General features: G+C 54.3%; 1 protein-coding gene across 3 annotated transcripts; it reads left to right on the top strand.

Annotated features, from left to right (window-relative positions):
• The first annotated feature begins 12,126 nt into the window (after positions 1 to 12,126).
• EPHA10 (EPH receptor A10) lies at positions 12,127 to 56,723 on the top strand. Of its 3 annotated transcripts, XR_008746624.1 has the most exons (18): positions 12,127 to 12,241; positions 13,304 to 13,368; positions 14,662 to 15,331; positions 31,918 to 32,073; positions 32,847 to 33,188; positions 39,842 to 39,966; positions 42,196 to 42,358; positions 43,733 to 43,841; positions 44,052 to 44,107; positions 45,464 to 45,589; positions 47,324 to 47,509; positions 48,283 to 48,344; positions 48,468 to 48,671; positions 50,419 to 50,568; positions 50,763 to 50,956; positions 51,062 to 51,226; positions 51,756 to 51,973; positions 52,330 to 56,723. XR_008746624.1 is itself a non-coding variant. In XM_055800375.1 (17 exons), the coding sequence occupies exons 1-17, from the start codon at positions 12,139 to 12,141 to the stop codon at positions 51,868 to 51,870; spliced, it is 2,991 nt and encodes a 996-aa protein (XP_055656350.1). In that variant the 5' UTR covers positions 12,127 to 12,138; the 3' UTR covers positions 51,871 to 56,723. The 3 variants fall into 3 exon arrangements, 2 of the variants coding, with proteins under 2 accessions (XP_055656350.1, XP_055656351.1); XM_055800375.1 differs by having other exon boundaries at positions 51,756 to 56,723; XM_055800376.1 differs by lacking the exons at positions 47,324 to 47,509; positions 48,283 to 48,344; positions 48,468 to 48,671; ... (3 more) ...; positions 51,756 to 51,973; positions 52,330 to 56,723 and adding an exon at positions 46,146 to 46,447.
• The last annotated feature ends 12,508 nt before the right edge of the window (positions 56,724 to 69,231 follow it).

Below are 69,231 nucleotides of genomic sequence, written 5' to 3'. Positions count from 1 at the left end.
ATTATGCATGTCATCTGGCAGGCAGAGGAAACTGCCTGCTGCCAGTCAGTCTGCGGGGCTTCTGGGCCCCCCCAACTGCAGCTGGGGCTGGGACCAGGGCTGGGGTGAGCAGCCTCATCCCTACGGTGTCAGGCTCATCTGCGAGCATGATGCTCACCCTGCGCTGGCTGGAGCAGGCCAGAGAGTCTCAGGGTCTGCAGCCGCAGGAACTGTCTCAAAGCCTGGAGGCAGCCACGGCCAGTGGTCCCATGGCGAGCGGTACAGGGGCGTGGGAGCCAGCAGTGCCCATTGTGGCATCCTGCACCCAGCATGGTGCTGTGTCTCTCTGCTGATGGGAGCAGGAGTGGGACCAGGACCAGGAGGGCAGACTGGCACCGATACTGGAGCTTCCCCACAGGTGGCCACAGCTCCCCCAGCTGCAGAATCCTTCTTCTCCCTCTCCCGAAAGGGGCTGCAGGGAGGTCTCTGGTGCTCTCCCCTGTGGAAGTGACAGGAAAGTAGGAGGCTGATTAATCAAAATCTAACATGATGAAGGACCTTTGTAAAGTTAGAAGATGTCCCAGTTATGGTTTCTCTGCCCTTTAAAAGTTCTTGAAAACTAAGGGGTCTTGGAGGAAAAAAAATCGCTTTCTCATGGCCTCTTTTGTACCTTGGGGCAGAAAGTAAATTCAAAGGGGCCCTGACATGAAAGGTCAGAGTCTCTGTTGCTGTGGCTGATAATAAGAATTCTCACAGATAAATCAAAACACCTGCATTTCACCACTGAGGAGCTACTGGTTTAACCCAAAATGTCGGGATTAAGAAGAAGAGCAGGCATATGCTACAGTTTTGACGGCCCTGGAAGCAGCCTTGGCAGTGGGAATGCCGCAGCCCTGGCTATCCTGGGGTCGGGGCTGTATCCTGCTGCCTCGTGGTGCTTGGCACATCCAGTGCCTCCCTGCAGTTTGTGTAGACCCTGCCAGCCTCCACCAGCCTGCCTCTTGTGCCATTACCGCGCTTGCTCTTGCTGTGGTCCACCGGCAGCGACTCCTGCAGCTGCTTTCTCTTCTCCCCCGTGCTCCCAGGCTCAGGGGCTGGGGATGGAGAAACCCCACAGCCTTGACAGCATTTCTTGTAAACTGGTGGCCGTGGCTCCAAAGGCTACAGCCTTCTAGATACCATTTGCTTTGTGATAAATAGGATTCACATAATACATTCTGGCTCTTATTAATGCTTTTAATCTCCAGCCCTCAGGAGCACTCAGGCAGGGAGAGGTGAGCCAGAGAAAACCAGGGGAGAGAGATGCTCAGAGAAAAACGGGAAGAAGCAGAGAAAAGTGAGTAGGATGAACTCTTTACCTCTCTATCCCATTAGCATGTTCACTGCAGATTGCAAAATCCTGTTAGGAGCAGGCAGCTCGCGGTGCTGGCAGGCACGCAGGGCACTGGGTGCTGTGATGGCTCAGCCGTGGTGTCGGGGGCAGCTGCAGCCCTGCCGGCCCCAAGTGCCTCCCCCTCACCAGGGCAGCCTCCAGCTTTGATCTTTGCTCCTCTGGCTCGTGGGTTAAGTGACCCTCAGGCTCTGTGTTCCTGCCTTTGGTGTATGACTAATTGGGGAAGTGTCTAATCTTGTCCTCCACCAATGTTACTGTCACACAGCCTGCGATTAAACATGCTGTCAGCCGCTGCTGTTTACAGATAATAATGCTGCTTTCTCTCCATTCCTGCACTATCAGACTCATTAGGAAGGTTTATGGTTAAATTAGTCTGGGGGTGAATAATGTCTCAAATATATCCACTGAGTACTGCACTTTTCGACTCTGGGTGGCCAGATGTGACTCTGGTGACCCCAAACCACTGTGTGGGGCAGAGACCCAGCCCCACAACAGGGTGACCCCCCATGCCGGAGCCTAACTGCTGTCCTCACGTTGGCTCTCCCCATGGACACCCTTTCAGGGGTGCAGCTCCCCACTTTTGCTATCAAACTTGAGACAGCAGCAAAGTGTTGCTGATAAAATTCTCTGATGCTTCATTACAGCAGAATCTGCAATACATGCAAAAAGATGCTCTTTTTCCACTCTTGCTGAATGAAACACTCATATATTTCCAGAGAAAGCTCCTGGTACGGGTGGTGCATGGCCTTTCAGATACAGTAGGAACAAACCACAGCTGCAGATGAGAACAGGTTGTTTCTGCCATTTGTTATTCTTTCCCCTAATTATAATGCAGATTGGACACTCTCTCCAGCATTTCCTCCCTTTCTGTTTATTTAAGCAGTATTTTTGAAAACCTACATGGCAATCTCGCCCTGGGATGCGGGTGCACCATTATAACGAAACTGAATTATTGCTTCCCTGAGCTGCAGCCCTTTCCCCCAACGCCCCTTCCACCGAAGGCCAACGCTGAGCCAGGGGCTGTGAGCGGGGCCGGGATGCGCTGGCTGGGGAGGGTCCCTCTCCCCATCATGGGGACGGAGCCAGCAGGACCCCCCTGGCAGGCACCCAGGGGGACAGTGTGGCCAATGGCTGGTGGTCCCTCTCCGGGGGCTGCATCCAGCGCTGGCAGGGTGGCAGGCGGAGCAGAGGCACCCGCAGGCGTGGGAAGCCGTCCAGCTTGCCGCTGTGCACCGCACACTCTGTAATTACTGGAGAGCTTTAACGGAGCTGGACACACTGTGCAGGTGCCTTATTTAGAGTCTGCCCAAGTGCTGAGTCCTGGAGTGCAAAATGTATCTAGGAATTAGCCCCAGCTGGAGTAAATTGCTAATTATCATGTGCAAAGTATATTACCCTCTTTTATCATGGACAAATGAAAAAGACTCGCTCTGCACGACCTCTCTGTCACCCTCACCCTGTGACTAAGGGATAATTGGCGAATGCCTTGTGGTGATTGAGTTACGGAGCAGGTCCTGAAGTGTCTTTCTTCATCAGTGTGTCATGCAACTTGCATCTTTGATTGCCTAATGAGCAGGAGCCAGAGCAGCGTTCACCCCAAGGAAATCCACTGTAGCTCAGCGCTGTAACTTCAGTGCCCTTGTTGTTAAGGGACATTTACTGCCACTTTATTGAGAGGCCAATATAGTTAGAAATCTTGGTAATTGATTTTAAATGGTGATCACCGCAAAGACTTAAACGTTAAAAAGCTCTTAACAAATAGGGGAAATGGTGTGAAACAGGGAAATCCACACCCAGGGTGTGCTGGCACTTCAGGGTCCCCCCGAGGGATGCGCAGGGATGCAGGCAGCGCTGGGGGTCCCCTCACAGCAGCTCGAACCAGCCTGGTACTTAATTAGTCTTCAAATTTATAAAGTTTTGGGTTGCAAATTCAGCACAGCTCTGCTTGGAGCGGTCGAGGGAGGTCTGGGAAGAGCATGGGCTGCAGTGAGAGCTCAGCACCGGGGCAGGCGCCAGCCTCTGCCATAGCCGCTCCGGAGCATCCTTCCCCGGCTCTGGGGCTGGACGCTCGCCCCACATGGCCATGTGGCCAGCAGGACCGGTTGTCTGAAATGCATCTGAGCACGAGTGACAGCCACATGCTGCAGATGCCTTTGTAAAACATTAACAGCCTGCCGTGAAATTATTTCCGACGCCACTGAAAATGAAAATCCTAATGAAAGCACTTCAAACAGAACTGCTGCAAATCTCTGTAAGTGATTTTAATGAAACCAGCCAGGAATACAAGGAGAGCAAATCAAAGCTAGGACAACTCCTTTGTTCAAATTACATGTAATTGGTATCAAAATTATGATAATGGTTGTTTGCACCATTATACTTGAGGTATATCATAATTTCTAGCACAGACCTTGGCTCTCAGAGGCTCAGACACCTGAGCTCTCACTCTGCAATTCTGTCTTTCAACCAGAGCAAGAGAAGCAGCAGCAGTCCGAGGTGAAGAAACCCGTCTGCAAACCCCGAGGTGCCAGCGTCCTGCCCTGTGTTTGGCACCACTGTCAAAGCGTCTCTGCAGGGCAGGACCTGCCTCCCCCAGGGGAGCTGGGGTGTCTTTCTGGTCGGGACCCCCCCACTGCCCAGTTATGACTGTGCTGTGCATGCCTCCACCACCAAGGTCTGCGCTGGCTGCCAGCAGTGAAGGGGCAGAGCAGCTCCGGGAGGCTCCAGGGTGCTGCTGGGGGTGGGATGGCATCGGCCCCACTGCTGGTGCTATGGGCTGGGGGAGCACAGGAGGTCGGGGTTTCTGATCCTGCTGTTCAGAAGTGACTGAATGGTGGGGCAGGACACAGTCCCAAAGTCAATATGTTTACTTTAAGTAATTAGCACTCAAGTACGGCTGGATTCCTCTGGAGCTCTAAATTGCTTTTCTATTGGCACCAAGTGCTTTCCCCTTGGTTGATGCTGCCCAGGTGAGGGTTGGAGCCATGGCCAGTGGCTGGTCAGTGGTGACTGCTAGGACCCTCAGGGGACGTACTGGTCCCCCGGCTGCCTGTGCTTGGGGCATCTAGGGAGGAGCAGCGCTGTGGCTTGGGGAGGGCAGGGGCTGGTGTTGCAGGCTGGTGTCCATGCTGGGCACCATGACCAGCTCTGGGAGGAGCGCCCCTGCCCCTCTCCTCGTGACCAGCCAGCCCCCACGGCTCCATACGAAAAGCCGGAGTGGCCTGGCCGCTGCCAAAGGTTTGGTGCAGTTTTCCCATGTATCCACTGTTAGCAGGCAATGCCAGGGCTCTGCTCCCTCACGCTGCCTTTTCTGCGGGCTGGGGTGACCTTTGAGAGTGGAGCCAGAAGCACCAGTTTACTCAGTGAGGAGCAAAATGGGGCAAACCCTCCCCATGCTGGGATAGGGCTGAGCAAATGCAAACCATTGTTTTCTCCTGGGAAAATTAAAAAGCAATTATTTCTCCTCTACGTTTCAGCCCTGTGTTGGCCCCACACGAGGCTCTCAGTGATGCTGCGGGATGGGATGGGACAGGACGGGACGGGACGGGACAGGATGGGATGGGATGGGTTGGGATGGGATCTGTCTGGCTTTGTTACAGCCTGGGCTCTCCGGCCTCAGTAATTCATACGCCATTGTGTGACTGATGAAAACCTCCTATCAGATAATTGATTTCCTTTGTTTATTTGTAATCCTTTGACACCTCCTTCTGATACCAGTTACTTGTCCAGGGCCCTTGCCTGGCCAGCCCCCCGCTGTGGGTGGGGTTTTGCCTGGCCCCCTGTGTGGAGCCTGCTTACAGCTGTGGAGGGGCTGGGGGAGCCCAGGCAGACCCCCAGGAGCTGCAGGGGCTGTGGCTGCCCTGGGTGCCGCTAAAGGAAAGCCCAAGAGTTCTGGGCTTGCCTTACCCCAGCTTCACTGGCCTCGTGCTCTCGTCACTGGCTACAGCCCTGCCGCACACCCCCGTGCCCATGTGCCACTGCCAGCGAGCTGGGCGGCGGTGGGTCTGCATCCCCTGGGAGTGGCACAGGGAGTCTAATTAATGCATGTAATAAATCTGCAGAATTAGGTGGCCTGCCTGCACTTGTGCATCCATTGGTTCCTCCTCCACAGAGATAATTACATCAGATAGCTCTTAAAATAGGTGCTTGTTCCTTTACAGGGGCTTTGTGCCTGGGGCTGCAGGCAGCATGAGGACTCGCGCCCAGCCGTGGCTGGGGCACCCTGGGGTGGCTGGGTCCTGGGAGTGCTGCTGGGCGGGCACGGCATTGCCCACGCCAGCTGCCCTGGCAACCCCTTGATACCAGAAGAGGTGAGAGAGAACGTTAACTTGCTGGTGTTGGGTGCCCCCGGCTCTGCCGTGGGCTGTGGGCGATGCACGGTTAGCCCTGGACCCCGACAGGAGCTGGAGACCCCGGCGGTGTGTGGGGTCACAGTGCTACTGCACTGCTGTGCATGGGGGGTCCTGCCCCGGCTCCGGGGGGAGCAGGCAGAGGGGCAGGAAGGGCACGGGGCACCAGAGGAGACCTGCTGCTGCACGATGGCTTGCACTCACCTCTCGCCTTTGCCGGCTGCTTGGCTCCGTGCAGCAGAAGGCATGGCTCGGCATCACCCACCACGAGCCCTCCCGCTGCTCCTGGAGCGCCATGCGACGTGGGGAGGGGGCAGCGTCTTCCACACACAACTCCCGAGCTCAGTGAATGCCTTGCCTTGCCCTTCAGATTCTGTCACCAGATTGCAGTGCCTGGATCCCTCCTGTCTGGGTCTAATTAATAGCGTGTGATAATTTGTCTCTGGTTGAGTTGGAATTTAACGCTGAGTAGATCCTTGCCCCCAGTGGAAGGCTGGGTTTCATACTGATGATGACAGAACAGAGTATTACTTATATAAGTATAATGATCTTATGCTGCCTGGGGCTCTGGATTTTCTCAGTATATGACGAATGCGAAGCATTTAAAAAAATTAGACACTAACTATATTTTACATTATTTTCTGGAATGTGGATTCTCCATGGGCTGCCTAGAAATCCATTAGCAAGAAATGTAAAGATGCTTAAAGGCATTTACCCCGATTAGCTGCCTTTATGTAGTCAAGGATCTTTTATGTGATTACTTTAAAAGCTAAAGAGCTGCTGCAAAAAACATTTATAGTACAGAGATCCTGAAGCAAAGAGTACACATCTGACAGAAGAATTAAGCCGTTAAAAACAAATGCCTAGCTCTGGCTGCTTTTATTTTCAGACAAACAACACAGAAAGTAAAAGGAGTTAATAGGCAGAGTATTTTCTTTTGCAGCCCACGATGTAGGGCTGTGCAGCTTTGATCATGAGATTTATGGAGAAGCTTTACATTAACTTTTATTTTTGCTGTGATTTCTGCCAGTTAGCAGCAAGGAGATGGTGCAGGGATGAGCCGGCACTGGCGGCAGTGGTTGTGAAGGCGCGGGCCATGCCGGAGCATGGTCCTCCTGGGCCGTGAGTGGTGCCTGAGCCCGGGATCAGCCCAGGGCAGCAGGACGGCGAGATGCCGAGGGTACCCAGTGCGGGTGGGTGAGCTGCGCTAACTCTGCCGCTTTCCTGCGTGGGATGTGGATGCCAGATATGTTTGTGCGGTTGTTGCTGTTGCCTGCTCTGCTCTGACTCTGGCCTCGTCACAGCAAAAGCAGCAAAACTCGTCCTGGAGCATGTTTTTGTGACATGCTCAAAACAGCACAAAATTGCACAAACCCCTTGTTTTCTGTTGTAAGAAATCCTTTCAAGTGTGGAAAAGGAAGAAGAGGTGTAAAAGCTTCCGTGAGGTTTCTGCCTGTGCCTTCTTTCTTCAAGGGCAGCTCTTGCAGCCACATACCAAGGCCTGCATCCTCCTGGCTCCTTTGTCCTTTAGCTTAAAAAGTCATTTGTCAGCAAAAGAAACAAAGTTTTGTTTTTCAGTCCAGATCTGGCTGTCCTCCCACTGAGACTTTCAACTATTTATCTCAGGAATTGATGGTCTTGGATTCTGATCCTCTTTGCTTGGTGTTTGTATTGATTTTTTTTTTCCAGGAGGGTTATTTTCACTGTGGTTTCAAAACTATCTTTCTGTCTCCACTTACAGCAGGTAATAGCTCAGCTCGGTGAATTGCACATTTTCTGGGCTGTGCTGGCCCTAGCTCTTTGCAGAGGTTCCCCTGGCAATCTGGAGCCCAGACAAACAGGTGTCTTTTCTTTCCTGCTCTTGTCTCTCGAGGCTTATCCCATGGCTGTGGTAGTGCTCGGGAGTGGGGTAAGGGAAGCTGTCCGAGTGGATGTGGGTGACAGAGCTGACCTGACAACCCAGGTATTCCTCTTCCTTCACCCACAGAAACCGGCCCCTTGTTGCTCGAGGAGATAGCTGGTCTGCTGTGCTGTCCCGGGGCCAGCATCCCTCTGTCCTGCTGTGCTGTCCTGGGGACAGCATCTCTCTGTCCTGCTGTCCCATCCCGGGGACAGCATCCCTCTGTCCTACTGTGCCATCCCAGGGCCAGCATTCCCAGGGCCAGCATCCTTCTGTCCTGCTGTGCCATCCCAGGGACAGCATCTCTCTGTCCTGCTGTCCCATCCCGGGGACAGCATCCCTCTGTCCTACTGTGCCATCCCAGGGCCAGCATTCCCAGGGCCAGCATCCTTCTGTCCTGCTGTGCCATCCCAGGGACAGCATCTCTCTGTCCTGCTGTCCCATCCCGGGGACAGCATCCCTCTGTCCTGCTGTCCCATCCCGGGGACAGCATCCCTCTGTCCTGCTCCGGGACCGCATCCCCGGCGCTGGCTTGGCTGTGCCGCAGCCCGTCTTTGTGCTCAGGGGCTTGTCCCTGCTCATCAGCTGTGCCTGATAATGACTAAATCCAATAGTCTCAGTTTAAAAGGCTGCTCTATTTCCTTCACTCCAGCCACGGCTTTTAGTCATCCAGTCTTGCCAGAGAAAAATTCATGAGATCATTTCCACAAAACAACATGATACTTCAAAATCATAATTATAACACCTCTGGCTGTTCTAATATTAAGCTTTTCTAAGTGCTTAGAATAATATTTCAGATAAATGGAAAAGCTTTGTACGCTATTAGCATGACATACCCTTCTAGTGAAACATATCTCTAACATCAAATCCTCCATACACACTGAAAATGTTCCCTGTTTGGTTCTTCAGTGACATGAACGCGTACACCTCCCGTGGGTCTTGGTGGTGAATGGAGCTATCCCAGGGGTCTGTATCGATTTGCTTCATGACATTAATACCTTCCAACGTACCAGCAGCAAGATCCTGCGCATGAATACTAAATGGGAGGCTGTTGTGCCCCAGAGGCTGGTAGACAAAATCCTATATATTACACCATGTGAGTTGTGTGTCATATTAGAGCAATCTAGTTTTAAAGGGCATCTTTCAAACACAAACTAGCTTTTTCCCACACTTGACTGATCACACAAATAACTGTGATTAAAGGTCAAGTGCCTGGGTTTTTCTGTTTTACTCCTTAAAAATTTATATGCGAAAGAAACCCTAGAAGTTAACATAGCATGAAATTGTTATACAGTTATGAGCCTTTAACGACAACTAAATATCACTTTTCTTCCTGGGTGGCTTGAAAAATCTCCAGTAATAATGGGTCACTTTTGCTGGTTTCCACTTGAGGAAGGTTATAAATAAACTCTGTCTTTTGCTTCCCTGCCCTGTAATGCGGTTTGGGGGGGAGAGTTTTAATCATATGAACTCATGACCCCAGTCGCCAGGGCTGTACCCCGGGATTGCTGGGAGCACGGGGCTGCAGGCGCGAGGTGGGAGCATTGGCCAGGTGCGAGGTGCCCATGCACCGTGGTGGCACCGCAGCAAGGCACCGGCCACCCCGAGCTCTCCCGGACGGAAAGAGCACTGACAGGTGGATGGGAATTGGCTCCCTCGTCATGTTAAGCTAGAGAAACAGTAGCGGACGTGTTTCCAGAGGGGCTGAGAAATGGAGGGAGAGCTGGGAATACCATCCAGCTGCAGGCACCCAGCTAGGTTGGCTGTGTCCCACCGCGGGGTCTGTCCCCTGCGCCTGGAGACCGTCCTGGTTTCAGCTGGGGTAGAGTTAATTTTCTTCTTAGCAGTTAGCACAGCGCTGTGTTTTGGCTCTGATGTGAGACCAATGGTGATGGCACACTGATGGTTTTTGTTGTTGCTGGGTGATGTTTATGCTAAATCAAGGACTTTTTGGTCCCTTGGGCCCTGCCAGCCAGAGGGCTGGGGGTGCACGGGAAATTGGGGGGGGACACAGCCAGGACAGGTGACCCAAGCCAGCCAAAGGGCTGTTCCGTACCATATGACATCATGGTGAGTATATAAACTGGGGGAAGAAGGAGGAAGGGGGGGACATTTGGCATTATGGCGTTTGTTTTCCTGAGTAACTGTCACACGTGATGGAGCCCTGCTGCCCTGGGGATGGCCCAACACCTGCCCATGGGGAGTGGGGAAAGAATTCCTTGGTTGGCTTGGCTTGTGTGCATGGCTTCTGCTTTACCTGTTAAATTGTTCTTATCTCAACCCTCGCGTTTTACATTCCTCTCCGATCCTCCTTCCCATGCCCCTGGCTGGGGGGAGTGAGCGAGCGGCTGCGTGGGGCTGGGTTGCCGGCCGAGGTTAAACCATGACACAGGCTACGGCTAATGTTTGGGGCTGAACTGGAATACGGGGGGTCGGTCCTTTGGGGTGGGAGGGGAGTGCTGGAAGACGTGGAAAGCAGATAGAACTATTAGAAGTATATATTGTCAAATGCAATTGTGAATCCTCATCGTGCTTGGAAACTGTTTCCTCCGTTTCTGCAGAACGGCCACAAGAGCAGCATCTTCCTCTGTGCTGGCCAGGAGCCCCAGGTTTCCAACAGTTATGCTTGGACACAACCCCTCCCAAACGTCTCAAAAGCCAATGTGCCTTAGGTGTTCCAAAAAATGCTTGGGAAGGTGAGATTCCTACGCAACAGGTTAAAAAACCATGGTGCCTGGGGTTTTGAGCTGGTACCTGGGTTGCTCAGAATTCCTGATCCTGCAGGGCCTTTCACGTAGGGTTAAGTGCATCCACACGGGTAGTCCTGCTGACTTCAGGAGGAGAGTACTTAGAAGCTGGGGCATGAGCCAAATGAACTGCACTCACCATATCTAATTAATCTTAATTATGCAATGTGTAAATCTGAGCCTGACTGGCAGCAGGCTTCAATCGGATACCTGCTCCAGCACACCTGAGCATTGTGAGGCACCACACAGTTCAGGCTTCAGTGTCTAAGGCTTTAAGAAGTTTTAAGTGCAGCCTGTTTGTGTGGACACGCGACACTGCTCTTCCCCCTCACATCTACTGCACCTCTCATCCCATGCGTGGGTTTTGGTTCAGATGGGCAAGTCCTGCTGCCAGCATGACCCAGCCCTGAGCTCTCCATGTCCAGACACAACCCTCTGCCCTGGGCACTCCTCCCGTCTGCCAAGCCAGCAGCCAAGCCCGGTGCTGCCCTTGCTCTGGGGGTGGCCAGCGGCAGCAGTGGGGATCCAGCAGTGATGGCTGGGGCTGGGGTACCCCTCCGCAGGGCTGCAGGGCTGTGGCAGGCATGACCCGTGGTCCAAGCACCCACTGCCACAAACAGGGGCTGTGCACTGGGTGCCAGAGACCAGCCAGGCTGCGTTAAGTGGACAGTCTATATTTTTCTTCCAGATTTGCAATGTTTTACATTTGACAGCACATAATCACAGCAAAGGGAACATCCCACAGGAACAAGTGTTGCTACATAAGCCAGCTTTGGCATCATGGTCTCAGCCATCAGGTGGGAAACTGGCGGGTGTTCAGCCTGACTAAATTTTGCAGGGACCTGCAACACCTACGGTTAGTGATAATCAAACCTCATCAAGTTCCTCCCCCGACGCAGGAGGCTGTGGGCCTGGGGGCACACACCTCGCCTGCAGTGAGCCAGGAATTGCCTCCCCCAGCCCAGCCAGCCTCCCTGCAGCCTCCCCGCACTGGGCTCGCCATTGCAGCGCTGCCTTTGCACAGCTCTGGCAGGACCGGCCCTGCCTGGGGCTGCCTTTTCCCAGGGCTTCTTTCTGGCCGCTTAGAATGTTATGGCAGCCGCTGGGCTTGGGGGACCTCGGGAAGAAGCTGGGAAGCAGATGTCAGCCCACAAACACAGAGCAGAGGGCTTGACGTAAAATTCCTGTGCATCACTTGCAGTCATGGGCAGTGATGAGACCTGCCCCGCTGCTCTCCTGCACCCTGCGGTGCAGGAACAAGGCTCTGCCTCACCACCACCCACTGCCTGTTAATGGCAGCAGGGAGCCAATGTCATGAAGGGGGGACACGGACACATGACATGACATAACCCAGCATTGTTAATTATGGCTGTGACCACAAGGCTGCTGCTCCTCAGCATCAGCAAGGGCTGTCTGTGCCCTTTGGCTTCCATGGGGAGGGCAGTGCCTGCCCTCGGCAGCGGTACCGGGCAGCCCAAGGCTCTGCTCCGCCGGACTCAGCCTGTTCCGGCAGGTGCCTGCCCCACCGACCGGGCCAACAGGCACGGCGGGTCAGGGATTGAGCTGCGGCTGCCATCAGTAGGCTTCAGAGTGAACGGCGCCCCCACGCCCGCACTCGCCCCGCCCCTTTCTAGAGGCCACCGCCGATAGGCTGCGCGGGCCAAGGCCACGCCCCAGCGGCGGCTGGCGGCGGCGATTGGCTGCGCGGGGCAGGGGCGGGGCGCGGCGGCCGGAGCGCGGCGGCGGCGCGGGGCGCGCGGAGTCGGCGGCGCCATGGCGACGGCGCGCGGCGGCGGCGGCTTCCCTCGGGCGCTGCCGCTGCTGCTGCCGCTGCTACTGCTGCTGCTGCTGCTGCCCCGCGCCGCCGCCGAGCAGGGTGAGCCGGGGCGCGGACCGGGCGAGCGGAGCGGCGTGGCCGCGGCGCCCGGTGCACCGGCGCTCCTGGCTTCGGCGTGTTCCCCGGTGCTCCGGCACTCGCACCGTGCCCGGCGGCCTTGGTGCCGCGGCACCGGCTCCGGCGTCGGTCGCCCGCAGCGGGCCGGGCTGCGCGGTACCGTGCCCGGCGGCGTCCGGAGGAACCGGAGCGGTTCGGTGGCAGGGCCGGCGGCTCCGCTCCGGTGCCGGCGGGTCGGGTCCGGGCGCGGTTCCCCGTCCTGCTCCGGTGTCGCCTCGGGCGCGGTGGCTCCGCGGCGTGGACAGGACGGGCGGGGGCGGCGCGGCGGGTCCCCGCGGGGTGGCCGGAACGAGCCCCAGCGGTGCCCGCTGCCCGCGCAGCGCTGCCGGTACCGGACCGGGCTGCCGGCGGGGCCGTGGCGGGGGGGGCTGCTCCGCACCCCCGGGCCGGAGCTGGGCGCCGGGTGGAGCGGCCGGAGCCCGGCGGCAGTCCCGGGGCTGCCCGCTGCCGGCTGGCTGCGCGGGGTGCGAGCGCCAGCGTGTGAAACGCCGCCTCCCGCCCAACGGAACGAGCCCTTTCGTAGAAATCGGACGCTGGCTTCCGAGGAAATTCCCGTTTCAAAGCAGCCGCCAGTAGCTGTCAGTTCCAGGGTGCGCACGCTGCGGGCACGGCAGTTGCAGCGCTGGCCGGGGTGTTGGGATTGTCCTGCGGAGTCCCTGGGGAAAGGCTGCAGCCCGCCCTGGGTGCACCCGTTAGCTCGGGGTGCTCCTGGCGTAGCTGCGCCCTCGGCGCTGGGTGCCCAGCCCAGGGCCCTGCAGCGTCGGGCCTGCCGGGTGCGGGGTGCGGTGCTGGCGCGATGGCCGGTGGCGCTGGGGTGGGAGCTGGGGTGGGAGCTGCTCCCTGCGCTCTGGGACCGGACCCACTGCTCCGGCATGTGGGGAGCGATGCGCCGTGCTGAGCTTCCCGACGGCTGGGCCAGGTCGATATTTACTGCTGTGTCCCGGGTTGGTGTCTTTGCTCTCTAGCATCTTGTCTTCCCTGCAGTTGTCCTGCTGGACTCGAAGGAATCGCAAGCAGAGCTGGGCTGGACCTCACACCCATCAAATGGGGTAAGTGCGGAGGTGGGATGTCCCTCTGTGCAGCTGGAGGGGGGCTGCCTTCTGGTGCTCAGCAGTATTTAAAGTCTTGCAGCATGAGCACCCTGCTCGCGTGGAGCCAGTGGAGGGGGCTGGCAGGTGCGGGGTCTCCTCAAGCTGGGGGTGGAGGGGCAGCTTGGCTAGAGCTGTCACGTTGATCAGCGCTGGGCACCCCTGGGCTCACAGCGAGGAGCAAAGTGCTGGTTGGGTGAGGGGTACAGCCCACATGCGATGCTGCCTCAAAATGAATTTTACACTCCTGTAACAAGCAAATAAACACCGAGCAGTTTGGGATTTGTATTGTCATGTGCACGCCAGCACGAGCGCCTGGGGATCAGCTCAGCTCTTGGAAGGGGGCCGCGGCTGGGCTGGGATCGTTGGGAGCTCTGCATCACATCGGGTCGGTCTATAGCTGCTTTCAGGAGAGTGTGTCAGGAAACTCAGAGTTCTGTTCCTTGCTGCTTTGGGTTTATTTTCCAGAATGGAAGCAAAGTGTTCAGAGGGAATAGCGGTAGAACCTGGACTCATCTGTGTTGGCCAGCTGTTAGTCTGCAGAAGAAACTTAGTTTTGTGTACGTTTGGCAATCTTGCGTAAATTTACCCCCAGAAAGAATTGCTTTGGGAAGTTGCCAGGTCATCCTTAAGGCTGTAAGGGTTGAATCATCATTTCACTAATCAGAATCTCTGCTGGTAAGTTTGGGGAAACACTGTCTCGCTTGCAGGGGATTTGTCCTGTTCCAGCTAAAACCTCTCCTGACGGAGAAGTTGCTGCTGCTCATGAAGGTATTTGTCCTTGCGTGATGGTGTGAACTGGCATCACGCCTCCTTGGCCATCTTTGACTTCTCTGGGTAGCCCAGCCCCGTCTGGCTGTGTGGCAATGCCGTGCAGATGCACCTTCCCAGGGACAGAAAATCCGAGGAGCCTGTGGGAGATAATGGCTCTGGGTGCTCAGCCAAGGATGGGTCCAGTTTCATGTTAGGCTGTTCTAGAAGGTCTGATGCCAGTGCCCCGTTTCTGGTTGTTTCTCTGTGATTGTACCTTTGCAGAGAGCTCGGGTATATAGGTGGTCCAGCAGCACCGCTGGGTTACTACAGGTTGTGGTTTTGGTGGGCTGAGGACTTTGAGTGCCTACAGTGTAAATGGTCTGTGGGGGGAGAGGCTTGTGGCGCTGGTATTTATACTGATCGCTTTGTTTCTGCCGGGGCAGCTGGCTCTTGCTCATGGCAGCTCCTGAGCTGTTACAGCCCTTTGTGTTCTTTCCCCAGTGGGAAGAAATCAGTGGCGTGGATGAGAATTACAAGCCGATTCGCACGTACCAGGTCTGCAATGTCATGGAGCCGAACCAGAACAACTGGCTGCAGACGGGCTGGATTGCCAGGCGGGATGGCCAGAGGATCTTCATTGAGCTGAAGTTCACCCTGCGGGACTGCAACAGCATCCCTGGCGTGACGGGCACCTGCAAGGAGACTTTCAATCTGTATTACGTTGAGTCAGACTCTGACCTGGGCCGTAGCGTCCGTGAGAGCAAGCACACCAAGATCGACACCATTGCTGCTGATGAGAGCTTCACACAGGGGGACCTGGGTGAGCGTAAGATGAAGCTGAACACCGAGCTGAGGGAGATTGGGCACCTGAGCAAGAGAGGCTTCCACCTGGGCTTCCAGGATGTGGGCGCCTGCGTGGCGCTGGTCTCCGTGCGGGTCTATTACAAGAAGTGCCTTGCCACTGTGCAGAACCTGGCCGTGTTCCCAGACACGGTGGCGGAGACGGCCTTCGCGACTTTGGTGGAAGTTAAGGGCACTTGTGTTGCTCACGCCGAAGTGGATGTGGATAACCCCCCCCGGATGCACTGCAGTGCGGAGGGCGAGTGGCTGGTCCCCATAGGCAAATGCACGTGCGGTCCCGGCTTTGAGGAGAAGGACGGGGGATGCAGAGGTAAAAGTGGCCGTCGGTGTCCTCCGGCAGTTTTTCTCTATGTCAGTCCGTGCTGCCAGACTGCTCCGGTCTGCATGGTGCCTGAGCACAGCTCAGGCGAGTGGAATTGCCTTTTGTCAGCAATATGATTCTTTAAGTTGATTGCAGCTCCCCAGCTAACAGCCAGACTTTAATCTGAAGGGTGGCAACCGGGTAAATGGGTGCGTTGCCAGTAGCTGCTCAGCAGCACGGTGTTGGCTGGGCAGATGTGTCAGAGCTCTGAGCACCGTCAGGCATTTTCCACAGCTTTATCTGTAACTATAAAATTACTCTAGAACATTAATGTCCCCGTTGTCATGCTTTAGACACAATAATTTGATGACTTTACAGCTTGCAAGGTTACGTCTAATGACAGCAGTAAAAATGGATATAACCTCTACCTTCATGGGTATCCCTCTAATGAACCTGGTGCCCACTAAGGAAAGTGGTGACCACTTTGCTCTCGCTTTCAGAGCCAGGCATGGGATCAGCCCCACGGTCTGATCCACGGTGTGGGAGCCTCTGAAGAGGGAGGCGCCGGGCTCCTACCTCCTCCCGGGCACCATCCTGCTTCGGGCCATGGCCAGGACCTCGTCCCAGCTCAGCGTGGTCTTGACTGCCTGTGCACCGGGTCTGGTGCCAGCACAGGCGGCAGTGGTGCCGGGTGAGCGGGGCTGTGGCATGGGGTTTTGGTGTGCACCTCCTGTCCCCAGAACAGCGGTTCCTCCGTCCCTCAGCACGGGGGCTTTGCTTCTCTCAAAGGTGTAATTTGCTATCGATTATTAACTGGCAGCATCTGTGGCTGCCCTGTTAGCAGAGCTCCTCTGGGGCAGAGGAGGGATCTGACCACCAGCTGGGATGTGTGAGGGGAGATGTTTTCTCCAGTAAGATACGCCTGGAAAGACCCTTTGCTGCCTGTGCCTGGTGTCCAGCTGATACCTTGGACCTCTACTTTTTCGCCTGGTAGAAAACAGATGCAGAGCAAAACAGCTAAATACGTCCCAAACAGGTGCAGTTCCCCCATGTTCGAGGCGCATGGTTCGGTTGGAGAGCGAGTTTTTCCCAAGGAATCCTGTCTGCCCTTCAGGAGCTACTTGAGGCTTGCCAGGTTTACGTTGTGCCCACTGTGCTGCCTTCCTCCAGGAGGTAGGAAACCTTTCCTGGTGCTCCGGGTAGTAGCTATTTGCTCGGTGCCCTCCTCAAGAAGACCTTATTATGACTATCGAATTGAAATCTTAGCGCTGTTCATTGCTTCAGTGGCTGCATGGCAGCTCGCCATGCTTTCCCCATCTGTTTGGAGTGGGAATTTACATAGCGAGTCCCAGAAGGCTTTCGCTAATGTTTCAGGTTTCTCTGTGTTGAGTTTAAATAATTCATATTCTCTAAGGAAAAATATTTGAAGTAATTTAATGGACGTAATTAAGTTTTCCCCCCCCTCACAGAAAGCAGGTCATTAGTCACTCTCTGTGGAGCAGTGTCTGATGTCTGGTCAAATATCAGAAAACAGTTTTTAAGGGTTGGAAGTTTTTGGTTTGTTTTAGAGCCCTGCATTAGCATAGTGCTAAGTGAGTAACTTTAAAAGCTTTCTGATGAAAGCGTTCAAGGCTGTAGAAATTATTCAACAAGAGAAAAGTCCTAGAGCTGGAGGCAGGTAAATGCGGTGGGAGTTCGGGGATGTTCAAAGAGCCAGGTGACGGCACAGCAGATGTGACATTGGTGGCTTTGGGGGGCTCAGTGGGTGCAAGTCCACTGGATCCTCCTTGCCTATGAAACTTCTTTGCCACAGTCTGTCACATTCTGGTGGCCATGAGAGGTTGGACCCTGAGTTTGTTTGAGGACTGGCCACTGTGGGGAGCGGGGGCAGCCTGGGGACCGACCCCCGCAGCCAGTGCTGCGGGCAGCTGGTGGTTCTCCAGGCTGTCTCAGGTGCTGCTTTGCAGCTGCTGGCCCTCGCCCTCATCCTTTGATCTCTGAGGACTTTCTGGCTGCGCCTGCAGCGTGGAACGTGCTGGTGTCTGAGATCAGTCGCCCGTTCACCCCACGGACTGCTGGGGTGGCATGTGCTCGGTGATCCCAGGGGACCTGGCTGCCAGCCGGGTCCGGGATGGATCCAGGGTGGTGCTTAGGGCCAAGTGCGTGGTGCAACTTCTTGGGTTGAAATCACAAGGAAATGGGGCAGCAGAAGCCATGAAGTTTCCCTAGGCCATCCCGTGGCTGGGCGCTGCCCGGTGTCGGTGTGCTCTGAAGCCAGGGTACACAGTGGTCCCTCCGTGGGGACCAGCCAGTGCTCCACTCACTGGGCAGATGGGGGCTGCTCTGACCCCAGCCCGGCTGGCTGCGGTGGGGGGCTTGGCCGCTGCTGGCACCCCTGGTGTGGGGCTGGGATGGGTGGCAGCGCCGGTGGTGGCCACGGTGCTACTGGGAGGTGTGGGAGGTGCCAGCTTCCCTGCAGCGGGAGCGAGCTTTATTTTCCGCTGAACTGGTGAAGCTGTTTGAACTAAATCACAAAGCCAGCATCCCTGCAACCGTGATTTAAGTGCTGAAATCATCCTGCCGCTGAGAGAACACTTGTACCCTTGCACTGAAATTAGGAGAGATGGAAAAAGACTAATAGGATTTACGGCTCTGCTAATTACTGCTGCAAGAAAGCTGAGCCTTCCGACTGTCCGGCTTTCTATGTCGCACCACTTCTCTGAAGATGCCCCAGCATACCTGACAGGCTTCCGTGGGCTTGCACGTTTCTGATGAATCATTTCAGCGATCTTTGAAATGCAGCCATCTCTAGGCTGGAGCCGAGCAGCTTTAGCATCTGTTTAACATCTACTCTCCAATAAGAGGAGAGGCTCTGTCACTGTAAATACATTTAGACTGCCTTTCTTCCCTAATATATATCTGTAGCCAGATGCTGGTCTGCACTTATACAGATCTTAAAGCCTATTTCCAGCAGATGCACGGCAGGCGAGTGAGGAGTCCTGTTGCACTGTGGATGATCACCTGTCCATCCTTATTTTGTTTTCAGTAGGCTTCTCAGCGCTCATGTCTTTTTACTTTTAATTTCACCAGGCATGAACCGTAGCCCCTTCATGCCATTTACTTTGTGGTGCATTGCAATAGCTTTTGTGTAAATGAAACGGCGATGTGGAGGGTCTGCCTGACGTTTGCTGTAAAGTTGTCTCTTTCTGCTTCATCTTTTCCATCCAATCCCTTGTAATATCTGCAAGGAGAATTTCAACAAAGCCCAAGGTTAATATTTACCAGCCAGATTTGCTGCAAATGAGACAACTTCAACCAGACGTTGAATTAATATGATAGAGACCAGTTTCCAAAAATAGCTGTCAGCCACTCTTCTTTGACAGATACGTAAATTTGTGCTCTAGCTAAATTTCCTTCTCAATTTATTTCCTTCCACTTTTGACAGCAGTGGCAGGAGCTGGCTCTGCGCTGCATTGTGCTGGGAAAATGTCCCATGCTCTGCTGTCCTTCACCAGGACAGGACGGCCTGGCACCGCGGTCGTTCTGGTAGATGATGGTCTAATTAGCGGGCTGTATCCCTTGCCTACACAGGAGTGACACTACTGAAACCAGTTTTAGGGACAAAATAGTTTCTAGTGCTCTGTCAGGATTTTTAAGCAGCATTTTAAAGTGAATTTTCAGGGAAGGGGACCTTGCACAAGGGGTCACATCAGCGACTTGCTGTCTTGCCCGTGGGCGTATGGAGCAGCTGCTGATGGCCGCAGTGGCTGTTTGAAAAGGGGAATAAAAGAAGTTCCTCCCCATGTTCTGCATTAGTTTGGATTTTTGAGCAGCATGTCAGATGCAACATTCCATGGACAGGACACGAGGAAGATATACTGTATCTCGCTGAGGGAGAAATCTCAGGAAAATAATAGCCCCTGGTTTTGTTCTTTTGCACCTTTGCTTATAAAGCATGTTGGTCTTCTGGGCTCTCCTGAAATGATACTTCAAGGATAGAGAGGGGAAAGGAGTTGCTGTTGCAGGATTTTTCCTTTTCCCACCCCTTTCCTGTAGGTTTGTGATAAACCAGCAGAAGTTACCAGGCTCGGCAGGGCAGATTTGCATGCTTCATCCCACTGTGTCATTTCTGTGTTCCATCCTGGACGTTTCTCTCGCACAGATAACCTGTCGGCTGCTCTGCCCATTTGCTTACGTGGAAATGGGACTTTTTGAGGGCTGGAGGTGAGTCTTCCCTTGTAGCCTTTCCCGGCAGGGCGAAGGCACACTCTGGGGCAGGCTGCAGCACGTGGGGCTGTTGGTGCAAGCCTGCACCTCTGTGTCTGCCCTTTTTCCTCCGGCTGCAGTGGGCTGGCCTCGCTCTGTGCTGGGATCATCCCTGGTAATGGCTGCATGAAGGACTTTGGGGGCTTTACAAGGTGAGCTGGCCTGGCTGCTGGTCTTGAACCATAGGGATAAGATGAAAGGCGCAAGTCAACACTAATTAGAAGAGAGCAGTCTTTGCTAATGGTATCTGCTAGTGATGTAGAATGTAATGCACGCCTGACGCTGCAGTGGGCCAGAAATGGCTTCTCTGATCTACTGTAGGATTCATCAGTGGTCTGCTGAAAAATGAAGGACACCAGACCTCAAGTCTGCTCTGCTCATCAGGCTGGGGTGCGTTATTAATGGCTGTAATTGCCTGATGAATCTAACGCTGTGTGTAGTGTAATTACGGTTTATGGCAGCTTATAATTGTTACTTGTAATGAGGAGACAAGATTTGTGACAGCACAGCCTGGATTCCGATGTGGCCCTTTGTTGTTGCTGTTTTCCTAAGCCGTTTGCAGCCCCCTCCCCAGTAATTCCCTAAAGATCCGTGCCTGTGCGGTGGCTGCTAGCTGGGCTACTCCCTGCTCCCTGCTCTGCCTGCCGTGGCCGGGCTCTCGGGCACTGCAGGTCTCCCCGGCATCGGCTCTGCGGGTGTTTATCCTCCTCCCAGAGCTCTCCAGTGACGCCTTTGCTGCCTGCCCGGGCAGCCCGTCCGGGCACCTTGCTCTCCCTGTGTCTGACACAAATTGCCCTTGCAGTCACTTCAGCTTAGAGCCGCTTGTCCCGGCACCAGCAAGCAGCGAGAACGCGTCTCTCGTAGCAGATCGTGCCTTGCTACAGATATCTCGGGGAAGTCTTTTTCTTTCCTGTGCTTGGCTTCTTGAATAGTAGGGGAACAAATGGATAAGCAAAGCCCTTTGAGAAGATCATCCTGTCTGTTGTGAGTAGTAGGTTTGTGGAGAAAAACACAGCTGCAAATACTGTGAAATAGAGTAGTTTCTTCAGTGCTGCCAGACATTACTTGGGCATAAATTTGGTCAATGCTTTGAGCAAATTTAAAGGGAAGTTTTTCTGTAAAAAAGAGAGTTTGGATAAAGTCCTTGATTTTTATTTTCCAAAGAGAAGTGCTACAACAGAGAAAGTACTTGCTTTTTTAAAAAAACCCCACCAGTCTTTCCATTTGTGTTCTGCTGTACCTTCCCTTTTAGTGCATGCCTTTTTGCTGCTGAGCATCACAGCGGAGCGTGGGGAGAGGGGTTGCTCTGGTGTTGGACCCACTCATTTGACGCTCGTTCATTGAGGCTGCCAGGAGGAATGCCTTTGCCTGGCTACTGATGTTGGCGTTGGTCTCTCCCCTTCCTTGGGAGAGGGAAATGCTGTCTGTGTGGGGAGGCAAGCATGGATGCAGGCAGAGACGGGGCTGCGCTGAAGGCAGGAGATGCAGGATGCTTGGGTGGAGCATCCTGGGAAGTTTGTGCTTCGGGAGCCGGCAGTGTGCAGGGTGGGGGTCCTGTGGGGCCATGGGCAGCACTTGGCAGCACCCTCCTGCCTGCGCTGCGCTGCCAGGCTGGGCTGGTGCCTCCCGGAGGTGACGGTGCCTTTCCTTCCCGCCGTGAGTTTGCAGGTGTTGACTTGAAAAAAAGGAAAAAAAGAATCCCAAAGCTGTGGCCTGGCCCTGAGAGCTCGTGGCACCATCTTTCTCTTAATGACAGCGAGCTGCGAGCGAGACTTGTGTCCTTGTAAGCCTCAAGGGCTGTGTGGCTGCCTTGTGCATCGGCCACGTTTGCTGCGAGCGGCCGGCGGGCGGTGATGCTTCTGCTGCAGCTGGCTTGGCAGGATGGGTGGGAGCAGTCGTGGGGTGCTGTGCTCCCTGCAGGCTGGGGGGAGCCCCGGGGTGGAGGTGCCAGACCTTACACCAACCTGAGTCCCTCCTGTTGTACTGGGAATCAGCCACTTCTGTAGCAGAGGAGGATGGAAAGCATCTGAGGACCATATGAGCTGGAGATGCCCTGAGCAGGCTGTCTCCTGGAAGATGTTTTTGGAAATCAAGTTCATGTGTGCTCAGCGGGGCCAGGGCTCGCTCTCACTGAGCAAAAGTTTGGGGCAGGGGTGGGAAGTGGTATTGGTAAGATAATCCCCTGGACATCGCGTGTGTCCCATCAAGGCATCGTGTCACTACAGTGTCCTTAGCTGGAAAATAAATTGTTCAATTGGAAGTTAGAGAAATTTAGAATAATAAATCACATTATTTTGTCATTTAGTGCAAAGATACATCCTGAAGCCTAAGGTCTGCTTTTCTCTTTAAATAGAAAGAAGGTGAATCCAAATGTACAGCGCTTGGGGCTTTTTATTTGTTTCATCTTTTATACATTAGCTTACAAACCTGTATGTGCTTCTGGAGTTTATTTTATCTTCTGACTGATGCTTGAGTATTATGCATAATAAGTTTATTTTTTCTCCTGGGATTTGGTAAGTTGCATAAAGCACCAGGTTTTACTTTCATCATTGATGCAGCCACCGGCATCCCACAGACAGATGCTGTGCTTGAGGGGCCGGTGCTGATGCGCAGGTTTAGCAGCACTTGTCAGGGCTGGAGCCGGGCACGTGGTGGCTGTGCTGAGTGGTAATGGGATGGGAAAGGGGGGCTACGCATCGGGTGGGGGCTGTGGGAGTGAATCTGTGCCTGTTGCTGCAGGAATAATCACTGAGGGAATTTATACTTGAGTATCCTTTCTGAATTACCAGTTGGCTTTCTCTTCTTGGGTCTTGTGTTCCAGCAGGACGTGGCTGGAGCACCTTTGTGACCTCGGAGAAGTGAAGTTTGAAGGTGTGGAGAGCTTTGTGCCAAATGGATTTGGAGCATCTGCCTCCCTCTGCCCATTAGCGGTAGCTCCGTGGTAGCTGTAATGCCTTATGGTAGATGCTGCTTTCCATCAGTCACGCGTACGGAACACCCATGTAAAATATGCTTTCTCTTCAGTCTCTTTTTGGAGTAATGATCAAGTTTGGAGATATTTATTGTTCAGGATTGCGTATTATATTGCTATTCTACAGTGTGTCTGAAATAATTATGGCTATGGAAATTGTGGCAGAGCCAGACACAAATTACTCGATGACACTTAATTTTAGAGCAAACTACTCAGAAAATTGCCAGCATCACAATTCGTTTGCAGAATTCTTGTCAGGCTTGAGGTGATAGATACCTGGCTGTGAGATGGACATGCTGGTTATTCTGCTGAAATACAGGGAGAAACATCTCTTGTCCCCATGGCTGAGGGAGTTTGTGTGAGATAAAGCACTTGGCAGGAGCAGGGTGAGTTGGAGGCGCAGGTCGGTCAGTCCTTTGCGGGGAATCGGTTGGTGGATGCATTAGGGAACTGAAAGAGACAACAGTAAATTGCAGTTGGCTCAGTGGATGTGCCTACTTTAGTGTGTCCTTGAGGAACATTCCTGCATAAATAGCAATGAGCTGCTCTTCAGTACTGCCCTAGCACTGAATTCAGGCAAATGCATTCTTTTAGATTATTTGAAGACCGTCTTACTAAATATTCTTGGGTATTTAATTTTCTTCTGGACTAAATCACTGGATTTAATTTCAGCTATTAAGAGCTCATTGTTGGAGATGCACGAAGACCTAGCCTCTGGACATAGATTTTCATTTCAGTGCTCTTCAAATTATTTAACAAGAGCAAAAACTATAGAGTAGCATTATCCAGAAGGTTTCAGAGATGCTGGGAGCGTGTTGGACTTGAGGCTGCTGAAAAGTGTTCTTGAAAACCAGTTATTAAAAAAAGAAAAAAAGTTTTTGCGGAAGACAAGCTGCTTTTGAATTCTCTCGAGTGGTGCAGCCTGAAGTACCTGTCCTGACAGCACGGTACCAAGGTGAGAGGAGCTGGAGACCTGATCCAGCGCTCGTATTGATCGCTCCCTTGTGCTGACTTTGCCCCTCTTGCATGGGTGCGGAGATTGGACATGATTTCTTTCCCTTCTTCACAGTGGGGCTCTGCGACAGCATCGCTCTCTGCTGACAAAGTATCGATTACAGTTTTTGCAATAAGACAAGGCAAGATTGCAAACCTAGCGTGCAAGGGGAAGACAGGAGCCTCTCTATTACCTGAGGATGTTTGTTGACAAGGTTCTTTGACCAGCTCAATACACTGCTGAAACTTTATTCTCTTGATGTGTTTTCCACAAGGTGCCCTGTCTGGTTTTGGGCAACTTGTCCTTCTCTGTGGGTGCTCACTGACAGCCGTCCCTCCAGGGTACCCGCTCTGATGCTGATCTGTCTGGTCCTCCTGGGGGCCTGCCGGGCTGGCGTGAAGCACCTCTCCTCTTAAGTGCTGGTGACATGTTTGGAACATAATAAACTGTGACTTGCTTGGCTTGACGATGGGATTAAGACAGATGGAGGCTGGATGTGCCAGCCTGGGCTGGGGAGGGGTCAGCGGTAGTGATAGCTCCGGAGAGAGAGGCCTTGAGAACAACTCCATGTTTTATTTGACTGATGATAACAGTGAGTTTGCAGAGACACGAGCGATGGATGTTGATGCAGTACGTGGCATGTGCCATTTACTGGTGGCCCGTGCCATGGGCAGCAGAGGTGCCCAAAGAGGCTGGTGCAGACCTTTAGCGTGCCTCGGGTTGTCCTCTGTGCTCCTGGGGGTCAGCCCGCTGTGCACCAGGCGGGGGGCTCTGCGGGGGGCTGTGTACAATCAGCACTTCTCAAGTGAAATTGGACTGCCGTGTTGGAAGGAGTGACCCCGGGAAGAGCAGCACCGGGGCTGGAGAGAGACGCCAGCAGAAGCCTGGCGGGGCAGGAGCATGGAGGGGCTGGGGAGGGGGATGCTCCGCGTCCTCCTGCGCTGGGCAGAGGGTCGGGGCTGAGCTGCCTGCAGGAGGCTCTCGGAGGGGCCACCCTGCCCGAGGAGGAGTGCTTTCCAGTTTGGACACCAACCCAGCTGAGACCCTAATAAGTATGGTGTAGAGTTTTTCCCCATCCTATTTTGATGGTTGCAGTTGCCAGTCTGACCATTGCTGGGGTGGGGGTTGGATGCAGGTCTCGGAGCTCGGGGGGTCCCTGTGCCCCGAGGCTGTCCTTTGCCGGGAGGGACTGTCGCTCTGCCAGGTGCCTGAGCCCCTGGGTGCTGTAATGGTTCTTGCTGTAGCACCCCCTTGGAGCTGGCCACTTGCTTCCCCTAGCTGCTGTCTTTCCTAAATAGCATTTTTATGAATGCCTGCTTCAGCAGAGAAAATTAACACGCGTTAAAAGCAGATGAACTTTGTCAAATACAATTTCATGACAAAAAATGGAAAGGAATTGATTTTGGAAGACAACCAAGTTGTAATGTTAATTATAAATGACTGTATAGGCATTTTGAGTGAAACTGCAGGCGTTATTGATTCATGCTGGCACGCACATGGCTATTCTGCTATCTGCAGGAGTTCAGCAACATGAAGAAGTTCAATTGTGCTAACGCAGGCAGTGTCCTTCGTGGGGTTTTTTTTTGGTTTGGTTTTTTTTTTTTTTTCTTCTTCTTTCTTTGAAGATATGTGCAAGGTTTGTGGGTCAACAAGCTGACCCGAGACAATTTGGGGAAGAAAAAAAAAAAAAGCAGAACCCATCAAAATCATTAAGGCTAAATGCTGAGGAGGGTGTAAACAGCAAACTGACAGGAAGAAAATGATACCAGGCAGCAAGGAGGAGTGTGCTGGAGCTCGCTGCTGAGACAGCAAATGCCTTCCACAGCCAGCAAGGGGTTTGCCCTGCTGGTGCCTGGAGGAGCCGACCCAAGGCCGTGGTCTTTGCCAGGTGCTGAGGCTGGTGCCGGTGTGCAGCTGCCGTCCTGCTGCGCCTGGCGGTGGGTTCGCTGCCGGGCTGTGCGTTGTGCCTTGGCGTGGTCGCTCTTAACAGAAATGATGCAGATATGGACAGGATTGTTAATAATGTTTTCCTTAAGAAGCAGCGTCACCATTGCATGGCGCATGGCCTGGGTGCGGGGGTTGTGGTGGTCCATAGCCACATCCCGGTCCAGGAGGGGAAGGGGGACTGTGGCCGAAGGCGAGCGGACGCCGTGCCGATGTCTGTCGCTGGTTTGATGCGGGTGGCCTGAGAAGCGCAGACCCGGAGCAGCATCCTGAAATGGTCTCTAGAAGGGTCCTCCTGAGCTGCACCCCAGGTGGGACCCCCAGGCCAGTCCTCCTCCATCTGTGGCACAGCGCGGTGCGACTGGGGATGCAGAGAAGGGAACACACGCGTTGCACACGCATTTTTTCCAGCTACAGCGTCAGGCAGGGAGGGTGTTTGATGGGTTTTGCCTGATTTTGTATTAACATGTATTTGTCTGGGTTAAGTAGTTTTATTCCTAAATCCATCATATGAAGCATTTTCAGCTTAGTGTTTAATCTTCCCTCTGTGCTCATTCTCTAGTATTTTATTCTAAGCTTCAGTATTTACTTAGGTCTCGACCCGTTCCTCTCTGCAAAGTGATGAACACGTTTTAATTAAAGACACTCATGTAAGTTGCAGGAAATGGATGTTTCGTTTTACTGGACCCAGTGCTGTGTCTGGGGCAGCGTTGGTGAATGCTCACGTTTGCCTGTTGAAACCCATGCAGAATTTACAAAAGATGCCGCAGCTGATGCAGCTACCTGGTGCAGAGCAGCTGGACACTCGTGCAAGGTCGGGCACGGATGGGGCATCACTGCCTCAGCTGGCAGCGGGACCAACGCTGTGTACGGGTGCGGGAAAGTCGCGTTGGACTCAGCTGAGCAGCTGAGAGTTGCGCAGCCGAGATGGAGAGCCTCTGCGCCGGCTTCCACCGTGGAAGTGGAATTTGCTTCTGCAGCATTTCCATCACAGACTTCTTCACTGAGCTGGCACAGGGGGGGTCCTGCCTTCCTCCCACTGCTGCTGAGACGTGCCGCATCTCCCCAGGGGCACAGCTACCTGGTCCCCAGGCGTGCAGTCCCTGGGACAGGTGGTGGCGGGGGAATTGCCTTAAAACTTGCCAGAGTTACAGGATTGCACCTTCACTCGCTCACCCAGGCTGTCTGCTCTTCTAAAGAACATTGCCTTTTCCCTAAGTGGTGAGTTGCTGCCCTGCCCGTGCAGTTGGTCAGGGAGGTGCTGCTCAGCCCTGCTCGTGGCAAGGTTGCACGTGGAAGCAGTGAGTCTGTGGGGAAGGGATGCTCCCCGGCCGGCAGCTGTGCACAGAGCTCAGCTGCCCCGTGGGAGAGTGCTGGCACGAGCAGCGCCCGTCCAAGTGGCTGCTGGAATAGCGTTCAGTCTTCGCTCTCATTTGCTTAAAAGCCAGTTGTGTGGGAACCAGCATGCAGAGCACTTACAGAGGAAAGCTGTGGATCCTTATGGGTCAGCTTTTGCCTTTCATTGTGCAGTTGGTGTGTGGGCTGGACCTCCAGAGACCTGGGTCCTGTTGTTGGCCCTGAGTGTCCTGTTGGCTTCGTGCAAATCATACAGTTGTTCTGTCCCAGCTTCCCACTTGTCAGTGTGGTTAACGTTCCCATAGTTCAAAACCAAAACAAAGGTTAATTTAATGTTTAATGTTGCAGCGGTGGGTGTCGTAAGTGCAAAGCAAAAAAGGTTGCTGACCAGCTGGTAAATACTGCCAGGGTGATTAATAACTGCTGCATGCAAAATCTTGACCATGCTTCACTTGAACAGCGCCTATGATCAACCCTGGAGCTCACACAGCCTGTTCCCTGCACTCAGGTTGTGCTGCTGCATGCCCTTAGTGAATCGCTTCCAACCACCGTTCATCGATTAACACGATAAAGCTGCTCAAACTCGGGTGCATTTTGCCGATTAATCTCTTCTGCCATTTTTTAAGCCAAGATTTGAACACGCAGCTAACTGTGGCTTAGCAAATGTTGAGATCCTCACTGGTGAAGGAAAAGCTTCAGCATCTTCGGAGCTGTGACTGAGTCTCTGGCTGGAGAGGAAGGTTATGCCTAGTTGCTGCTGATGGAAAAATGTAGTTGGCAGGCTTCATGGTGCTGTGAGCTGGAGATGTCTGAACTGCTGGGCGAGGAGGAAATTGAAGCTGTCCCATGCCAGTTGAGTAGGAAACCATGCGTTTTTCAGCCCTGCATCCTCAATTGCCCCTGCTCTCCCTGTGGCACAGCCTAAGCATGAGAGAGGATGTTGCCTTCTCCTCTTGATAGAGCCATCCGCTCTTGTCCGAGGAGCTGCGGCAGATGAGTCAGTGAGAGAGAAACCTTTCCCGTGGGTGCGTCATGCCGGGTAATCTGCCAGGCTGCAGCACAAATCAATGTTGCTTGTTCTGCTGCTAGTCTGATCGTGTGTGCATACAGTGTTATATCAAGGAGGGAATGCGCTCTCTCTGTCAGTGAAATGAATAAGGCATGCCTGGTGAACAAGGAGTAGCCTGTGTGGGCAGCGATGATGGAGCTGGAGAGAGGCAATTAATCTGCCTGACCCATCCAGCTGCTTCTCTTTGGCTCTAGGAGAATGTAATATTGAATTTTATTATTTAATAATTATGTTGCGGTAGCACCAGAAGACAAGGAATAGGATAGAAAATAGTGTACAAAAAAGAGAATTTCATTTTATAAATTGATGGTCTGATCTCTTTAGAGCTGTCACATACCCACTGCAAAAATGAGCACTGCGAAATAACAGGGACACCTAAGCCAGCTGGGGACCAAGAAAAACACTTGTAGGATGAGGTGGAAGAGGGTGGGAGTTTATCTGAGAAAAGAAACAGAGATGCACACATGATGCGTCACATGTCCTGGGGCACTTTTGTTCTTCTCAAGTGTAAGATTCAGACAAACAAGGGATAAAATTAACAAGCAAGCCCACCGGCAGAGCTGCACCCAGGCTTCTCGTGGGACGCGCTCGCACAGGGTCGTGGTGCCTGTGTTACTGGGAAATGCAAATCGAGGCGTTTGTAATGCCAGTTATTAACGGACATCTCTTCTGACAGACACTCTTGTGAAGGCACTTCTAGCCATTGGGAAACGGGGAGGAACAGCCTGAAAGATGCTTCTAATTGAAAACGTTCAATTTCCTGCAACGAGATGTCAAATTTATGTGACTGTCAGGCTCGCCTTTAAATCCAAGGAAGCGTGTGCTGGGTTTAGTGCTCAGGTCCCATCAAGTTTGTAAACAAGATTGATTTTTCTGTCCTGCCTGACAGAGGGTGCGAACAGGAATCTCGCACCAGTGTTCAGGCGTTGATGCCGTAATGAGATCAGCTTTTCCCCGTGTGGAGGGATGAGCTCGAGCTGGAGCCACAGCTGATGGGGACTGCAGCTGATGCACAGCACTGAATCCCGCGAGCACCCATCCTGGCTCTGCTCCTTGGGCGTGTGTCCCCATCCCCTCCAGCTGCCGGGAGAGGGCCTGGCTCTGGCAGCGTGAGCCCTGGGCGGGCAGCGTGGGGTCAGGGCTCTGCCGATTCCCGGCACGGGCGGTGTTTGGCTCGCTGTCGGTGGCCCTTCCAGCAGGGACCTCCGAGGGCTCAGCGCGCGCTGGGTTTCCCTGCTGGAATGGGGCTGCCTTCTCCGGTGCGGTAGGATGTGCTCTCGGGCTGCTGCTCTCTGGAGCACTGCATGCTGTGTGCAGGGCGCTGGTGATGTTTCTGCCCTGTGTTGTGGTCCGTGCTGCCTAAATAAAAGCAAAAACAATCTATGTCTCCGTTATGTGAACGTAACACTGGTTTTGGTTTGGTTTCTCAAATAGAAAGAGGAAGTTTGAAGTTTTGGGAGCAATTTAAACATTTGCTGGTTTTTCCTGGTTTATCTGGCACCCTAGGTAGGGAATGGCATTTACTATGCATTGTGGCTCGCTGTCTTAATCTTCTTTCTCTGTTGCGTTTGTCGAGCCCATGCTTTTAAGGGCTAGCTTTATGTGGTGTTGGAGGTGTGCAGACTGTGAGCCAGGAGAGGTGGCTGCAGAGCCACGGGCTCACCAGTTCCATACTGGCAGCGGCTGTTGCTGAGAGTTGCAAGATGAAGGAGCAAATGTTGATTCTTCTTCCTAGAAATGCATGTTTTCCTAGAAATGCATGTTTTCCTAGAAATCCCTCCTCTAGCACCTCTTGGGAGCGGATGCTCCAGCTGTCTGGCCAGCACTGATGGTGGATGAAGGCATCTGGGTTCCCCTTGCAGCCAGTGAGGGCAACGAGGACTCCTGGCACATGGATCACCTCGCCCAGTGCCCACGTCGCAGGCAGGTCAGGCAGGCAAGGAATGCCTGTGTGTCTCCAGTGACCACTGTGGGTCCTGATGTCCAGCTTGGTCACAAGCTCAGCTGGCCAGAGCCCACTGGCCTTTGTGTCTGGATGACTGCACATGTGCTGAAACGTGTTGTCTTGTCCAGTTTAGCTAGGAACCGCAGCCGGGAGGAGCCCAGGAATCATCTGGTAATTTTGGTCCCCTCATTTTTTAAAAAATTGTGGGTTTTTTTGTTTTGTTTTGTTTTCCATTTTAACAATTTAACTCTTCAGTTTTGCTATGGAAATGTAATGTTGAGTTGACACCGGTTGAAAAGTTGCAATTTCCATTCCAGATACAAGGAAGTCTCTTTTCATTACTTGGGCATGAGTGGAACGGGCTTGAGGAGGCCAAATCTGCTGCTTTCTGCAGACTTTGCTTGCATTGGGTGACATGACAGCGCAAGATCTTGTCTGGCAAGGAGTGAGGCTTTTAGGCAGCTCTTGAAAGGCTGTATCTGTTATGTAAGAAAAGCAAAAATCTCTCATGTGTGCTGCTGCTCTCAGCTCTGCCAAGCCAGTGTCAGTCGTGTGCCAGTGGCCAGGGATGGAGGGAGCACTGGGAGCACAAACCTCAGCCCCGGTGCTGCGGTCCCTCCCCGTGTGTGACCACAGGGCACTGAATTTCTGAAGGCCTTGTGGTAGGTGAAATAACCTCCCCGGAAAGGTTCACCCCTTTCCAGCATCCCAGGGAAGGATCCTGTCCGCCCTGTGCTGTGCCTAGTGCTTTGTCCTCAGATCACAGCTGTAGCTGCCAGTTTTATATCATGCTAAAAATTAATGAAGCAGAGTGCACTGGAATAATCTGCATTAAAAGGAACGCTCTCAGCAGCCAGCTCCTTAAAAATGATAAGAGAGGGGACTGCGTTAGTGGAGCTGTTCATCTAGGAACTTTACAAGTGATTAAGTTTAAATATTCAGGGAGCTGATGAAGGGGTAGCAGACAGCAGCAGCACATCAAGAAGATGAAGCCAAGCAAAACATGAGTGCTTCTGTTTGGCTTTGAAATCCAGGTGAGAAAACCCCCTGCCCCTCATGCTGGCCTCGCTGGGGGTCACCTCTCAGCACCGAGGGGCTGCCACGCCTGCCCCATCCCCGATGGCTGGGGACACCTGGCCACGGCAGGCATGTGTCTGCGTGCAGGCTGCTTCCCTTTCAGATGTTTCAGGGTCAAAGTGAAGCGGTTGCGAAGTGCTTTGTGGAGTTTTGCAGCCTTTTTTGTTGTTCTTGGCAAGTGTTAAGTCTCTCATGCAGGACTAGCTTCTGGGTGTCCTGCTAGGAGCGTCCTTTGTAGGCTGCATGCTGCTTGTAGGAAAGACCAAGCAAATCCTTGACCAGTGTGTGAATTGCTTGTTTGAGTATCAAAGGTACTTTTCAAAGGGTAAGGTAAGCCTGAGTATGACCTATAAAAGCAAATTTGTACTACTGTTGTTTGACTTCAGCACGTATCTCGCTGCCCACAGTGACTGCTCTATAATCCACAGCGATAAATCTGTAGCTGCCAGTGACATGGCCTTGTGACTTGGGTGTGTATATGAAGCTCTGGTGACTGATAAGGTCTCCAGCATCTCCGTTTTGAATATTCCTCCCCTTTTTGGGGTTGTTGCTGAGTCTTGCTGTGGCTCCCATGTCATTTCTGTTCTGCTCACCTGTTTCTGAACCCTAAGCCATGGGTTTGCCACATGCTGCATCTTTTTGCAGCTGCTTTGTTCCCATATGTCCCTCCGGCTCCCTTCACACATTGCCCCAGCTGATGTCTGACCACTCCTCCAGCCCCCTGAAAGAACCTCCCAGCCTGGAAGTCAGTGCAGAGCTACAGTGTCCCAATGGCCCTTCTGGGTCAGACCGAAGGCACATCTCTTGGAGCCAGGATCGTGGAGGTGCTCAGGGACGGTAGCTTGGAGGGCGGTATCTGCTGGCTGGTGGCAGGCAAAGGATGTCCCAGGAAACGAGGCAGTGCAGTCTTCAAATGTGTCCCTCATTCGCCTCGTGGTGTTCTTCCCATAATTTCCTTTCTCTGTCTTTTCAGCTTGCCTTCCTGGATTTTACAAGCCTTCCCTCCGTCTCCCTCTCTGCTCTCCTTGCCCTGAGCACAGCTTCACACATGAGGAAGCCTCCACGTTCTGTTTGTGCCAGAAGAACTACTCCAGGTCTCCGTCAGACCCACCATCTGCCTCCTGTACACGTACGTCTCGCTGAAGCGGCAGCTCTTTGCAAAGCGAGGAAGTGGGGGTCCCGGCGCCGTGTCTGTCCTGCGGCGCAGAGCCGAGCGGGGTCCCGGCAGGCTGTCCCAGCCTGGCACCCTGCCAGCACCGGGCGCTAGCCCACGGGAGCCGCGCTTGGGCACGTGTGTGCTGGGGGGGTCTGCGCTGCGGACTGCCACGGTGGGGAGGGGCTGGAGGGGCTGCCCCTATACCGCGGAGCGTGCAGGCTGAGGCAGCAGTCTGGTGAGACAGATGAGTGGTGGGGCTTGCAGACTCCCTGGTAAAACTAGGGCACAGTCATTTAGTCAATATAGTTCACAGATTTTAATTAAATGGCCTCTAGTTAATTGGATTGGACTCCAACCGCTCCAGTGATGGATGCGGTGCAACTGCCTGCACAGCGATGAGAAACCCGCTTTACCCGAGAGCGAGCATGGGGGGCAGCGGGCAGCCGGCGCTGGGGGTCCCCTGAGCCGAACCCCGGGAGGTGCCAGGTCTGGCCAGGCACTTGTCACACGCTGTGTGAGCTCTGGCTCGCTGCGCGTACACATCCCTCCTGCAGGGATCCTCCGTTGGGTGTCCCCACCATGCCACACGTGTCAATGCATCCGTGTCCCCTCGTGCTGCCACGTGCTGTGGCTGCCTGGGACCGCGCTCTCTTGCCGTGCCACCGGTGCCTGTGCTGCTGCTCCCAGAGGACCCATCGGTTTGCCCTCCTCCCGGGGCACCCGTGTGCAGACTCTTCTGCTTCCAGGTCCACCCTCTGCCCCGAGGAACCTGGTCTACAGCCTGCGGCAGACATCGCTGGTGCTGGAGTGGAGTGCCCCTGCCGATGCGGGCGGCCGAAGCGACCTGACCTACAGCTTGTGGTGCGGCCGCTGCCCAGCAGCTCTGCGGGGCCGCTGCGAGCAGTGTGGCAGCAGCGTGGGCTTCGTGCCACAGCAGACGGGGCTCGTGGACCGGACCGTCACCCTGGTGAACCTGCTGCCTCATGTCAACTACACCATCCGTGTGGCAGCTGTCAACGGCGTCTCAGGCATCAGCCCGCTGTGGGGGCAGCAGTACGCCGAGGTCAACATCTCCACCGGCCTCGCAGGTACGGTGTAACGCTGAGGGCAATCGTTGCCTCGGCCCCACTGCACCAAAAGGACAGTTGCCTGCGCTGTCACTTCTGTGTCACCTCTGGGGTGCTCAGGTCGCTCAGCGGCCGGGTCTGTGGCCTCGCTGCCGGGAGGACGCGGGGTCTGGAGGTGGTGTGGGCACCGTCCTCACGCGCTGCACACCTGGTGCCGCGGCCATGCTCTGATTCCTCTCGGCTTGCTCCAGTGGTGCAGACGTGGTGCTTGGCAGCAGTGGGCAGGAGGGGGGAGATGGAGACCGACCTGCAGCATGAACCAGGGGGCCCCAGTTGGTACTGTGGGGAGGTGAGGAGCTGGCTGGGCTGCAGGAGCCCGTGGCCCCACATGGCAGTGAGGTAGATGGCGACAGCTTGGGCTCCAAAGGGACGAGTCTGCTTTGTGATCCAGCTGCAGTTTGAATTTACAAATCACCAAAAAGTGCCTTCAAAGAAGCGACATTTTCAGCCCATTCACAAAAACCCTTCCTTAAAATAAGTAATTCAAATATTGGCTATCCTTTGGAAAGAAAAAAAGTGCTTTCATCTCTCTCCTGTGCTGATTTGTGGCATCATTTCTTACTGTAAGTGTCTCCTTCCACATTTTGCGTTTCTGTTCCTGGAGGAGAGGGGATGTGAGCACCCAGCCTGTGCGGTTGTTAGCTGTGCCTAAGGAAAATCAGCTCTGGCTTGTTGTGTCCTTGTCTGTTCCTCTGCGGTTATGTTGTTAATTTGTTTGAAACCCCTTTGCCAAGCCACAGCTAATGGAGACAGATGATCCTCACGTACCTCTTGGCAGGAATTGGCCAACAATTTCATCTGAAGAGATTAAACTTTGATCTTGTTATAGATAATTTTCCCACCACTTGATCAAATGTTTTTGCGCGTGTTGTTGCTTTCTCTTCCCCCATGTAGTAATTTCTGTGAATCTGTTGGGTGGATGCTGTGCTGCAGGCTGCTCTTCACTGGAGGTGTCACTCCTCATTAGGATCTTTGCTGTTCAGGGATGGATTTAGCTCTGGGAAGATCTTCTGTCTCCTGAGCTCAGTCTATTCTTGAGCCAGTGTACAAGCTAGGGAGGGGTGAGCTTAACGAGGTCTTACAACAAGCTGTTCCTCCAGAGGCTCCTGCCTGGTATCAGGCAGCGGGACCAGTGCCCTGGGCCTGCCTCCTCGCCTGGAGCTTCAGGTCTGAGCTGGGGACAAGGGGTGGGTAAAGGCAGCAAGTGCCGTGTCCTCTAGGAGTGAAGCAACGAGTCCGCGACGCCAGCCCACGCCTTGCACCTTTGGCTGTTTGGTGCAGCTTTTCTTCTGGGCGAGTGGGAATCTCAACCCCTTGCTCAACTCTACACGCTCCTGAAGGAACTGAAATACGCATAAAGAATACGGCATAATTAATCTTGTAATCTGCTCAAAATCAATGTCTCTTGTCGAGCTGTCAAGTCTCCGGATGCAGATGGTGGCTCAGAATTAGCTGAGCAGCTGAGGCTCAGCAAGTTTCTTGAAATACTGAAATTTTTTTGCTGCCGAAGGTGTCCCCTGCTGGGAGCAGTGTCGGGCAGGAGCCGCTCTGCCTGCGGGTGCCCAGGTGGCCCAGCTCCTCTCAGCAAAGGGGGAGAAGGGCGTCCCTGGGGAGGGGGCTTCTCAGCCTGCTTTGCCTGCAACGCCCCTCTCAGGCAAGAGCCCCTGGCTGTAGGGAAGGCAGCTCACTGGGTGCTGGTGGGCAGCGGGACGGGAGGGCTGGGGCCACGGGTGACAGGCAGAGCCGCTGTGCCGAGCGTGTCATCCCCGGCGAGTCCTGAGCCCTGACGCCCCTCGTCATCAAAGCCCGTGGCAGAGGTGCTGGACGGGGCTGGAGGTCAGGAGAAAGGGAGAGCACAGGGATGCCTGAAGCAGCGACGACGTCCTGGGCAGCTGCGATGCGGTGGTCTCAGAAGTAATTTGCAGCAGCAGGGAGGCTCTGGTTGCAGATATGCGGATTCAAAGGAAAAATTAAACAAAGAAACAAGACCCTATTTAGCTGTCAGATCCCCGCTTCTCTAAATATAGTGCTGAGTGCAGCTTTTGCACTGCCCTTCCCCTTCAGCAGTCACAAGAGTGAATTAGCATTTGTTCGTTGTATTTGCAGGGGAAAAGAAGAGATGCTATTTAGTCTGCAGGAGGCAAAATTAATACTGTGTTTTTTGTAATCTGGCCCCAGCATGGGACTAAATAAAAGTGTTTGAGGAGAGAACGGAGCTGTTTACCTGCAGGAGTAGAGCTGCATTAGCTATGTAAATGTACGCTCTGGGACGATGTCATTTATATTCCCGGCAGGGATCGGCTCCTATCTTAAAGGGCTTTTAAATCTGTTGCAGATTAATAATGCAGCCAGTGCCGAAATGCATTCTCTTGCCCGAGACTGTGAAGAAGTGGCTTGTGCTGAATTAGGCCCTCCGCAGCAGACCTCCCTGCACAGGCGGTGCGGCAGCGCCCGAGGAGCCGACCCCGAGGCGAGGGGGTGCGCTCGGGGGTCTTTGCCCTCCCTGCTGGGGGAACCAGCCCTGGAGGAGCTGCACGGTAACTGGGGAGGCTGCTTCCCTGGTTTGGGAAGAAGGACCCTGTGGCCAGAGTCGCCCGGGACAGCGCCCAGTGCATTTTCTGCGTGGGGGCGTTCATAACTGGTGGTGTTGCGAGCAGTGCTCATAACATAACCTACGGCAGTGTGAGCGTTGGGGGCATGGCAAGGTCTGTCCATCTGCTTGCTGCTCATCCCGCCTGGGCTCAGCGCTGCTGCCGGGCTGTGCCCTGCTCGTGCCTGCGTGCCCCGGCTCGGGGTGTGGGACTGCATCCCTGAGACGGCTGGGTGCAGGAGCCGGGGTGGGCGCCGAGTCGGCTCTCCCTGCTGCGTGACCTCTTGGTCCAGCTCCGTCATCAAGTGCGTGCTGTTGTCCCTCTCAAAGGGCCCCCTTCGGCGTGCGGATGCAGCAGGTCGCTCAGCGGAGGGACACGGTGCCCACACCCGGTTTGATGCCTTTTCTGCTGGTGTGCTGGTTAATTAACGGGAGAAAACCCACATACAATGGAAAGGAGTTTATAAAATCAGGCAGAGTGGTGAATAATTTAATGTTTGCTTTTTCAGAATAGAGGCAATGTTAGAGGAGCTTAAAATATTGATGGGAAACACATTTTTTTCACAGTGTGAAATGCTTTATAGTCTGTGTGATTTTTAATGCCTTTTAAACATGTTAGAGGCTAGTGCCTGCTTTTCTGGCATGTACCATGAGTTCTGCTCTACAGCCCATCGCTAAGTGAGTGTGATTTTTCCTGATGGCTTTGTTAACAGTCAGGACCACTTGTTCGGGTTTCTTCAGTCTGTTTGCTCGGCTCAGAGATACAGGAGGGCATCTGTGTGATATTTTATTAATGGGAATCATATAAAACAGCAAGGAGCACTTAACTTAGTTTACAGGAGCAAAACCAAAGTTAAGTGTCAGAGTGGCCTCAGCCGCCCATATCACTCGTTTCGTGGAACATGCAGGGACGTGCGCTGAAGCAGAGACCACAGGCTCCGTGGCGGGGATTCCCCCCAGCCCCAGCGATGAGAGCGGTGAGTGTGCCCATGTGCATTGCTGTTTGTGCACGTGGGTCAGTGCACGTTTATGCGACTGAAGGAAGCCGAGGATCGATCTTTCTTTCTTTCTTCTTTTTTTATTCTTGTTGAAACACTTCTTACACGCGAAAATCATTCTCACTGCTCCTCCCCAAGAGCAAATGCCGTGCTACAGCCTGCGCTAGCCTAGGCCTGGCTCTGGTGGGGGTAAGGAGCCATTTGCAGGGTTTGGAGCAAGAGCGTGCCAAGCTGGTGCCAAGCTGGTGCGAATTCGGTCGTACTCATTCTTGGTGCTTGAAGTGCTGCGAGGAGGCACGGGGCTTCCAGACGGTGTCGGCTGGGCAGAAGGTCTCTGGCAGAGGAGGGAACCTTTGCCGCACTGGGTGCTGCCACTGTGGGGGTGCAGCCGGGTGTGGGGAAGGCGGCAGCACCACATGCCACAGGGTCACCGCGCTGGAGGAGCCACCAGCCTCCCAAGTGCGACAAGTGTGGGCAAACCCGCGACAGGCCGGGACGCGGTGAAGTGTTTGGCAGCCTGCCATGGGCAGGAGGGCTTGCTCCGTGGGTGCCCGTGGAGATCTCTCTAGTCCTGCCTTTATCTTGATGCCTGAGAAGGAGGCAGACCTCAGCAAGGGTTTGTGCCACGGATTTGTGGTGCAGCCGCCCCTGGGGTCACATCCTGCATGGCCCAGTGGGAGCGTTAACAACCCTTCTGCTGTACTTCATGCTGCCGGGGGGAGCTTGCTCCTCCTTCTTTACCAGCGGACCGTTCAATATCCCCTTAAAGGTCAGCTCTGGAACCAGTGTTATCTACTCGGAGAATCATTTTTAAAAATGTCAAATGACACGGCAGGGTCGCAGTAGGGGGATGTGCGCAGGGGCTGGGAGCGAGCACGGGGGCTCCCAGCTGCCCTTCGGGGCTCTCGCTCCTTCCGGTTCCCTTCGGACTTGGAATCAAGGAGCAAACCATCATGAATAAAACATCAGAGGGACTTTTTTCTTCAGCAAAGATTAATGAGCTAGGTAATTTATTAAATACCAAGTTTCACAGATACTCAAGTTTACTTTCCAGGGACTCATTCCTCTCCGCGGGACACTCTGTGGGATAATCAGGGTCCAGCAAAATTCCCAGTTTGGTGGAGCAGCGGGACAAGCTAGAAACAGCCAATTTCCCCGTGCGGCTCGCACTGTGCCTGCTGCAGGGCCACCGGTGTAAGTGGGTGAATCGGTCAGTGCAGCCCCCTCGCCCGGGTGTGCTCTGGCCCCCTGGTCTTACTGGGCTGATCCAGGGGCCACCCTTCCCCGAGGCAGGACCCTGCCTTCCAGCCGTGGCCAGGCTGGGTGGCCCAGAGCCACGGCTACTGGAGGCTTTTCTGCTGTTCCCCATCCTCTCCTCAGCTGAAGAGGAGACGTTCTGCTCCCTGACCAGGGCAGCTTGTGGCACTGCCCCGGGATAGCTGTGAAGACCTTACTCGATGTGTTCAGCCACTGGGGAGGTCAGTTTTTCTAATCAATCCTAACTTTCTCTCTGATCAGCCTAAAGCAGAACAAGGGGCTCCAACAGAAGCTTTATTTTCCCTGCTGAGATATTTAGTGTCTTTCTTGAACAGCACCTTTGCAGCAAAGACACCAATGTCCTAGCATGAGCCAGGCAGCCCCTTCCTCCCTGCTTTGCTGGGAGAACGCCCCGGCCGTGGGCAGATCGTCGCGTCCGAGCCGCTGCTGCCTTGCTCTGGGTGGGCAGGGGATGCCGTGTCCTTGGCTGGCTCCTGAGATGCTGCAGACAGTCTGACAGGTCCAGCTGGCTTCCCGCTGGTGCCGGAGGCAGAGGCTTTTGGAAGAGCTGCTGGGATGCTGCCTGCAGGCAGGGAGCCTGGTGCAGGCAGAGCCACTGCCTGTCGGCTGCAGGAGCCGCATGGGTGCTGAGCACAGCTCAGCCCCTTGAAGGCAGGAGAAGGTGGTCAGAGGAGACGGCACGGAGGAGGCTTTGGGGAAGCGGGGCTGAGTGCAGCAGCATAAGGCAGGCAGACCCTTCTCTGCTGCCGCAAACAGCGAGGGCATCAGCATCGGGCAGAGAGCCTGCGGGTAGCTGGGGACAGCGAGCTGCCCGCCGCGTGCGGGAGAAGTCTGCTCCTTTGGAGCCAGGCCTGGTTAGAATAGTTGGCAAGTGCATCTTGCATAGTGAGACGAGCTAAATGGGAGCGCACGTGCCAGGGAGGAAGGTCCCGCGTGGAGCCCGTGCTAGCTGGAAACAGGCGGCTGCTGGGGCAGGGGCTGCATGCTCAGCAGCGGGTAGGGCAGCAGCTCTCCGGTGTCCCCAGCTGTTGGGGGGTGTGGGGCAGAGCCTGTGCCAGGGTGGCTGGAGAAGCCTTGGAGCATCCTGCAAGCCCTCCTGCTCAAAGGTTGTGTTTTGCATTTCAGAGACATCCTTAGCAGCAGGTTCAGAGCACTGGATGTTCCCCAGGCTCAGATCCCTCTGCAGCACTGTGGGCAGAGGGTGCCTTTAGGATTTCTTGCTTGGTTTTGGTTGGAGCATTACTAGCTGTCCACAGATTACAAAGCCATTGTATTTTGCCACCGTCTTCTCCTGTTGGATGATCACTAGCTTGGAGTTTGTCCTATTCCGGTCCTGATTCAGAGAGAGGGAACTGGTATCTGCGGAAGCAGCACGCTCTTCAGCTGTTTAAATTGTTGACGTTTTTACTGTGGCATCACAGTGCAGAAGCAGAAATGAAGTTATCACAGCTGAACACGTTTGGGCTGACACAGGACTCGCAGCCCAGCTGAATAAGAGGATAGAGATAAAATTCCTTGTAACCTGTCATCTCCTGGTTGCACTTCCTTGGCTGTTCAGAACCAAAGCATCCAAAGCGTGGTGGCACGCAGTCGCTGGCCATGTCCCTGGGGCTCTGCTTCCAACCTGGCAGGCTGCGTCAGGCTGGTGCAGGGGGGTCTGGGGGCTACTGGCCATGCTGCTGGAGCAGGGGGGATGCTCTGCCCCCAGCAGCACCGTGGCCACCTGCTGCTTCCCTCTGCTTTTTCAGTGCCGACTCCCATCACCGACATCCGCATGGATAAAGTCGAGCAGAAGAGCGTCTCCTTGTCGTGGCAGGAGCCGGGCTTCCCCACCACCAACGGCACCGAGTACGAGGTCAAGTACTATGAGAAGGTAGGCTCTGGGGACCGGCTCCAGTTATGGGTCGTTCCCCAGCTGACTCCCAGTGCTGCCCTCACCAGCCAGGTCTGCCCCTCAGGAGCGCGGTGCCAGGGTGCTGCATGTGCTGCGTGTGCTGCCCCCCCCCACCCCGTGGGAAGGTGCCGTGGTGGGAAGGGGAGGGAGAGCCTGTCTGTGGACAGTGCTCTTGTGAAGATTTTGCTGGCACCTGAAAGCAAGAGGAGTGCTTCAAATGGCGGCCAGAAAGGTCTTTGCTTCTCCGACAGTGTTATGCATTTTGCTCCTGCAAGTTTTAGGAAATTCGGATTATTTGTAGAATTTACGTTGATTAGTGGGTTTTTTTCCCTCCCCGTCTGTGCAGCAAGATTTCATCCAGTCCTAATGTTGACATCTCCCTGGGAGAAAGAGTAAAGCTAATAATTTTCATTCATTCATTCTTTTTTTTTAATGCGTTGGTTGGCTTTTTTTCAAGGACATTAGAAATCTGAGGTTTGGGTGTTTGCCATTAGCCAGCTAGACAGGGACTGCTAAACCGTACTGGGTTTCTAAATCTTTGACAAGATGACACCTGAATTCATAGCCTGCTCTCTGGGAAAGTGTTGGACCTCGTGGTCTTTACTGGTTTAGGACTGAGGGCCACCGAACCCATGACTTCAGTGAGCTATGAGTGTCTTCCACACAGCAGGGGCCACGAGCAGACATTTTTGACAGTGTCTTAATTTTAAAAATAGCTGTTGTTTGACAGGTGCGGTGGGATGAGAGTTTTAGAAGAAATACCGGTGGGCAGAGAACAGGGACAATGCTCTAAATCAAAATAAATGCAGTTTATGACACAGTTCCACAAATTACCTTATCTGCGTGTGCTCAGGCTCGTTATGAAACTGATTACATGTCAAGCAAACTGTGCAGGTGACATGTTGGCATTCTGTATTTAGAAACAAGCTACCGTGAAGCTGATTCATATTAATGTGATTTTCAGCATCTGATAGATTTGAAAGGAGGAATCTGTGGGTGAGGGCAAATGCTGAAGCCAGAGTTGGTAATTCCTTGCAAATGGGCTGCAGCAACGAGATGCCTAGGGTATGGGAAATGAGGAAACATCCTGCTTGGGTAGAGAATTGAAACTATAGTTTAGCAATTATTCACTGAAATGAGGCTCTTGATGCTGACACGAAAATCAACTTAGTTCCTAGTCTTTGCTTTTAAAGCTGTACTTTAACAACGGAGATTCAAAGGGAAAAGCGTATCAAACGGAAAATACACTTCACAGCAACGTCCCCGGCGCTGGGAGTGGTGCGGTGAGCGGCTGCTGCCTGCCCCTGAGCCAGACTGCAGGGCTGGGATGCTCGTGGGGCATCAGTGTGACGAGGGTGCAGCACGCCTGTGTGGGTCCGAGAGGGGCAGTGGGACACAGCCTGGCCCTGCTGCGGGTGGAAAGCAGCCTCAGATAACCCTGGCCTGGGCTGCGTCTTCTCACCAGGGCACTTGTTCGGAAGCATCTGACGTGGCTGAGCAAACAGCCTCTGCCGGCGGCTGTGGAGAGGCGTGCGGAGCTTTGTGGGAGCTGACAGGGCGGCTGGGGCTTGTTTGCTTTGCCAGCCCGGGGAAGCCGAGGCAGGGGGGTCTGCCGTGGGCAGGCAGTGCGGGTAGCCCAGCGGTGCCGCCAGCCAGGCAGAGCCCACCCTGCCTGCCCGCCCCAGCGGCGGGAGCGGGGCTGCCCAGCGTGCTGTCCCTTACTCGAAGCAGAGGGATCAGTCGGTCACTGAGCAAGTCAATAAAATCCCGGGGACCAAGACTGTTGGCAAACTCACCTGCCAGCTTTGATTACTCGGTATGTGCTTGTACACACGCGTTTACCGCGGGGCTTCAGTGGCTGTAGCACGGGAGCGGGAAGGGGCCGGTGGTGCCTGCAGCCGAGCCCCAGCGCGGGGGCAGGCGGGGGGGCAGGAGCTGTGTGGGGTGGCACAGCTGCTCCCCACTGCCCCGTCCTCCGCCTGTCTTCACAGCGCGTCATCTGGCTCCATCTGCCATTTTATGTGACCTTTCCATGTAATTTCTATTAATGAGACACCTAGTACATGTATTCTTTCTGTTGAAGGTTTTATGTTTAGATAGACTGTCCTGATGGGACCCAGAGGCGAGGCGAAGATACAGCTGTGCTGTGCCGGCTCCGTGGTGCAGCTGTCAGTCCAGCTAGATCTCGGGTATCTCATTATTTCACAGGATCAGAGAGATCAAAGTTACTCAACTGTGAAAACCACATCAACGGCCGTGACGGTCAATAACCTGAAGCCTGGCACACTCTATATTTTCCAAATCCGGACATCTTCCTCACCGGACTACGGAAATTACAACCCCAGTATTGAAGTGGAGACGCTGGCAGAGTGTAAGTGTTGGCAGAGCTCGTTGTCTCTTACGTGCGCACCTGTGGACATGAGGGTCTTGGAGCTGGGTCCTGGGGATGCTGCTGCTCCTGCCCCAGATGCTCTTGGATTTGTGGAGCAGCACCCGTTCCTCTGGGTCTAAGAGCAGGTACTTCCCAGGACTTGCTTTTAATTGACTTTAACAAGGTTGCTCCTGCTGGCCGGCTGGTCCTGGGGGTGTCTGTCCTCGCTCTTCTCAGCGCAGCGTCAGTGAGGGCAGCCAGCCTCTGGCTCCTCTCCGCTGCAGAGGCTGGGGACAGAGCCTCGACTCTTCAACTGAGATTGCCCAAGAAAGTGCTTAGCAGAGCTGGCGTGGCTGGGGATTGTTTTGCCTTGGCGTGACGTTGGTGTGGGAACAGATCTCACCAGGTCCCTTTTATGGAGCCACCAAACGGGTGCTGGAAGGGAGCGAGCGTCGGTGTAAGCCGAGGGTGCAATCCTGCCTGGGTCTGTGAAGCTGTGCAGCCTGCTGTGGGTGCTGCAGGGATGGGCTGGTCAGCTACACAGGCTGCAGCAGAGGAGGCAAGACCAGCCTGGAGAGCTGGCTGGCTTTGGATGCGTGCCCCGGACAGGAGATGGCTGCTTACCCCCGCTGCCGTTGGGGCTCGTGAGGCACTTGGCTTGTTAGCTGCTTGGCTGAATAAGGTCAGCCAGCACCGGTGTTGTTTGCTGGGGCTTTTCCTTTTCACAGTTTCCATTCATAACTATAGTCCAGAAGCATCTTATTTCACTGACTAAAAGAGGGCTTGGAGAGATGGTAGGGCTTCAGCTTAATAACCCACCCTGGCTAGAAATGAAAGCCCTGAGATGGCTGGCTCAGTAAGACTCTCACAGATTGTGTTTAACAGGGCTTTAAATTGCATCCATTTGCCACACAGAAGACATTTTCAGAATGAATTGAAGCCAATAAAAATTTTATATAGAATGTAGCTTTCTAATACCCCTGTTTGCAAAAGCAGAAAGGGAAGCGATTAATGTGATGAAGGAAAACTATTTGTAAGCCATAAATTTTAATATGTCCCTCTGATAAGCAGGAACCTTTCCTCAGCGCTGATTAACAAAACCAGGACCCCAGTGTGGCAGCGCTGGTGTTCCTCCGTCCGTGCCTGTGACACTGCCCGGTACATTGGTCCGATGGCACCAGCTTGAGCTCTTATAACTGAACCAGAATGTGAATTGTTGTGAGGATGGTGAAAAGCAGCCTGGTGCTGCGGGTGAATTGTCCCACAGCCCTGCTGGAGGACGCAGGCTGGCACTGGGAGGAGCAGCTGGGGCTGCCCCACGCCTTGGACCTGCCCCAGGGTGCGTTGCTGACTGGCTCTGCTTCCCTCCCACAGTGACGGTGGCCTCCAGCGAGCAGAACCCCGTCCTCATCATCGCGGTGGTGGCCATCGCGGGGCTGACGGTGCTGGTGTCCATGGTAATCGGCATGATGGTGTGGAGGAGGTGAGGGAGCAGCTTTGGGGCTGGGGCAGGGCAGAGGGACCAAAGCGAAGCCCCCCCCAGCAGGGGCTGTCGGGGGCGCGGGGCGGTGGTGGGGGCTGGCTCCTTGTGCCGGGGGCTGGGCTCGGGCCCTGTGTGCTGCGGCTCGAGGCTTTTCTGGCCAGCGAGAGGCTGCTGCCCAGCCCCCACTCTGCATCTCCATTCTCGTTGCAGACAGTGTGGGTACAGCAAAGCCAGCCAGGACGGGGACGAGGAGCTGTACTTCCACTGTAAGTGAAGCCTGGCCACCGTGGCCAGTATGACTGTGTGGGGATCCCGGTATTTATTGCTAATAATAACCCAGCTCCCGACAAAGCAGCCCCCAGTCCTTGCTTTTGAAGTGTTGTCATCCCACATTATCCCGGAGCAGGGGCTCAGCGCAGCGAAGGCTCTCTGGGGACGGTGGGCTTGACAGCTTCATAAGCCAGGGTCCGTCCTTCCCACGCACAGGTCACTGCCGTGCCAACGGGAACAGGGATGCTTTCAGCTTTCCATGGGGCGTATGAATTATTCCGTCAGCTTTTCGCAATCGGCTACATCAGAACACGGCTTTGTTTTCTGGGGCTACTCTTGATTATTGAGCAGCAATAATTTTACAGACAACAGTTGTCAAAGGAAATTCAGACATCGGGATTGATGAGTTTATTTGATTCCTGGCATATGCCCGTGAAGCGTACACATGGTCTTCTGCTCCCCGAAACATCGCAGAAGCAGCAAAGCCTGCTGCTTCTCTGAGGCAGCAGCTTTGAGGAGCCCTGGGGAGGTTGCCGGAGGTTTTTGGTGTGGGGTGAAGGGAGCTGGGGTGCAAGGGGGGAGCCTGGCGTGGTGTGACCCCTTCCTGGGGGCAGCAGGGCTCTGCCGTTTGCCCATGCGCTGGTCCTGGACGGGCCAAGCAGCTGATGCAAAACATCCGTCGCCTTCCTTGCCTTGTCCAGGGCGAGCAGCCTCCCGACAGCACCTGGCCAGCGGCAGAGCTGATGCGCTTTGGCCCGTGTTTTGGCTGTTTTCAGGAATGTGAGGCAGGGGTTTGAGGAAGCCTCAGAAAACGGGTGGCTGTTTCCCCTCCGGAGCTTTGCCAGGGCTCCGGTGAGCTGGGTCAGCCTCGTTCCACACGGTTCCCCTGGATGTGCTGCGGGCAGGGTCACTCACTGCACCGGAGATGGTAGTGCCTGTGGGAGGTATTTTGCTGCCCATGTTGCCAATCGAGGGGACCTGAAACATGGCTGTTGTTTATGATTACGATGATATTTATCTCTCTTAGAGGTCTTGGGAACAGAGATGGTTTGGAGATTGAGGATTAGCATGGGTGGTAGACAGGCTCGGTCTGGGAGGGGGCTGCGCTGGAGGGAAGGAGCCGCTCTCCTTTAAAGCAGGGATTGTGGCAGCGAAGCAGAGCGATTTAATTTAATCCCACAAGAAATTTCATAGCAACCTTACAGTGAGTCTTTTGCTTTGCTTATAAAAGAGTGGGAAGTTAGCCCTGTCGGCAGACCTGGAGAGGGATAACCTGGGAGAGCATTTCCTAGGACAGGCAGGCAGGAGCTCTGCCGAGCCTCTCTCATGCACCCTTTGTGCCTCTCCTGCAGTTAAAATACCAACCAGGAGGACGTACATCGACCCTGACACTTGTGAAGACCCCATGCAGGCTGTGCACCTCTTTGCCAAAGAGCTGGATAACGCTAGTATTAAAATTGAGAGGATCATTGGGACAGGCAAGTTCCTCCTCGGTGGTGGTGATGGCCATGCCGGTGCCCAGCCATAGCGCTCCCCTCTCGGCCCCGGCACGCCGTGCCGTGCTGTGCCATGCCGTGCCATGCTGTGCCGTGCCGTGCCTGCTGTGAGCCTGCCCAAGCCGCAGCGCCGTGGGCTCCCGCAGCAGCTCCTCACCCTCCAGCACCGTGGACCTTTGCTCTTGTTTTTGTCTTGGGGGGGTGTGCTCGCGGCGAGGAGATGGGAGCGGGGCTGGAGCGTTTTGTTCGGGAGCTTGATTTCGCATTCCCGTTTGTTTTTCTGAGGCGCAAAGTACAGCCAACCCGGTGACGCGCAGACCAGAAAGCATCAGCAATTATCTGCATCTGGGCACTTTGACAGCAGCGTGAAAACTATTTATAAATATGTGAACCTAATGATTTATTGATTTTCATCAACTTCACTGCCTAAAACTTAAAAGCAAATTAAAATCCCCTCACTGGGCCCTAGAGCCTCAATTGCTAATGTGTGCCAGAACATGGGAAACACGATTTTTCTTTGTCGTTTCTGTTCCTAAAGATAAATTCAGCTGCACAAAAAGGAAGAGGTGGAGGAAGGGAAGAGGGAAGGGCTTGCCCACCAGCTGAAGGGACCGTGTTGCAGGGGAGAAGACACTGAGGAGAAGAGAAGGTTATCTTTGTGGCTGCTGAGCGGAGCAGCTGAGGCTAATCCCACATACCTTTAAGAAACAAATCAGTGTTTGAAAAAAATCAAGAAAGAAATTAGTCATTTAAATACAAGGAATCCAGGAGTGCATTTGTCTCACTGCTGACCTAACAAGTACCTTGGCTTTCAAATCAATAAAGCTTTTCATAGCTACACATTTTTTGCTGTTAAGCCAATATTGGCCTTTTATGTTATGAATTCGGTTGCTCCTGCTCAAGCGCGTGGCTGCGCAGAGTGGGCTGTTCTGCCTCAGCCTGCAGGACGCCCCTTGCCCGGCCGCGCTCTGCTCCGTGGGGAACAGACCCTGCGTGTGCCGAGCAGAGGGGGTCTGTACCTGGGGGTTCATCTTCCTCCCACGGGCAAAAAGCAGAACATGCACTTGAGCAGAGCATGGAGAGGATGGCGTAGATGTGTAGGAAGAGGAAGAAGAAATTGCATTGCATTTTCACAGGTTTTTGGTATCACGTGCTGATGCTAGACTCGTGTGCAGGGCTGTGTGTTCAGCAGAGGAGGGGGAGGATGGGAAAACAGGCTCTGGGGGGGAAACTCGCAGCCATGGGGGGCTCCGCATGCTCCTGAGTGTGGGCTGGCAAATCCCCGGATTCGCCATGGGAATGTCTTGTCTGCACAGCCAGGCACATTGCTGGTGCTACAGGAGTGCGCTTTACAGTCCCAAAGCAGAGAAAATATCCCCTAAAGGGAATCTGACCTCCCAGAAGAGGACTGCTGCCCTTTGCTTTGTAGCAGGTATAGAGAGTTATATATATAACCTGTCTTTATAGTGCCTTGCACCAACTCAGTAAAGCATCGCCCTTGTCCAACAATGCTGAGAGCTGTGAGGAAGCCGTGAAGCCAGCTGGCAGGTAGCTCGTTCTTTCACGGTCTGGAAATGGCAGAGGGATCTGTGTCGGTGCTCAAAGGAGTGGTGTGGACGCTATGGCAGGGGGTCCTCTGGGAAGGCACGGTGCCGAGCCGCGGCTGCGAGGAACTCCTGCCTTGGATGCCCTTTAACTCGTCTCTCTGCTGTGCAGGGGAGTTTGGAGAAATCTGCCGGGGCTGCCTGAAGCTGCCCAGCAAGCGAGAGCTGCCGGTGGCCATCCAGACCCTGCGGGCAGGGTGCTCGGAGAAGCAGCAGCGTTCCTTCCTGGCGGAGGCATGCACCATGGGCCAGTTTGATCACTCCAACGTCATCCGCCTGGAGGGGGTCATCACCAGAGGTAAGGGGGGCGTCGGGCTGCACGACACAGGGACACGGGGCAGCTGGAGCCACTTGTGGTGGAGGAAGGCTCTGCTGCGGGCAGAGCGCCTGAGCTGTGGCTTTGGAGTGATGGCCTGGTGCTGGAGGTGCGATGCTGTTGGCGCTCTGTTGGAAATCGGGTGTTTCCTTGTGGTTTAGCTACTTAGCGTTCTGATGATTAATAAAATGCTTACAGCTAGATTAATAAATCAAAGACTGGCTTAGCAGCAAAACTGTGCGCTCTTAATAAAAGCAAATTGAAGTGAGGTTCTGTCAGTAAAACAGATGACTCTGATTGCTCCCAGCTCTTCTGGGAGTGTGCGCGCTGAACTGGTCTGCGGATGCTGTACTTAAATGGATATTCATGTAAATCCAAAGAAACGTGAGCATGTGTGCTGGTTTTAACTAGCCTGTTCGCTCGGGAAGGCAGTATTTCTGTCCTGACTGTTGGGCTGAGCTGGTTGCTTTTGCTTTCGCTGGGTAGTGCAGTCCTCCTCTGTGGTGTGGTTCAGTGTCCTGATAAAAGGAGCATCTGGTGTTGGGATCTAGTGGGATCCCAGCTGGGAACGGCAGGAAGGCCTCGCACCCACTGCTCCTTGCAAACTGGGATAAAGTCCTCGTCTCCCGTAGTAGCCAGGCAGCGTGGGCTGACGGTGCCCGGGGGGGTAGCACCCGGATTTCTGACACCTGCAGAGTTATTGCTGCCCGAGCCGTGGGCAGGACTCACGCGGTGCTCCTTGTCTGTCCGTGCAGGGAGTACCATGATGATAGTGATGGAGTACATGGGGAACGGCGTGCTGGACTCTTTTCTCAGGGTGAGTGCTGTGGGAGCTGGTGGTAACTGCGGGCGTCTGCCACCCACCCAGGCTCTGCTGGCCATGCCCCCTTGAGCTGGGCACTCCTCACTTTGGGCTTTTCCTCCTCTATTTTTTTAACAGAAACATGAGGGACAGTTCACAGCCACCCAGCTCGTTTGCATGTTGCAGGGGATTGCCTCTGGCATGAAGTACCTGGCAGAGATGGGCTACATACACAAAAGCCTTGCTGCCCACAAAGTCCTTGTGAACAGCAGCCTAGCTTGCAAAATAACTGGTTTCAGACGGCCCCAAGAAGATAAGATGGAGACCATCTTCTCCACCATGGTAAGCTGCATTTCCGAACTCTATTGTCAGCGTTCCCCAAAAGCAAAATGCTGACAGTGTGGCTGCAAAACCTGCCGCAGAGGTGGGTCTCCCTGGCTGCAACGTGTGGTTGTGGCCAGGAGCACAGGGCTTGGCGCCACTGGAGAGGTTTGCAACCTGCCCGGAATGTGAATAAGGATCCAACCCAAAGCCAGCCAGCTGCCACAGGTGGAGTTAGTAAGGCATACAGCAATCCTGCTCCAGAACCTCGGTTTTTCCTGGGCTCATGTTTCCTTCATCATGTACGAATGGGGGCTCTGCATCTTAACAGCTTCTTTCTCAGCTATAAATCAGACACGTTCAGCCAGGGAACTGCAGAGCAGCTGCCCAGCACGACTCTTCCTCTGGCCGCAGCCCTGCCACGCGTCTGTGAGAACTGGCAGAGAGGTGACGGGCGGCTGGAGGCAGCCCTGGCAGCCTCAGGGTTCCTTATGTCTGTTTTATCACTTGTAATGAAATTCATGGTTTTCAATTAAGAATTTAAGTCCTGCTTGATTCACACTTACACCTCATCAGCTCTGTTAGCCAGCTTGTCTCCCAAGTGCCTGCGTTTGCTTGGCGAAGCTGCCCGGGAGCCCCTGGGCACAGAGCTGGGGGCAGCGCTGCTTCCACACCCCCCTTCGGCACGCTTTGTTTGGGGTGCATCAATGCATGTTGAACTGCAGATCAGTGAGACATTTCATCGGTACCCTGCAGCCACCCGGCATCAGCTGGGGCTGTTAGCGTGTCGCATTAAGCAGGCATTAATATTTTAAAGAGCATTGATTCCTCAATCAAATGAGCACTTATTGTTTGCAGAGAGAGCGTTGGGCAGCGCCAGGGAGGCAGCAGCTGATTTGCGCTGCCTGCAGGGACCTGGTCCCTGTGTCCCAGTGCAGGGTATGGGTGTCCCAGTGGGAAGAGCCTGGCTGCAGGGTTTGCCCCGTGCTCTGCCAGGAGCTGCAGTCATTTGCCAGCTCTGAGCAGACCAGTGGCAGAAAGAGTCTTGGCCAACTTTTTCAGCCATTACCGCTAGCTGGGTGGAGGCACACTGGGTGCACTGGGCAGGGAGAGCACCACTATCCCGTAGTGCCCCTGGCAAAGCGCAATGCCCCTCGCAATGCCTGCAGAGCTGCAGCTCAGCCGTGCTGCAAAGCTCTCGAGCGGAATTGCGCTGGCGTGCCGCCGGATGCGGAGCAGCTCGCTCGGTGAGGGGGATGGAGAGCACAGCAGGAGCCCTGGCTTCTCCCAGTGCGGTGCAGCAGGGCTGTGGCTTTGGGGTGAAGGTCTCCCCGCTGTTAATTACAATTAGCTGCGGTCTCTGTCACCTGCTTTCCTTAGCGCATCCAGAGGGCTCTGCAGACACCGAGACGGGGATTGCTAATTACAGGAGAGCAAGCCAAGGTGGAAGGACTGTGTGTTTGTGCAGCTTTGAAACGGTTTTCATTAAATATTAATGTATAAAATGCCATCAGCTCTTCCCAGAGACATTCTCCTCTCCCATTAATATTTCAGGACTCACACTCCCATGTAGCATACAGTTGCATGGCGGTTTTCAAAGAGAGGCAGAAGTTTTCTCTTAGTATTAAACCCGCACGTAGCACGCGGGGTTGCTTGGTGGCTGCCCTGCGATGCCAGGCAGGGCACGGTGAGCGGCCACCTGGGAACCACGGGCATCAGCTACATCCTGCGGTGCAAGCGTGTCATTTCTCCCCTTCTGCCCGTCCAGCGCAGGAAGAGCCTGGTGCTGTGGTCAGCCCCTGAAGCCATCCAGTACCACCACTTCAGTCCGGCCAGCGATGTGTGGAGCTTTGGCATCGTCATGTGGGAAGTCATGTCCTACGGCGAGAGACCCTACTGGGACATGTCCAACCAGGACGTGAGTCCGCAGCGGCCGCGTGGTAGATGACGATGTTGCTGTTGCTAATGATGTGCAGGTGGCTCCGTGGTGCGCAGAGGAGCTGCTGCCGCTCCCCAGGCAGGGTGTGAGGAGGGAGGTTTGCCCCAAGGGGTTGCATATGATCTGCGTGGCAGCACCTGACCCCGTCCCCCCACCTCCTTTGCCCACTGCAGGTGATGAAGGCTGTGGAGGATGGGTTCCGCCTGCCCGCCCCTGTGAACTGCCAGCCGCCGCTCCACCAGCTCATGCTTGACTGCTGGCAGAAGGACCGCAGCCAGAGACCCAAGTTCTCGCACATCCACAACATCCTGAGCAAGTTGGTGCAGAGCCCAGAGCCCCCGAAGTGCCCCAGCTCCACCTGCACCAGGTGACCACCCTCTCGCTTTGCTGGCTGCTGTTCCCCTTTGCCTGCCGGCTGCCACCCCAGGCGTGCCGTGCCTGCTCCCTCCTCACCGCCCTGCTTTGTTGGCAGGTCCCACAGCACGTCTATACCCCTCACCGAGCGAACCTTCTCGGCCTTCCCGTCTTTCAGCTCTGTAGGCGAGTGGCTGGAGGCAATAGAAATGGGCAGGTACAAAGACAACTTCACAGCTGCAGGCTACTGCTATCTGGAATCAGTGGCCAGGATGACAGCCCAGTAAGTGAACTCATTTCCTGGCTATAAACTGGTGCTGCTGGGTGCAGCATGAGGGAGCTCGGCTTTGTCGTTAGTCAGGCGTCACTAAACGAGAGGACAGATCTTCCACAACATGCCTGTAAGAGCTGGCGTGGGCTGGACTGCATGTGTTGTGCCTCTCAGTTGCTGGTTTTTGAAGCAGGGGTTTAAACCTGGAGTTTGCGACTTTAACCTCTGATTTCTGACAAGAGGAGCGTGACCTGTCCCTTCCAGAAAGTGGAGTCAAATCTAATGCGATTTGGCGCTAACCTGTTACGCAGGCAGCACGGGGGGCAGGGTTGGGAGCTCTCACGCCTGGCATGCTGCAGGCTCGTGCTACCCCTGGGTTCCTGGTTGGGGCCCCTCTTGTGTCGGCTGGGACCACATGTCAGGGATTTCTTGCTCTGGCAGGTCTGAAACCTGCGCTGCCCTTGCCTGGGAGCAGCTGGTGTCGGGGTGCTTCAGAGTTTAGGGCTTGTTCTTCGTGGCTGATGCAGGGCTCATTTTGCAGAGACATCCTCAGCCTGGGCATCACGCTGGTGGAGCACCAGAAGACCATCCTGAGCGGGATCCAGACTCTCCGCGCACAGGTGATCCAAATGCATGGCCGAGGCGTGCAGGTGTGAAGCAGACCCCCACAGCGGTGCGGAGCACTGACCTGGTGCTCCCAGGGAGGAGCAGCCAGCCAGCCCCAAACTGGACCAAATCTCTGATGTACCGCGGTTTCAGGTGGGATGTAGGAATCACTGGGCTGCTGCCAAACAAGTCATTCCACGTGGCAAGAGAGCAGGGCTTCCCGTCCCCTGTGCCGGGAAAGCCAAGGATTCCTGGGTCACACGCCTGCGGTGTACCTAGGTGGACGTGGCTCTCCCCAGCACTGTTTTGTAAAATGAATCAAACTGTAATAATGCCATTTCGTATGGTAATTAGGTTAACAGGGTGGATGGATGTTTGCGCACTGTCTTAATCCAGAGTTGACAGCATTTTCGTATCTAGCATCCTTCTGGTGAAATCCATGGGTATTTTTATACAAGCTGACATGTTCTAGCAACCCCACAAGGAGCTTTTATTGCTTTTATTTTTAGACACTGGAGCACAGCTCACACCCAGCGCCCAACTCCTGGAAGGTGACTTTCCCCATCTGCTATGCTAAAGGAAACTCTTTCCCAGCCACATCCCTTCTGCTCCGAGAGTTACTTCACTGAGCCTTGACACCCCAGTTGGTGAACAAAAATATTCTCTGCTAAAGTGCGGAGCAAATGGTGCTGAATGTTTCTAAGGCTCCTTAGAAAGGAGCCTCCCAGTTCAGCCAGAAATGGGATGAAAACCTGGGAATTGGTTTGGAGTGAGAGAGACAGCGGGCATGGCTGTGATTTGGGGGGCTGCTTCCCATGTCCACTCTGGCAGCATATCCCTGGCCGCTGGAAGGGCCCCCTCAGCTGCGGGGAGTGCTCTTCCCCGCCTCCTGCTCCTCCTCCTCCTCTGGCCCCATGCCTGGTTGGGAGCGGGGAAGGGAGAGGCAGAAGCCTGTCTGGAGCATCCTGCCCTGCTGTGCCGGGGCATCAGTTTTCCACCACAGGTCAATGGCTGGATGGAGGTCCGTGCCCGAGGGCTGCAGTGCCAGCGCACCCCACATCACCCACAGCCTCTGCAGCAGGTGCACCTCAGCTGTGGGTGCTCGGGGTGGCTGTAGGGGCTGTGCCGGGAACTGTGCACCCCAGCCCCACACTGACCATTGCATCTGTGGGATCCCTGAAATCCTGCCGTGCAATCCAGGCAACCCAGGGCACATCAGCACTTTATTTTATTGCGGACAGTAGCGCAGTACTGCCTGCCTTGCGTGCCGGCAGTTCCCACTGATGTGGGCCTGATCCCTGATGAAAAACCTAAATAACACCTGCTTAATAATAGAAGTTTCCTTGAAGTTAGTTAATGAAATGCATCTTTGCAGCCTTGTGTGGAGTTTTGTAGGCCTTTTATTATCATCTGTAAGTGTTGCAAATGAATTAGCGATGATGAAAGGCAAAGATTTATAAAGGGAGTGAATGCTGTGGGAGATGTTCACAATGTGGCTGGAAATCTGTTTGAGTCAGATCCTTCTATTAACCTGCTCTGAGAGGATGAGGATCTAAACGATGATGGAGCAGAGGGCCCTCGGGCATCTCTCGCGTGGCTGGCACAGCACCTGCCCTGCCGCGGTGTCTTCCCCTCCCGGTCATGCGGTCAAGCAGGGCGGCGTGGCCATAGGTGCTGGTGGCCATCCTGGCCCCGCTGGCCCTTGCACAACACGTCACTGCAGGGATCCAGCTTCTGCTTAGCAAAGCCTCATGCACTGTCGTTTTCTTTTCGCCAGCCCTCGGGCTCTTCTGGCTCGGCTGCATGCCCAGGAGTGCTCCAAAGTGGCAAGATTTCACTTTTTTCAGATATTTTAGCTTGACTGCATCAGAGATCAGAACTCTCTGCCTGAACTTCGCTGATCGGTGGTGTCAAGAAGGTGCCAGCTAATGGTGGATTATCGCTCTTTCTGCCTTGTGCCGGCGTTGCTGGGCAGTGCTGCGCTGGGCACCGTGCGCTCCCAGCTGCTCTGGGGTCCCGCAGCCCCGGTGGCACTGGCTGGCAGGGAGAAGGGCACCTTCCACCATGCAGGTCCTGAGCTCCCAGTAGCGAACCCCAAGGGGGGCGTGAGGCAGCACAGAGACGTGTGTGCAGAGCTTGAGACGGGAACGCTCGCCCTGCAGGACCCGGAGCTGCTGGCACGCTGTGGGCAGATGCGTGCTGGGCACGCTCCAGGGAGTTTGCTGCTCACCGGGGTAAAGAAGCTCTCTCCTTCCTGCCACCTCGGCACTTTAAACAACGTCCCCCAGTGTCACTTGGTTATTAGCGGAAATAATTTTGTCTTTAAGTTTGGCCCTTGTGTGGTCTGGTCGGTCACTCGCCATCCTGCTGTTTCTCACCCAGAAGAGTAATAAAGGTGAACCAAAACCTTCATTTGGTAGAAATGCCAGATCCCAAGGATCAAGTGCAATTTGTATGCTCTTTATGTTTACATTTTATCTATAGAGAAAGTATATTATAGTTCTTTAGGCAAGGAGTTGAACCAACTTGATTCCGGATCCTTTCCCCCATCTCCCTGCTTTTGTCCTGTCGGTGGGATCTGCAGCAGCCTCCTGTGTCGGGATGCCGGGAGCTGCAGCCGGTGGGTGCAGCTGCTTTCAGGGAGGTCTGGGGAAATCCAGGGCTTGGTGACATGGTGACAGAGTGCTTCAGGGTCTGGGAAACAGAGCTGGCTGTGAGCAGGACCCCCAAAGCAGACCCTGTCTCCACAGTTCGGGGTGCGAGGAGGGGCCGGCTGTGTGCAGGGCTGCCCCAGTCTGCCCCCCACTCCCTCTGGACGCTGCCTAGTGGAGAGAGCGAAACCCCAGCACAGCTTAGCCAGAGTCGTGGCACTTTCTCCCAGGACACGGTGACCGGTGGCTCGCTGGGAGCTGTGGGTCCCTTGGGAAGCCTCCGTGGCCATGTGGGCAGGGGTCCCTGCCCTCCCGCAGCCACTGAGCTCTGCAGGGGGCTGGCAGCCCCGCAGCTCCTGTGCTGTTTGCTTGTGTGAGCGCCTGGTGCTCGCTCTGTGCTGGAGCACTCCAAGTAAGACCATCTTTCAATCATCTCTTTAGCATTCCCCCCACTGAATTAGGCTCCCACCCTACCTCCTCTAGCACAAACCGAACTGAAAGTGTAATTTCTCTGTCTGCGTGTCTCTAGCTGTTCCCAAAAGAAATTCAGTATTTAATTACTTTCCTGACTCTACCCTGGTGAGGGTCTCGTGGTGTTTCAGAAAGCTGTTTCTTTTAGACAGTGTGGTTCTGTGGATGGGATCATGCTCTAACTCAGCTGAAACAAGAGGCATTTGCTTTCCTGGCCTCTCCTTCAAGAAAGAAAAGAAAAAGCACATAATGGAAATACGCTTCCTAGCCTAGCTCGTTGCAACAGTAAACACTTTTAATTGAACTCCTCATCAATGCTGAAGATAACAAAATGAGCAGATTAAGCTGTGGATTGTTGTGATGATTTTAAAATTAACTTGCCTCCTCTCAGCACCTCTCTTCGGGGAAGTATTCAATGCCTTATAATTAAATTAATTAGCAACACTGTTTTGAATCTGCTTGACCAAGGGAAATGCCTCAAAAATTATTTCAGTCTCTTTGTGCATCCAGCGTCTGACCCTGTGCAAGGCTCCTTCCTCCTCCCTTGGCTGCGGGGAAGCCCCAGTCACATTGGTGCTAACAGGGGCTCAGGACCGGCCGAGCACGCTCCCCGTCTCTGCAGCAGCGTTAGCATTAATGGGCTTGTTCAGGGAAGAAAAAACAACGAGTGTTTGGTAATCTGGGGGCTTTGGAGCTAATCAATGCTGTTCTGAGAGGGTTAGATTTTAGGTGTTCAGGCAGAGTGGGGGCCAGGTAGGAATTAGAGGAGCGGAGCAAGTGCAGGTATCTGAGCTCGTGTGCAGACGAGCCTGTTTGTGCAGGGAGGGGAAGCACCTGGAACACAACCCCTGCCCCTCAGTGTCCCGCCGGCTGTCGGTGCCTTGTGACGGTAAAGGAGGACACTGTTTCCATCGCGTGACCTCAGGAAGAGCAGTGCAGCTTTGGGGGGCAGCGATGTGGCCCCGGCATCCAGCCTCGCATCCTCAGCGTTCGTTGCTGAGGCAACACTTTGCTGCCCTGGTACAGTAGCAGGAAAGCTCCTTTTCCTGGGCTTTGCTTGGTATTCCTCATGGGAACGTCTCCGCTGGGTGTTCCTTTCTGCTGGGGAGAACAGGCACAGCCTCTCCTGGGGCGGCTGGAGAGCGATTCCCACTGGGGAGCGATTCCCTGCAGCTTTGCTTTGCAGGAGGGGCCCTTTCCCCTCAGCTCCCTCGGCTGCAGTCCCCAAATCTCCCTCCTGTGTCACGTCTTGTTTTCCATGAGGTCGGAAGGACGGACCCTAACCACATGTCCAATCTTGCACTGCATCCTGCACAGCAAGGCACAGCGCCTGCGGGATCAGGCCCCATGGGGCTATAGGGGTGAGGGAGGGGGCAAGGGACGTGTCTCCCATCCCCAGGGACGGCAGCATTAGGAACAACGTGCTGGAGCCAGGATTTGGGAAGCTCCGGCTGCAGCCCGATGTGGTGCTGCTCAGTGTGGGCAGGATGTGCCGGCACCTCCAACAACCCCCTTCGCGTGAAACCAAAACTGGAGTCAAGTTGGTTCATCTCCACACGCTTTTTGATATTCATTAACCACGTGTTATATACTGTAAATACATACTTGAGAAGTCAATATATATTTTTATAAGCTTGAAACAAATGTAATATAATATCATAAGGGACACTGTGTACATTTCATGTTTGAACTATAGTCAGACATCTCCAGGGAATCACAGTTGGTTTGGAATAATTAATAATAATAATAATAAAAGGTAATAAAGATCTATTGACACTTTTGTTAATTTTGTATTTATTGAACTATGTTGGAAGACTGCAATAATAAGATATCTAAATACCTAAGTAAAAACAACCACTGATTCTGCCCTGGCTTGTCTGTGTGGGTCATTTCAGGTGTCGTGGTGAGGGACAGACTTTAGCAAGGGTAGCAGGTGTCAGGTAAGGAATAGTTTTACTAGTAGCAAGGCAGGAAAGGCTGCATTGTTTTATTAAGCAGCAAGTGTGATTAGAATAGAGCCTTTGCTCCTGCTGTGGAGGTGGCAGCAACAGTGGAAGTCAGGGTGGTGGTTTCTTGCTACTGACACTTCGTTACGGGGGAAAAAACCATGACTGAACTAGTAGTGGGTGTGTTTTGTGGGCAGAAAGGTCCGTCAGGGGGCCTGTCAGGCCAGATGCTGTTCAGGCAGGCAGGAGTCCTTCCTGTCACCCTGAGGACCAGATAACCTTGGAAGTGCTCACAGTGTGGAGCTGTCAATACAAGTGCAATTGCCAGTCTAATGTACGTGTTGCTGTTTAAGTGTGGGGATGCTGCTGAGCAGAGGGAAAACACTGCAGAGTCACTGTGCTCAAGGCATGTAATTAATTGTTTAATTGAGTAAATGAAAGCAGTGTATGGCCAGCATGTTAAATGCCAACACTGCACAAACAATAATATTTAGAAATAATCCAATGCAACTCTCACTAGTTTGCATTTCTTCTCTTTTTCTTGGGCTGCTTAATGCCAAAGAACATGTACAAAAGCCTCGTTTCGGCACGCTGACAACAGTGACAGCTGCTAGGAAAAGGGAACTGAATGGGTGCTTAAAATGGGTGAAGTCTATTTGCCTTCTGTCGATCAATTAATTCAGCCAGTCTTCACTAGCAGCCTGGCCGGGGCTATATTGGCACTATAAAGAAATAATTAGAGCTCTGAAGCGGGGTTATGAATAGTGGATTGCGAGTGGCGGCCAAGCAGATGTATTTTTTGCCTGGAGTTATTGGCACTCGTGCTTCCTGTGGTCTGTGGGTGATGGTTTTACCTCTCTTCTGTGACCTTCGTGGCACAGGCTCAACTGGGGGCCGTGTGACACCTCCCCTCCGGGCGTGACGGCGGGGCTGAGGACCCCCGTGCTGCTGGGGGGCTGGTTACACCCATCACAGCCAGCGGCGGGGGTGTGCAGTGGAGGACAGGAGTGATGCTGAGGGTGGTGGGGGTCTCCTGCTGCAGGCATCGCCCTCCCTTGGGGTCTGGTGCGTGGGTGGGGGCGATGGTGAAGGCACAGCGTGTTGGGCCGCGTGGAGCGTGGGCAGGGGCGGCTCCCCTGGGGAATGTGCCGGGCAAAGGCTGCGGCGTGCCGTGTAAATCGAGCCATTAATAATTGAGATCACGTCAGATGGAAACAAGTCTGCTGTAGGCTGCGCGCAATGGCTCGCGGAGATAGCCGAGAAATCATTAGCAGCTGCCTCCCCGTGCACCAGGAAAGGTCAGCGTGAAAGGCGGTCAGAGCGGGGCGGGCACCACAGGGCTCCGTGCCGTGGCTCCACAGCCGCCTGCGTGGGGGCTGGCAGCTGTGAGCCCCCCCCGGGGCTAAGCCTTCCCCCCGGCTTCCAGACTCGGGAGCCCTTCTCCTGTCTGCCTTGGCAGGTCTGGGCTCATCGCGCTCGAAGCCTTGTGTGGGGAGTGGAAAAAACCCAAAGCTAAGGAAGGTAATTGCCCAGAAATGAGTTGTTATGCACCTGTATAATTAGCGGGTGTTAATGGCACTGAAGGGGCTCCTTCCCCACTGCCACCCCGGCTGTCCCACCGCAGGTCCACGCCGGCGCAGTTCGCCACGTTGCCTACCGTGGAGCAGATTTGCTGCCTTACTGGGTCAAGCTGCTGTGCTGAGCGGTGTCAGCATCTCCCTGCCCTCTCTGAGTTGGACAGTTTGTCTTTATAACTTAGTGCTCGCATTTTTACAGCTGCCCTGTTGCAGTGATGGATTGCATGGGCTGACAATGAAGCTGCTGCACCTTCTTCCCCCACCCTCTGCTGATGCAGCTGACCAGACTGCAAATATCTTCTGCACAACAGACCAGAGAAAAAATTCTGTCCTTCTAATTCTGCTTCCCTGATCTGGAGGTTTGAGGGGAAAATCACAGCCTGGTCTGCAACTGTGCATGTGCCTTGTATATCCAGCAATGGACTTACCAGCTTTTGACACGTGCAGTGTCTTTCAGGAAGAAAACTAGCTCTGGAAAATGTCTGGAAAATCACAGCAAACAACATGGTTATCTCACCATGTACAGCTGGCCCATGGCTGAGCAGTGCCGGTGTCAGCTCCCTGCTCCCCGTGCGCCCAAGCTGTGCCTGCGCCCGTGGCTCACCCCCGGCGCTGGTGGAGAGCACGCTGCAGCGGAGGACGTTGCTCTCTGGTGACAGAGGAAGGATCAATAAGCTGTTACAGCTGAGGCGCAGCAGAACGCGAGATGCAGCAGCGATCAGTCAAGGAAGGACTCAGCACTTGGCAGGTGCTGCTTCATAGGGGGGGGATTTTTAAGATAAAATATTTATTGCACGGTGCTGGTGAGAGCAGCTGGCCGCAGTGCCCAGCCAGCCCCACCTGTACCCCAGGAGCTTGCCCCTCACTCCCACTTAGTGGCCTCAGGCATGACATCCATCACCTCTCCCCTTCCTCCTTTGGACATTTACTGCGGTGAGGCTGCATGGCCCCATCGCTGCTGTGATGGCTGATGTGGTCGGGACGAGCCACTGCCCCCGTGACAGCGGCGTGGTGGGGTCAGACAAGCCTGGCCTCGCTGGCGTGTGTCCCTCGTCCTCCTGGTGTGGGAAGGAGATGGGCAGGAGGAAAGCGATGCCCAGGGAATGTTAAAAAGAGCCTGGCTCTAGAGGAAGAGCAATGTTTAAATATGAACGACTGCTAATTATCAGGAAGAGCCGGTGCCATTTATCATCATAATCAGCTATCTGTCAGTTCAAGTGTCACCGGGACAGATGCATCTTTCCTCCTCTTATTAATCTCCCACCATCTCAGTGCACAAGAGCGATGCACACGCTGGGGCATGGCCAAAACCCTGCAGCACCCACCTCCCCGCTGGGTCTTTGCCACAAAGGATGGGTGCCCTCCCAGCCGCTCTCAGTGCCGTGCACTGCCCACCCTGTCTGGGACAGGGTGGGTGCCTCCGTGGTGGCACGAAGGGACAGCCATCCCCCAGACACGGCCATGGGGCAGTGGTGGAGGTGCCCTGCAGAGCCCAGGCACCCTGCAGAGTGAGGGACAAGGTGTCCACCCTGCGTGGTGTGCATTCAGAGCCGTGCCCTGGTGCGCTCAGCAGCTCTGCTCACCAACCAGCAGCACAAGCCCGGGCTCTGGGAAAGGCTAAAAGCCCACATGGGGCTCGTCAGCCTTTCCTGGAGGAAAATGACGGATGAGCATGTAAAGCGGCGCTGTGGGCGATGGACAGGTGGGTGATGGAGCGATATCCTGGGCAGTGTAGCCAGCTGTCAGCTCCGCAGGGAGCGCTGGGGCATGGCAGCAGCCAAACATCAGTTGGGAAACACAGGCTGCGCCGGGCGAGGGGAGCACATCCCCCAGCTGCGGCTTCCTTGGGAAGCGTGTCTGTGCCCCGCCGGCTGGGCAGCAGGCAGTGGGGCCAGCTCTCCCTGCGCCTGCCGCGTCCTGCGGGGCTGCGACTCTTGCGCTCTATTTGCTAATTGTAAAAGCTGAAAATGCACTGGAGGCAACGTGCTAACCTCACGGCCGTCGAAGGCGTGGTAAGCGAGTTTTCAGAGACAGGAGTTGTTGGGGGGGTGTTCAGCTACTCAGGACTTTGCCTGCACCATCTGCTTAAATCACTTCTAATTAAAGCAGAGGCTGCAGCCTCCCTTTCAGCCACCCAGCGCAGAGACAAGGCTGCAGGGACCAGCTCCTGCCGGCCCCCATCCCTTGCTGGGACCAGACCATCTCTGCCACTGGTCACACCGGCAGGAACCAAGGTGCCAGCCCAGGGCTTGTCCAGCAGGAGTGGTCACAGAGGTGTGGCTTGGCTGAGCCCACCGCAGAGCGGGGACTGGCCGAGGGGCGCCCAGGCTGAAGCAAGTGCTGGGGTTGGTGGCACATCCCAGTTCAGACAAGCTTGGCACAGGGCTGGGTGGCCTTGGCTCAGGGCTGGGTGTCCACCAGCAGCACCCGTGCAGCCCCCACGGGTAACCTTAGCTGCCTTTGCACTTTCCATTGCCTGCTGACAACAGAGCCATCTGCCCAGCAGCAAGAGATGCCTGGAAGGCACAGGAGCCATTTAATTACACAATTATAAATGTCTTTGGCCTTTTTATCTTGCCGAGGCTGACAAGCACCTTCAGCATCAGACAAAGAGAAGCCATTATCACTCAGTGCAACGCCTGCCTTCCTGGGCAGCAGCCACATGTGAAGGGGCACAAACAAAAGCAGAACTGCACTGAGCCAGCGGGTGCAGATCAGTCCCTGAGCCACTGCCTCGGCACAGGCTCTGCGCACAGCCACAACTCGGGGGGTTTGAGCTGGCCCTTTTGCTGCCTTGCTTTTGTTGTGTTCCAACAACTGGCACGCCTGGAGCCCTGACAGCAGGAGCCCACGGGCTGGCAGGGGCTGTGCCCCTCTGCCCCTGCCTTTTGAGCTTTGTCTGCACAGCGTTTGGAGGTAAAACACACACCAGTGGCCAGGATGGTGCTGCTGACTGGGATGGTGCTGGTGGCTGGGAGGTGTCCTTATCCAGCTGCTTGCCGGTGGCAGGTCTCTGGTGGCAAAGGGGGAAAGGAGAGGGAGGGGAGGCTGTCTAGAGGGTTTGTTGCAATGAAATGTGTTCATAAGGTGCTCTTCCCAGGCGCCCACCCCTTGCCCCCTTTTTTTTATGGTGGCATCTGACTTAGAGGATGTAAGTAATTAAAGGGTCATTTTCATGTGTCCCGGTTTATTAGCAGAGCAGACTTGCCAGGAATCAGTTGTGCCAGGAGCGCTGCACAATTGTTCCCAAAGCTCACTGCAAATGGGCACTTTTGAAGTGAGCAGCCGGTGGGCTGCTAGAGCAGTGGCCTTGGCAGCGAGTGGCCTTGGCACACCTCAGGAGAAGCTGATGTCCTTGGTCAGCGGAGCAGGCTGAACAACCAGCTGGCATCCTGAGACCACACAGGGCACTGTGACCACTGCCAGGGCCAGCACCTCCTCTCCCTGCCGCTGCAGCAGCCCCGGAGGCTCCTGTGCCCAGCCGAGCATCCTGAGCTGCAACAGCCGCCAGCCTGACTGGAGTGATGCAGAGGCTGCGTGCGTGGGTCTGTATCACACCTAATAAAACTTGCATTAGATGAGAGAAACTCCATGAAGTGCTGGGAATTGGCAACAGCTGAGCAAACGCATTCATTAGAGATGCGGCCGCATCAGGCTCGGGGGTGCCGTCGAATGTGGATATTCATTAAATCACACTTTACAAATGGGTGATGAAATATTTACCCACAAACATTTAGCACAGATGAGCAGCGTGGTGCTGCCTGGCTGTGAGTGCCATCTCCGCTGCGGTGGCGGCCCTGGCTCTCGTGGCAGTGGGGTTGGGGACATCTTCTGCCTGCCCTGCGCAGATGAAGCCACATGCTCTGGAGAGCAGGGGCAAGCTGTTAAGGGAGGGGCAGGGGTTAGGGGCACCCCCAGCAGGGGTGTCGCAGGCTGGGCATCCCCTCTGGGTGCTGATGGAACCCCCCAGGCACCTGCAGTGTGTGGAGGGGTGGTCTCGCTCTCTGCACAGCGCGATGGAAGCACAGCTCGCTTTTTTATGTACAGCCATAAACATCTCCATTAACTTGCACAGTATTTAAAAATAAAGCAGCAGCATCTTATCCCCGCTGGAGCCCTAGATCATGTATTGCAGAGAGGCATTTTGGGGAAACCTTCACATTTGGATAAGAGCTTGAAACTGGGCAATTCAGGTTTTTCTTGCAAGTCCCTTCTCTTTAATGAAGCCTGTTCCTGCTGATGTTTTCCCAGGGGAATATTGCGTCTCTGCTAGCTGGATGCTTAGTAGAGTGCTCAGAGATGGTGGGCAGCAGTGGGGCAATGGTGGGGCTTTGGCATTTTCTGGCAAAAGAAGCAAAGGTCTGGACGGGGCCTCAAGGGCCAAGTGAGCAACAGAAGGACATGGTAAACCCAGCCCAATGCAGCAGCGCAGGGCAAGCTGCTCGTGGGCTGTGCACTGCACTGTGCACCACCCTCCTCATGCCTATGGCAGGCCAGCTGGCCTTGTCACAGCTGCGCAGGGTGGGCAGGGGCAGCAGGGACACCCCGGAGGACCACAGCCTGGCCAGAAACAGGCATGTTCACCCGCTGGGGTGTAGCAGCACGGGCCCTGCTGCAGGCTGTGTTTATTGGCAATGAATAAACCAGACCGCAGTGTTTACGTAACTCAGCTTAATTTGTTTCCTGCAAGTCGCCATGTCCTGCTCTGCCACCAGTGCTGTGACACAGCAGGCAGCAGCACGCAGGCAGTGATCTGCCGCAGATCCCTTCTGCGGCTCATTTTGGGCTGTGCCACAGCCCTGGCAGTGCCTCCCTCCGTCCTGCTCAGGTGCCATCTTCTCTGGGTGAAGCATGAGAAGATCAGTGTTCCGTCTGACCCCAAGGCTCCCATCTCGATGCATCCTGGAGAGCAAAAACTGTTGGCCTGAGCCTCGTGCCAGCCCCCAGCTTCAGTGCCATTGCCACGTCTGATGGACAGACGGACCCTGTAGGGAGGCTGGTACCCAGCGCATCCCTGCTGGTGCCACTGCCAGTGCCAGTGCTGGTGCCAGTGCCACTGCCGCCCAGGGTCTGTCTGGCCCCAGCTCTGGGGCTGGGAAGCTCTGGCAGCCCCTGCTCTCTCATAAAGCCCCCAAGGCTGCAGGGCCAGGGATGAGAGCACAGTGGAGCAATGCGCTCGCAGTGTCCCAAGCACAGAGGCCGCAGGGCAATCTCTTCAGGCAGCTGTAGGAATGGCACTCAGCCACGGGGGTTTTATGCTGTTAAATATTTTTAAGTGAATTCTATTAAACGCCAGGAGGCATAGAGATTAATAAGGCAATGAAAATGCTTTTTGTGAGATTTAGGTGCTCTGGGGTGACGGCAGTTGGTGGGCTGGATAAATAGCGGTTTGTGACTGTAAATACAAGCTCCCAGGGTAAGTGGTATGTAAATTGGTAATGCTGTACGTCTCTGGGGACAAACAGGCTCAGGGAGCCAGACTGCTTTCACTATGGCTGTTTCTGGGCAAAGTTAAATTAAGTGAAGATATAATGCAGCTTTGCAGGAGAAGCAGAATTCATTACAGCAGTTCATGTGAGGAACAGCAACAGAGTCATTCCGTCTCCACCATTTCATCACCAGCAATCCTGAAGGAACTATTTTCTCCTCGTGCTGTCTGTACACGTGTGTGTATCACCCAAGGCAAGGGGGTCTCACGTGTTGGGCGCGTCGCACGCTGTCACACTGCTGCTGCGAGGCAGATGCTCCTGCACAGTGAGCCTCCAGCCCAGCCAGCTGCTGTGGGCCAGGCTCACACCTTCCTTTGCAAGGCTCTCCTTTGCGCATTTGCATGTTCCCACCTGCAAAAAACAAAGGGCCTCTTGTGGTAGTAAAGATGCCACCAAATCCTTGCTGGCTGAAGCATAAAACCATCACACCCATGTAGCAGACACCCTGTCCAAGTTTGCAGCATGTTGGAGTCTGGTAATGGTTTTGGGGAACCCCTGCATGCTGCGGTGTGGTGGGTGTCCAGATGGGAGCTGAACTAGCAGGAGACATGGCAGAGGCGCTCGTCTTGCTTGTCTCACAGATGTGCCCAAATTCTTTCCACCCATTGCACCGGCAATCAAAGTGCTTGTGTTAGTGGGGCAGCTGGCTGTGCTGAGCTGAGCTAGGCAGAAAGACGTTTGCAGTCAGCTCTGCAACATCTTTGATTTCCTAATCATGATTAAGTGCATAGTAGGGTTTACAGTGCCTGCAGCTGGGGCAGGTTCTGGTTTCCACCTGAATTATTTTATAAGGAAGCTCTATTGTGACTTTAACGTTTGCCCACAGAAGGATAAAAGTTTCCCTGAGTCTGTTAAAATTATTGTTAACAGAGTATTGTCTTGCCTAATCAGAGCAGGGTGGCTCTTGGCAGCCCGTGTGCTGTCTCTCAGCACAAAGCAGAGCGATATATAAATCCCTGCTTTGACTTGCGGGGAAACGCAATGTGTCAGGTATCACATCACACTGCATCAAAATGTGATGTGGCATAATGAATCAAGCTCCCCAAAATAAAACTTTCTTCTAGAAATAAACTTGTCACTGTCAATTTAAACTCTTGCCAAAGAATCATGATTTGATGCAAGTTACTTTTGCCAGCAATTTATGAAAGTGGGTGGTTTTAATTACTATTTATAACACGAGTAAGAGCCTAAAGAAAAGAGGAAGGTGTCTCTACCCAAATACGCGCTAGCTGTACAACAGAAATCCCAGATCCCGGATGTGGCTCCACCGTAGCAGAGCTTTAGAGTGAGCGAGCAAAACACAATCCGCTTTGAGCAATCAAAGAAAAGGCAGATTGTCTCCATCCCCACTTACCAAACACTCGGGGGGCGACGGCAGCTGCTGTCAGTGGGGAGGCTCTGATCAGGTCTGCCAGAGCATCGTCCCCTGGCCATGGGCTCCACGATGGGGACCAGCAGCGTGGCTGCACACCCACCCACAGCAAGTGGTGCTGAGGCTGGGGAGACACCGGGCACTCTCCTGGATGGCAGGATCAGGAGGTGGGAGCAGATGGCCCTTCCCATCCATGCTTGCTGCCTTGTGCTGGGATCCAGCCCAAGGGGAGCCGGAGGTGCCTGCCGGCAGCAGCACCCAAGGACCAGCCCCGGGAGCCAGCCATCCTCCCAAAATGGGCTGGGGGTCCATGCAGGCAGAGAGATGCAGGCAGGGATGGCCCATGGGCAACCCCAGGCTGCCAGAAGGGATCCTGCTGCCAGCAACCTGCCTATGGGTGAACTGAAATGGGAATTTTTATTTTCAAAATATATTGGTCTAGAGCTTTGAATTATTCAGCTGTTTACACTAGTCACACTGCAATGGAAACATGCATTTCCCCCAATACCGCCTTCGTTCACGCAGCCTTGATTGTGGGTAGGTGTGGAGAGGCTTGGTGCCCTGGTGGCATTCCCACACGGTGCTCCACGGGCAAGGGAATGGGCGCAGGGAAAAGTGTACCCTGATGTAGGGCTGCAGTGGCTCTGTGGAGATTTTTAACGCAGCATCAGGAGATGAAAAAAGATAGCAAGATGTATGGTCTGAGATCAAAATTTTGTCAGACTTCCCATGTCAGCGAGGAGCTGGAAATAAAAGGAAATCTGTCAGAGAGTGTCTGAGAACCTAAAATCCAAGACACAGCAAGAGGCCACGGTTATTGATGATGAAATCTCTGAGATTTGGCTCCTATGCATCAATGTCTAACTGCACTGAAAGATTCTGTGTGTTCCTCTGATTTAGTCCTTAAGGAAGAAAAAAGCTGTTTAAAATTCAGCAGCCCAAGGTATTTTAAGTGGTTATTTAGAGACAAAAACTTACAAAATTCTGCAAGGAGGGAAGGGATCCTGTCTTGTCAAGAGGCTTCAAGAGAGATTTCGGTCTCCCAGCCTCAGGAAGGGCATTTGTCTGGGAAAAGCCTGGACCTGTCTAGCACAGGCACTAATCACAGCGGTTCCCTACGCACAGGCCACCCTGTCATCGCTGCGGGGTGAGGGGGTGACACTCTCCTGGGCTGTTTTGCTGCAAAGACAAAACTCTTGCCATCAGCACGGTGCTGGGTGGGCAGGCGTGCAATCGGCCCCTGCCCTGTGACCACCCATGGGCAAGTGCTTGCACCAGCCCAGGGCTGGTGGGACCCACTGAGCCACCCAGCCTGGGTTTAGCTTTGCCAGTGGGACCCACCCAGCCTGACCCCCAGTGGGTGCTGGAGCAGCTCAGCCCCCAGCCCCCCGAACCAACTCCTGCCCTCTGACCCAAGCCACAGGCCTCCAGCAAAGCTGCTCCCCGTGTGGGTGGGCATGGAGCATGCGCCAGCCATGCCCCCCCGGCTCTCGCCCAGAGCCACCATCCTCCCGGCAGCCCCAGCTGTCCCAGAGCCAGGCAGGCTCTGCCGGAACATGCCGAAACGCGGGTGGGATTGGAGCGAGGCGGCAGCCACCAAGGGCTGGGGGGAACGGTGGTGGCTTGGGCTCCGGTATCGATTTGAGGGATGTTTCAAACAGATCATTTATTTTCATTAGACTTCTGCCGATGTCTTCATATCAGTGTCCCCTACGTAGGTCGACATCTGTCCTCAGGAATGCTTTAATTGCATTTTCTTCACTTTACGCAGCTCTTAGCTAATGCATTCTGGCTTCATTAGATTAGACACCTATTGTCCTGAGGATGTTGTCATGTTTTCAAATGGCTTCAATCAGCACCTCCCAGGCACTGGCTATTTTGGGATATAATAAAACCTAAACCTCATTCAGGCTGGGTGAGTAATGGAGGTGCATTTCCCACCCCCATCCAGCCTGGCTTTAAATTTGACTCGCTGACATCCCCCTGGATGCTGGCAGAACACAATTAAACCTCTTGTCTTGCAGGCATCGTCCGCATGGTTATACACTGCTCAGGAGGAAGAGCTCTGCAACAGGAACCGGGTTTCTAATGATCTTGTCATTGTGAACAGCACAGAGAGATTAAATGAAAGACTGAGGGAACAGTCAAGATCAAAACTCAGATTTCCAGACGTCCGGAGCACAGCAGGTTGCAGGCTCGCAGTGCCCTGTCTCCTCGGAGCCAAGCTGGCACAGCAGCTCAGGGTACACGTACGTGTGCACATGCCCTCCTAACGAAAGAGGATGAAATACGGAGTGACAGAACCGGAGCCACCCATCCCTAGCAGCGCTGGTGGGTCCTTTCCTTGGCAGCTGCAGGCAAAGGCCTTTCTTAGACCTTCTCCTCCAGCATCTCTTTCTGCTCAGGGGAGCTCCCGGATCCTTTATCAGCGCTTCCGGCCGCTGGTGTCCTCATGGCACAGCTCCAAAGCGGTCACAGACCCTGGCGATGGAAGGGACTAGCCGGACCCCAGGCTGGGGCAGGGACGTGTGGAAACAGCAGCAGCACTGTGCTCCGCTCCATGGTGGGGAGGGTCCCCGCGCTGTGTGGGACCAGGAGGGTCCCCGTGCTGTGGGGTTGGCTTGGCACGCAGGTCCCCCGCGCACAGGCAGGGGCTGCCCCGGACACTCCCTGCCAGAGGAAGGATCACCGCAGCTCTGTCTTCTTATCTCGAGCTACCACAATATCCGCATCTATCCTTTTCACCCCACAGGCGGTATTTTGACTTCTGGAATTCATCTTACCTAGCAAGGGACTCTAAATATATCCCAGACAATTTCCTCTCCTCATTTTTAATAATCTCTTTCAGCCTTAAATTCGTTTTTGAAAATATGTATTGGGATGATAGGCTTTTTATCACAGCTGATAGACAATATTCATCATACCCGTGTCCTAATCCTCACAACACATGCACATTCATTACAGTAGCCCTGCATCAATTTTAACAGCACTTAATTCATTACAACTCCATTACTGCCTGTGCATGCTCCCCACAGCAACTTTGCCAGTGATTTGTCACCTGGGTCCCCGCGGGCAGCTCCAGTCCCCACGCCGTGGAGCTGTGGTCACTGGGACGGAATGGCCCCATCCAGAGCGCGGCGGGCAGAGGGTGCTGCCCTGGCCCCACACACCAGCAAGGCTCATGCCGGGAACCTCGGGGAGGTGGCAGGTGGAAGAGCAGAAGTAAAAAAACCCCTTTTCCTGCCCAGGAGCCCCTTCTCCACTCGCTGGGCTGTGAGCATAGGGGTGGGCACAACCCCTGTGGGCACAGCAAGGCCAAGGTGATGTGTTGGGCTGCGAGGCACGTCCTCCTGTCCCCGAGCAGCAGTGGGACCAAGCCGGGAGCAGTGGAGGCAGCACCACGCAGGGACCGGTGGTGCCTCTGTGCCCCCAGGGACCTCAGGTCCTGGGGGGAGGAACCTGCTGGCAGAGCCTATTGCGGCAGCAGCTCCTCTAGAAGAATGACTCCAGCAAAATCCCAGTTTTCAAGAAACCTCTCTGTAAGCAGAGACCTATATATCATGGCAGATGAGGAGACATGATGCCCGCTTTGGTCCAGAGCCAAGAGCGAGAAGAGGAAGCAACATGATCTGGAGATTGGTGACAAAGAGGAAAATCGCTGAAGCCTGAGAAGCTCAGCAAGTCGCATTACAATGAGTGTTACAGGGATGGAGAAGCTGCAACATCCATCGTGTCCCAGGAGCACAGAGTTGTCTACTCAGCAAAATATAAATCTCATCAGGCTAGCTGTGCAAGACCAAGGACGTGGTGACACGTCGCCTCGGTCCCCATGTCAGCTTGTCTCATTCTGCACCATGCCCTTGCCATTAGCCGGTGCGTAGAAGAGTAAAGGCAGTATTTACGCT

The sequence above is a fragment of the Falco peregrinus genome, chromosome 3, assembly GCF_023634155.1.
Source record: "Falco peregrinus isolate bFalPer1 chromosome 3, bFalPer1.pri, whole genome shotgun sequence".
NCBI classification, from domain to species: domain Eukaryota; kingdom Metazoa; phylum Chordata; class Aves; order Falconiformes; family Falconidae; genus Falco; species Falco peregrinus.
This window is presented reverse-complemented; position numbering and strand designations above follow the sequence as displayed.

What these genes read in the sequence shown, in the direction of transcription:
- EPHA10 (XM_055800375.1), top strand. Translation starts at nt 12,139, where the DNA reads ATGGCGACGGCGCGCGGCGGCGGCGGCTTCCCTCGGGCGCTGCCGCTG. An exon ending in GAAGGACGGGGGATGCAGAG is followed by an intron (nt 15,332 to 31,917) that starts GTAAAAGTGGCC and finishes CTGTCTTTTCAG; the next exon opens with CTTGCCTTCCTGGATTTTAC. An exon ending in GGCATGATGGTGTGGAGGAG is followed by an intron (nt 43,842 to 44,051) that starts GTGAGGGAGCAG and finishes TTCTCGTTGCAG; the next exon opens with ACAGTGTGGGTACAGCAAAG.